This window comes from Primulina eburnea, chromosome 9, assembly GCF_022965805.1.
Source record: "Primulina eburnea isolate SZY01 chromosome 9, ASM2296580v1, whole genome shotgun sequence".
NCBI lineage: Eukaryota > Viridiplantae > Streptophyta > Magnoliopsida > Lamiales > Gesneriaceae > Primulina > Primulina eburnea.
This window is the reverse complement of record NC_133109.1, coordinates 3,067,640-3,139,728: the sequence shown is the minus strand read 5'-3', so window position 1 is coordinate 3,139,728 and position 72,089 is coordinate 3,067,640. Positions and strand designations below refer to the sequence as shown.

General features: G+C 37.0%; 3 protein-coding genes and 1 pseudogene across 3 annotated transcripts; 1 reads left to right on the top strand and 3 right to left on the bottom strand.

The window, feature by feature from the left end:
* The first annotated feature begins 8,897 nt into the window (after positions 1-8,897).
* On the top strand, positions 8,898-11,801 carry LOC140842130 (uncharacterized). The gene is made up of 4 exons (XM_073209941.1): positions 8,898-9,120; positions 9,478-10,326; positions 10,547-11,088; positions 11,160-11,801. Exons 1-4 carry the CDS (start codon positions 8,898-8,900, stop codon positions 11,691-11,693), a joined length of 2,148 nt encoding a protein of 715 aa, XP_073066042.1. The 3' UTR covers positions 11,694-11,801.
* A 3,104-nt stretch (positions 11,802-14,905) lies between these two features.
* Positions 14,906-15,790, bottom strand: LOC140842128 (uncharacterized). The gene has a single exon (XM_073209940.1). It carries the CDS (start codon positions 15,788-15,790, stop codon positions 14,906-14,908), a length of 885 nt encoding a protein of 294 aa, XP_073066041.1.
* Positions 15,791-15,925: 135 nt separating this feature from the next.
* LOC140842127 (uncharacterized) lies at positions 15,926-17,584 on the bottom strand. Its single transcript, XM_073209939.1, has one exon. The coding sequence runs from the start codon at positions 17,582-17,584 to the stop codon at positions 15,926-15,928; it is 1,659 nt and encodes a 552-aa protein (XP_073066040.1).
* An 18,620-nt stretch (positions 17,585-36,204) lies between these two features.
* On the bottom strand, positions 36,205-63,044 carry LOC140842126 (uncharacterized; annotated as a pseudogene).
* Between the last annotated feature and the right edge of the window lie 9,045 nt (positions 63,045-72,089).

Below are 72,089 nucleotides of genomic sequence, written 5' to 3'. Positions count from 1 at the left end.
AAACAAGAGATGGGACGGTAATCACTCACAGAATTAGCTTGAGATGTTTTTGGAACAAGAGCAATAAGAGAATGATTCCACTATTTTAATAATTTTCCCGACTCAATGAACTCTTGGACTGCTGCTATTCCATGAAGAATTGTAAAAGTGTGATCCAAATCCATCGGAGCCTGGTGCTTTATCCATATCAATATTAAACAAAGATTCCCGAATTTATTCAATAGTCACTGTCTGGGTTAAGCGATGTCCCATATCAATATTAATGCACGGGCCATCCTGTAACATGTATCTATCAACACTAGTTCTGTCCAAAAACAATAGACTCATTCCGTATTACTCATCAATTGCCTACTGACTTTGAAGGTCGATAAAAATTTCAAATTTTGAAGTGATTTATTCACCCCCTCTAAAGAATCATCACAGATCCTAACAATTGGTATCATATATGGTTTTTTTAGACCTCTGAACCCATATATCCAGAAGCGATGTAATCTTTCAGCAAAATCCCCATGTTTTCCAAAAAAGAGTTTGATGACTGGAAAATCATAATGCAGGCTCATTGCCAGCCCAAGACAATGGCATGTGATACATAATTACTGACGGAACAATCATAATCATGAAGATTAACAATACATTAGCCATTAGAGAGGGTGAACCACAAATGCTATAAAAGCCACGATCAGAATAGACTGCTGATGATTTTAAAAAAGCAAACCTGGATAATGTTTGAAAAGATATATTATACAAAATTCTTGACAAAAATACATTCAGCAAGATCAAGATGTGTGCCATGACAAAACAAATATCGGACAAGCCGATTCAACTCTATGAGAGAAATTATCTAACAAAAGAGAACAAACTCACAATAGCCATGCAGAAATTCAAAGACACCAAGGTGAAGCCCAGATAATCTATGAATGACTTTGACAAGTGATTCTGTAGCATTATAATTGAGTTGACAACTCTTGGAAATGAGTTACCAACATGGAATTTTCATTGAAGTCATGAGAGCCCTTCCAATGGATTGTGACGTAAAAACGATTGCTATGAGAGAATCAAATGAATAAAGTTGAATTGCATGACTTTTTTACTAATATAAAGTCATACGAGTTTGAATTGGAAACCAAGATCGGAGAATAATATATCTCAAACCATTCAACCAAGGCCCTTGCAGCGACCAGTGTTGACATTGTACCTGGAGAAGATGGATGAGCAAATCAGCAATGATGTTATGTCACTGTTCGTCAAGAAATTTTTAAGATTTATGAAGAAGAGTCATAGAACATATCATAATTCAAACAAAAACTTCAAGAAAGAGTCACCATCCGGGGACATGGCCTATTTCAATTGTGGAAATAATGGTCACTTCATTGCTGATTGTCCTAAGCCTAATAAAGACGATTACAAGAAGAAAGGACTTAAGCGTAATGACAAGAAATCCAAAAAATATTGTAAGACAATGGTTGTTGAAGAAAGAAAAAGTAGGTGGAAAGAATTAAGTTTTGAATCCTCTTATTCATAAAGTCAATCCAATGAAAGCGAATATGAACAAGTTCAGTGTCTGATGGTCGATGTTGATTCATACACAACTAATGCTGAGGTATTTGATTTTGACTCAGATGGATTTACACAAGCTGATTTATTTAAAGAATTGCATGAAATGGTTGAGCAGTACACAAAATTTTCTCAATCATTCGATGAAGTCAAAGCTCAAAACCAGAGCTTAACTAATCAAATCAATAAGTCAACTAGTTCACAAGAAGAAAATTTCAATGATCTTGAAGCTGAGGTGAATAAGTTATTGAGCATGAAAGAGTGAATGCTAATCATGAGAGACTGCTAATTGAGAATCAGAAGTTATCTTTATTGTTAAATGCATAGAATACGTATTCAGTTTCATCAGAGAAGATGCAAGAACTAAAAAATAAATATGGGGACAGAACTAGTCTTGGATTCAATAGTCATGTAAACACTTCTAAAACTAGTACCCAACTGCAACTGTATATGTGCAAAGAGAAATACATTCACTTTTTTAAATCCAATAAGAAATATGAACATAATTGTGGGGACCCAGACACTAATCATCTTCTTAATCGTCATTGGAACTAATTAAAATAATTATAATAAACAGGGTCTAAATTTTTTTTTTTAAAACACAATATAATAACAAGCGGAACGTAATGGCATACATCTTAAATACATGTCAGTATTAAAAGTACAAATCTTGCACTATATACAAACAGTCTAAAATAAGGTTTAACAACTATAACACAAGTGTTCAAACCCTATTTCTAGTCCAAGTCCGTAGTCTCCACTCTAATCTTCATCTCTCTTCATTTCTTCGACCCTGAACCTGCCCCACCTGTTGTCATGCACACATACAAACACGACAACAGCCGGATAACTCCGGTGAGAATAAAATCCCATTATAAACAATGTAAGCATGCAATCATATAAAACATATATAAAAGCATAAACAACATCAAAACATGTATCTAATCTGACTACATGAATTAATGGCTCATTATCTAATCTTATCTTATTTCTAGCCTAGGGATCCCGATCTAATTTAGACTTGGGTATGCTGTATCGAGTGTCTACAATAGACGTCGATCTACATCTAAGCTCATCGATACACCGTAAGTCTAGAGTCTTCGCTGGTCTGTCAAAGACTTGGCGATGCTGCCCTAGCTATGGCTGGTCTGCCCTAGACTTAAATTCTGGCTCTGCTATCATACAACAATTAAACATATCAATCTGATAATTTGCAGATATCGATGCAATAAAATAAAGTATGTGATTTAGGGAAACTCAAGTTAACCTAACTCGAGTTGTGCAATCCCGAATCAACATTTATTTATACCTTTCTTGTTGTCGCTCTGATACAATCGAAGTCTTGACTCAAAGTATGTCATTGATCGATCTGGCAATGACAATACCAATATGCTGTATCAATATTCTAATCCATTAACAACATCTCTGTTTTATTAAATTCTGACGGTACAATAGTATAATCTTGCGATACCGTTGATACCAAACTAGTATCTACTAATTCCAATAATTTACAATCAACCACCGTACAAATCTGACATCAATCCTCAGTCAATTTAATTCTGAAATTCATAACAATTCCATAATCAATCCGTTTCTTAATCTGACTTCGATTATACGCTTTCTAACATGTCAAGAACAACATATATGACGTGTATTCAATTCTAACAACATCATAATTTCAAAACATGTTAAAACGTAGTAAAACTTACGTCCAGTTGAAGCTACGTTGATAGGAACTTGGTACCGAAGTCGGATTTAAAATCTAACGGACGGATTGAAATATAAAGGCGTAAGGATTTTCAACAAAGTTTCTCCAACTTTTCCAATATTCTGAGGAATTATACGGTTTATACATATACATATATATACATATACACACGCATGCAAGGCAAGTGGCCCGTTCTTCTTACTGCACGTCTCGCGCTCGGGCGATGGTAAATTACCGCTCGGGCGCTTGCTCGGCGCTCGGGCGGTGCTAAACTACCGCTCGGGCACGGCAGTCTCTGTCCAAGCACTCGGCATGTTACTTTTTGACCGCCCGGGCGCCACATCTTCTGCCCGAACATACTTTTTATTGAACACTGGCGCTCGGGCGGTCAACAATTACCGATCGGGCGCCAACAGTTCTGTACCAAAAGTTGTGTAGTTTATATGTTTGGCCAATCTGGTCTTGTAATAGCCCGTCTATAATTATATCAATTCAACTTCAATAATCTTTTGCTTAACATGATATAAAATCTAGGGCATTACAATAATGAACCTAGCATTCAAGTTGAAAAACTTGTAAATTAGACGAACAATGATATGCATTTTGGATTAGGTTATGTTCATTAAGAGAGGAAAACCTACTGGCATAATGGATCTAGCATCAGATTAAGTTCAGTAGCGCAGATTTCAGTGAAAGCAAGATAATACTGATATTATAATTGCAAACATGTTCGGAAGAGATATCGGATAGTAGACAAGAACAACAAGGGAAGACAACAAATAGATAAAACTTCGTTCATAATGCAATTGGATTTTCTATTGCACACATTCTAGAAGTTACGGAAGTACAAGACCATTTAGGGTAGTAAAAATGTAGGTTCCACGGACTAATCCAATTTGAACCAAAATATATTGGGTACCAATAACTAAATCTTGTGTTTGCATGAAAGAAAAAGCATTACTGATATCAAGAAGTCAACCTGGAACCTGGAGACCGAATGATCTAGATATATGACTAGTCAAGCAACACTATTCTTTCAAGTCATTAGTTCCAGCAGACTAAGGATCATGTTTGGTGATAACTGAAAAGGCAAAACCGTGGGTAAGGGTAAGACGATTCACGGAAATATTGTTATAAATGGCGTATTATTAGTTGAAATATGTGCTATAATTTGATTAATATAATTCAATAATGCGATAATGGTTATCAGGTAAAATTTCAGAAGCACACATATACAATTAAGAATGCAGATTCTAATATTTTGTTGCAAGGAATCAGAAGCCGAAACACTTAGAGAATAAATTGAGAATATGCTCAACCTGATAATTCTACATATTTTATTGCATCCTCTTCTGATAAACAATGGCTATGTCATAAACACTTGAATCATTTAAATTTTAGATCGATTAACAACCTGTGAAAAATGAATCTAGTAATTTGACTACCAAAGATATAATTTTTTAATAATCATGTATGTCCAACATGCCAACTAGGAAAACATATCAGGTATAGCTTTAAAAATAAAGGCAGTAAACTGACATCTAAATGCATAGAACTATTAAACATGGATTTATTTGGACCAACATGCATAATGAGTTTTGGGAGAATGGATTATACACCGGTCCTTATTGATGATTTATCTAGATTTACATGAGTAATATTTTTGAATAGTAAAGATCATGCATGCTTTTAAATGATTACATTTTTTAAAAGCATACAAAATGAAAAGTAAGTTTCAGTGGTCAAGATCAGAAGTGAGCGAGACACTAAACTTACTAATAGAACTATTGATATGTATTTATCAGAACAGGGAATTCAGCAGCTAGGAATCCTCAGTAAAATGGAGTTGTTGAACATAAGAATATGACACTGAAGGAAGCAGCAAGAACAATGCTTGCTGAATCTGGCATATCACAAAGATTTTGGACATAAACGATAAAATTGTCTGTTGCACTCACGACTAAACCATGATCAACAAGAAAGCTAGAAAGACACCTTATGAAATCTAGAATGAGATTAAGCCAAATATTTCCTATTTACATTTTTTTGGTTTCAAGTGCTATATTCATAACAATGATAAGAATCACTTTACATCCTTTGACTCAAAATCAGATGTTGGAATATTTCTTAAATATTTTTCAGTCAATAAATCATTTGGAGTATTCTATCAGAAAACATTAAATGTTGAAGAAACAATACATGTACTTTTTTTATGAATCTTTCAACACCACTGATAAATCTAACATGAATGAATTGAGCATTAGCATGAACAATATTCAGCTAGAAGAAGATAATAAGGATGATGTGCCCAAAAGATCTATTTATTCTTCTAAACCTGATGTTCCTGAGATGAAACAAGCAATATATATAAATATATGATATGATAAAGTATATACTGATAAAAATATTTATAGGATACTGGAGAGATCCCACCACAAGATAATCTTGATCCAACTCAAACAAACAAACATCTTCTCAGAACCAAGCTATAGGTGGAGCAAAACTCATCATCCTTCACTAGTAATTGGTAATCCCTCAGCACCTCTTATAACTAGGAGAAAAATGATAAATGAATTTATGCACACATCATTCATATCTCAATTAGAACCTAAAAAAATTGAAGAGGTCCTTACTAATTCTAGTTAGATAGAAGGATGAATTAACTCAATGTAATATAAATAATGTTTGGTATCTGATTCCTTAACCTAGTCATTATTCAGTAATCGGTACTAGGTGGGTATTCAGATATAAATTGAATGAAGGTGACTTAGTAGTTAGAAACAAAGTCAGATTAGTGGCGGCAAAAGGTTTTAGACAAGAGGAATGTATAGACTTTGATGAGACTTTTGAACTAGTAGTCCTACTAGAAGCTATTAGAATCTTTTTTTCTTTTGCTGCTTACAATAATTTCAGAGTATTTCAAATGGATGTCAAAAGTTCCTCCCTAGATGGTCTACGGCAAGAAGAGGTATATGTTGAACAACTCCAGGATTTACTGATCATACTCTGTCAAATCATGTTTGCAAAATGCATAAAGCTTTATATGGCTTAAAGGAAGCACTAAGGGCATGGTATGATACTCTGTCTCAATTTCTAATTAATCATGAATTTGTTTAGGATAATTAGAAAAGACATTATTCAAATTTCCAAAAAATTATCACATTTTACTTATAAAAATTTATGTAGATGATATTATTTTTGGCTCTATTAATTCAAATGGGAAATTTTCCATGTTAATGCAGAACAATATCAAAATGAACATGATGGGATAACTGACATTATTCATTGGATTACAAGTTAGATAAATAAAAGTTGTTATGTTCATTAATCAAGCAAAATACACCAAGGAAAGTTCGGTATGGATACTTGTTCTTCAGCAGCAACTGCAATAAGTCAGTCAATAAAGCTTCATAAAGATAAAGGGGGAATTTCAATAGAGATAACTCAGTATCGATGTCGTATTGGATCATTGCTTTATTTAACTAGCAGTAGACTAGATATAATGTTTGCAGTCTGTATTTGTGCTAGATTTGAATCTGACAATAAGAAATCTCATTTTATCGCTGAAAAAAAATACTGAAATATTTAAAAGAGACTCAAAAAGTTGGACTATGGTATCTAAAAGATTCCACGTTTAATTTAATTGGATATCCAGATGCTGATTATGTAGGATGTAAATTAGACAAGAAAAATACAAGTTGTTCGTACTTATTTCTTAGTGATCGACTGATATCATGGTTAAATAAAAAGAAGACTTCAATTTCTACATCAATTGCTAAAACAGAATATCTGCTAGAAGTTGCTGCTCTCAGTTGATATGGTTTCAACAGTAGCTACGCGAATATGAAATCCAAGCTACTCAATCACATATTTTATATGACAACACCAGTGTGGTCGTTATCATATATAACCTAGTGTTGCAATTTAGAACCAAGAATATCAATATCCAACATTACTTTATCAGAGACCACGTTATGAAGAAAGATATCAAAGTGGAATGTGTCAACTGAAAAAAATCCTGATGATATCTTCACCAAACCACTGCTAGAGGCTAATTTTTCCTATTTAAGAAATATTTTATGATTAATTGATTTATCGTAAATTTATGCATATTTTTAGAGGAAATTCTATTATTGGATGTTCAACACAAGTGATGTAGCTAAAATAAATGAGTCGCGTAGACTGCACACGCGAGATCTGACTGGTTAATAAACTTGCCCACTTGGCCCGTAAACGAGCTCGCCTGGCTGGTAAACGGATCCACGTAGACAATACACGGTTAATTGCTGGGTGTCACCTGCGTCACGAACACTCGTCAGGAAGCGCCGGGAGGATTCCCGGCGTAGGCACTCCGACGCTCAAGTCAGTAAACAATTCAGAGAAAACTCAAAGAATTCAAGAGCTTTAGAGGAAAAATGAGAGCATACCTTCAATAATGAGAGACATCCCCTATTTATAGGAATTTCGAGAGTACCTAGTGGGCTTGGGCCTTTACAAGCAATTTGGGCTTTAACATTGAATTGGCCAACTAATACAATTACTAATTGGACTATCACCAAATTAGTCACCAAAAATTAAATATAATTGGACATTACCTATCATAAGCCCCCCACTCTCGGACACTTTTTAATTAGGCGAAGTGATCGAGAGTAAATTGTATACCCGAAAAATAATTTCGAAAGAACTTTGCTTTTTGTTTCGTTTTTGTATTTGCTATATTTTTTTTTTATTTTAATAGCATTTTACTTCCCTTTTATATTATTGATTATCGTTATTCTCAAGAAATATGCAATCTTATCTTTGGTGCGTTTGTGTAGCCGATGGATGGCAATGAAATCTCCTCTCAACTAAAAATCCCTCGAATTGAGCAAGTCAAGCAGATTTCACGAGGATTTTTCTCCAACTCATCAGCATTTGCGGCTATATATGTATACTTGTAGTTGACATAAAAAATGAAGAAGGTGAAAAGGGAAGCAAACGTCTAACTGACTTGTCATGAGTAAGGGTCTGTATATTTTTCACTTTGCTTTTACTGATTTCTCTTGTACCTGTTTTTTTATTAAATGCTATTGTTGTACGAAACTAATAAATTCTACTGCTCTTCCTTAATGCTCATGCTTGAACATGCTTTGAGTGATTACTCAAAGCATACGTGTCTGCGTGAATTCCAACCAAAGAGGGTGCTGCCCACTTAATTTCCAGGAGAGCCAATGGTGCTGCGACGTGATGGAAAGAAACACTTCCCGTTTCAGATGTGTACATCCATCGGAAGCTCCTTATACCATCAGTCCGGGCTCCGATTTTTGACCGCATCCAAGCAAAAAAACATGCACCGATCTGAGAACGGGTAGGGAGTATGGAGTGGCGATCATCACATTAATGGCTCGTACTCGATTCTGCGCTTGCTCCACCCGCAAGGCCAGGTGTCTTGGCCCGTCCGAGAGCCGAGCCGCGAAGAAGGACCGCTTTAGGGACAGAACCTCCGATCTCCAACGCTCTCACGGCGTCGCCCAAGAGAGCTCAAGCCAATCAACGGCGCGGCTGCCCCGAGCGGCAGCAGCAGCTTCTCGCCGTGAAAGTGGAGCTGGAACAACTGATTATATCCATACTCGATGATCCCAGTGTCAGCCGTGTAATGAGGGAGGCCAGCTTGTCACGCCCAGCGAGAATCCCTTCAAATTCAGGTCGACTATCATCTCCGGTGGCACATATCTTCCCTGTGCCGAACCGTTGCTTGAACCCACGGCTTCAAACTTTAGGGTACGGTGCAGAAATGCCTGCAGTATTCATCGAAGCTGAATTCTACATAGGAATAATGGTTGTGGCTCGTGTAGCGCGTCCCAATTTATCCAAGTTATGTTATCGTCGAGAAGAAAAGAGCATCTTCTTCGTACAAATGGGCCGCAGGGCAGGGATGCACTCAGAATTGAAAAGGGGAGCCCGAGATCCTCCACAAAATTATGGGCGTCCGATTCCAATTTTTACCACGGTCTCTAAATATCCAAGGATGAATTTGGAAATCTTATATGCTGCTGTGCGATGGACGCCGTGACGTTTGATTGATAAAAAATCACACGTGTGTTATATTTGGGAAACAAATTTCCAAATTGCGAATATAAATACATATATAAATATATAATCATATTTTGGATCTGAGTACTTGGATGTTGCGTGTCGGAGCTTTGATAAATTATTTTACCAAAATATTTCTGCAGGTTCTGCTCCTCGTGGAAAAGAATACTCTCTGCTGATGGCTAACCGTGTGCGTAGCCAAATGTCCCTAAGCGGTTCTAGCGAGAATGACGATTCTGACTATTATTTTTCAGAGTCGGATACTTCCCAACCCCTCGGTGGGTCATGCGTCGGGATTAATCCTGAGACTCGATCTTTAGCCTCATGTGGACTTTCCAAAAGATGTCAGCCATTAAAGAGTCCTTTATTGGAGGATGTCCCTGAACCGGCTGAACCTTTGGGTGATGAATTGGGCGATGCTCTGACTAGTCAAGATCTTGAGAGTTTGCGTGAAGTGCTTAGGATATCATCGGAGTGCGACCTTAAGGTTCCGGGGCCTAAACATAACTGTCACAACCCACCGCCGGGTTATTTCACTATTTTCCTTGAACATTTTACTAACGGTTTGGTGTTTCCTCCACAAACTCTGTTAGTGAACTTGGTCGACAGTTTCGGTATTAGCTTTAGTCAACTATCCCCGAATGTCCTTATAGTCTTTACGGCCTTTTGCCATAAGGTAAAGGAAATTCAAATGCAACCAAGTGTTGAATTGTTCCACTCACTCTTCTCGGGACGCAGGAGTAAACCAGAATCATTTGTTTACTTTCAACCTCGACCTAAATGTAAATTTTTGTCTCGAATACCTTCTCCAAGGAATTTTTGGAAATCCCAATTCTTTTATGCTAAGGACTGCGGGTGGGGAATACCTGCGGTTTGGAGCTCGGGACTTCGGAAGGTTGCAATGACAGAAACTCACCATGCGCTGCAGCTTCAATGCCGAGACTTAGGTCTCTTTGGAGAGTTTTTTAATATTGGGAGTTTAAATATCGCTGGTATATATATATGTGTATATTATATATATATATATATATATATATATATATATATATATATATATATATATATATATCTATTTATATATATATACGAATTTATTTATTTAATTATTCCTTGCTTGTTGTTTCTCCTTAGCCTTTCTTTTCCTTGTTAGCATTATAATTTGTTGTTTTAAATCTTGTTATCTGACATCTCTGACCCATTGTTTATTTGCAGGCAACAAGTTCGACTTGGCAGCGATCCGGGCTCGCAAGGCCGTTGTAGGGAGGCGTTCCCCGATTGCGGGGAATAGCCGAGCACCTACAATTCGCGCGGCTCTAGAATCTCGTGAGATCATCCGAAGAGGGTTCCCTCGAACCCGCTCCGAGCATTTTCGCGGGCCTGAGTCTAATGCGCCAAAGAAAAATAACTTTTCGCCGTCAAACAGAGTTGTGGAGGCTCAACCGTCGAATGGAGGAAAAGAGGATAAAAAACGAGGTCACGAGGTGGCGCAAAAGAAGGATGCTGAAGAGATATCAAAAAATGTCAAGAGGGTCCGTGCGGATGAGCAAGGGACGTCTTCCAAGATTCCGCGTGCCAAGCATATCTTCGTAGATGGGGTCAATCATAAGGAGAAGGCTGACTCTTTTTGGGACTTAGAAGACCTAGAGATTGGGTGGAAGAAGGGACGGAGCATTGTGGGGGACCATGACATGGTCCATTTGGTGTCGTTGCCTACATATTCATTTGCGCACTCTCTTGCGTGGAACTCGTGTCAGGTAGTGTGCTGATTATGTTAGCATCTTGTTGATTTTGTTGGCGTGCTAATTGTTTATTCTACTTGTTGCAGGGTTTGTCATTAGCATGTACTGTGCGAGTTCGGGAGGAAAAATTGCGGAACGATCAAGAGAAGTGGCGAGAAGAGGTTTCTCGGGTGAAGGAGGAGAATTGCCGTCTTGTCGAGGAGAAGAATAAAATCAGTGCGGAACTTCTTCAAGTGCAGAGAAAACTTGCTGACAAAGGAAAAGATCTTGCAATCCTTGAAGAGAAACATTCTGCAGAGTTGAAGACCGGTGGCCAGTTTCTTGAGTCTGAGGCAGGCAAGACTTTTCTGAAAAATGTTGAGGAAAAAAGTGTTCGAACGTTCAAAGCGTCTGATGCCTTTCGCGATGACGTTCTTGATCAGGCCATGACGATTCATGATGATGTGGTGTTGGATTGCCGGGATCAGTTGAGGAAGACTGGACGTGTGCCAGAAGAGGTAGTGATGATGATTGAGCCTAGCGTCTTGGAAATAGGTAGAATCTCCATTGACGATATCCCGTTGGGCGATGCCGAGATGATCGAGGCATTGGATCTTCAGGCTGCTGAAGAAGAAACATAGTATTACGCCGCACTTATCATCATTCTTTATATTTGATTTTCATTCGTTATTATTGTAGTTACTCTATTTGCTTTTATTTTTGGTATTTCCATATGTACTGGATAGTTGTTTGGGAATCAACGCTCTTCATTCTATATATCTGCTGGATTTGTTTATGCGGGAACTTCGTATGTTATGTTAACGCAATGCTTATTTTATACTTGGGAGGGGATCAATCTCCCAATATGTTGTCTCAAGGGGAAGTCCTAAATCCCCATTAAGGGTGGTGAGGTATCCCGGGACTTACGTCGTCGTTGACGTCTTATAGTGTCTGTCATGCTTGCTATCCCGCGAGGTTGGCCAGACCTATTTTTTTTCTTTCGAGAAACCTTTGACGACTACATGGGTATATATGCGACGATCTTAGCATTAGCGCTTGGAGCATTACAAACAACTAGTAATTGCTACTAAAGGAGAGAAAATTGACAGCTTTATTGAAACTCGCAATGGTGGAATTACATGGAGAAAAATGCAAAAACTTAAACAACAAGATTTAAACTTTTATGCTTTTATTCAGCTGCGTCCCTCTACGGGTAAAACTTCCTCAAATTTGCTACATTCCATGGTCGAGGTAGTACTCTCCCATCTTGGTGTTGGAGGCGATAAGTTCCTATCTTGATTATCTCCACTACTTTGTAAGGGCCTTCCCATTTAGGGTCAAGTTTGCCGACGGGGTGCAAGACATCAACTTTCCTCATGACCAGATCGCCTACCTGGAAGGCTCTTGGTTTTACTCGATCATTGTAAGCTCTAGCCATGCGTGCTCTGTATCTCTCTGCTCGGACTGATGCTTCATCTCGCAGTTAATCGATCATATCCAAAGAGGCTCGAAGGGCCTGATCGTTCTCGAGTGGCATGTATTGTTTTACCCTTAACGAGGTCTCTCCTATCTCGGCGGGGGCTACGGCTTCGACACCGTGTACTAGATTGAAAGGAGACTCCCCTGTCGACGTGCGAGGTGTAGTTCGGTACGCCCACAAGGTGCTTGGCAATTCTTCCACCCAATTGCCTTTAGCCTTGCCGAGACGGGTCTTCAGATGCTGCAATATAGTTCGGTTAGTTAACTCTGTTTGCCCATTGGCTTGTGGATTTCCAACCGATGTAAAGAACTGCCTGATAGAGAGACCTCCACACCATTCCTTTAATTTTCCTCCAGAGAACTGAGTGCCATTATCCGAGATCAGCGCTCGGGGAATCCCGAATCTACACACTATGTTTTTTCACAAGAAGCTTATCACTTCTTTCTCCGAAATTTTCGCCAACGCCTCTGCTTCAACCCACTTTGTGAAGTAATCTACGGCAACTATGAGAAATTTTCTCTGTCCCGTAGCTGGGGGAAAAGGTCCTACCAAGTCCATTCCCCACTGGGCAAAAGGCAGGGGACTTTCCAGTGGTTGCAGCAACGTCGCGGGTTGATGGTAGAGATTGGCATGCTCTTGGCAAGCTCGACAGTGCTTCGCCAATTCTAATGCGTCTTTCTTCATGGTCGGCCAAAAGTAACCATGTCGTAAGGTTTTCCCGGCCAATGCTTTTCCTCCTAAGTGGTTTCCACAAATCCCTTCGTGGATCTCGCGGAGAACGTAATCAGCCTTGCTCGGAGTTAGGCACTTCAGAAATGGTTGACTATAGCCTCGTTTGTAGAGCTCTCCATCTATGATTGTGAATCGCGCAGCTCTTACCCTTAGCTTGCGTTCGACGGCAGGATCTTGGGGAAGATCGTTGCGCTTCAGGTAGGTAAGAATTTCGTCTTTCCAACTTGGTTCTTGTCCTTCTAAGCACAATATATTGCATGTGGTCTCTTCTGCTTCCTCCTTACTGATTGTCAAGAAAGTGATCTTCCTACTGTCGATGTTTGTCCAAGAACTAGCTAATTTAGCTAGACGGTCTGCCACTTCATTTTTTGCCCTAGGCACTTGTTTTATGTCATAACTCTCTACAAGAGCGAGTAACTCATTGACCCGAGTCACGTACTCGGTCATCTTTTCCTCTTTGGCTTCATAAGTTCCCTTGACCTGGTTAACGACCAACTTAGAATCACTATGCACCACTAAACTTCTCGCTCCAGCCGATAGGGCCAACTTAATTCCTGCTATGAGCGCTTCGTACTCGGCCTCATTGTTTGATGCAGAAAACAGAAATTTGATAGAATACTGAAATATATCACCTTGAGGACTCTCTAGCACCACCCCGGCTCCACTCCCATGCACGGTGGAGGATCCGTCAACATAGACCACCCAAGTTGGGATGGAGCACTCTGCTTCATTTGTCGTCATTTCAACGAGAAAATCTGCGAGGACCTGTGCTTTAATAGCTGGGCGAGGTTGAAATTCAATTCCAAATTCGCTCAGCTCAACAGCGCACTTAACCATTCGTCCAGATGCCTCTAGACCAGATAGCACTTGCTTGAGAGGGTGATTGGTAAGCACGACCACTTGGTGACATAGTAAGTATGGGCGTAATTTCCTCGTTGCAGTTACTAAGGCTAGTGCTAATTTCTCAATGTTGGTATATCGGAGCTCTGCCCCTTGCAATGTCCGACTGACGTAATATATGGGTCTATGCTCTCTTCTCACATTCACCACGAGCACAACACTGATCGCGTCGGACGAGGTTGCCAGATAGAGCAACAACATGTCCCATGATTGGGGCTTTGTCAGAAGTAGTGGTGTAGTCAAATACTTCTTCAGCTCTTCGAATGCCTGCTGACATTCCTCCGACCACTTGAACCCCTTTCCCTGTCTTAGAATTCTGAAAAAGGGCAGACCTTTGTCTGCAGCTCTGGAAATGAAACGATTCAACGCAATCATTCTCCCCATTAATTCTTGTACCCCTTTCACACTTCGTGGCGGACTCATGCATAAGATCGCCTTTATCTTCTCGGGGTTTGCTTCTATTCCTCTTTGTGAGACCATGAATCCAAGGAACTTGCCACCCCGTACACCGAAAGAACATTTTTCCGGATTCAGCTTCATTTGATACTTTCGTAACATTCCAAAACATTCTTCGAGGTCATCCAAATGCTTGACTGCCTGAACACTTTTCACAAGCATGTCGTCTATATATACTTCCATGTTCCTCCCAATCATGTTTGCAAACATCTTGTTCACCAATCGCTGATATGTTGCTCCAGCGTTCTTAAGTCCAAAGGACATCACCTCATAGCAATAGATCCCTCAATCGGTGATGAAACTTGCTTTTTCTTGATCCTCGGGTGCCAATCTTATCTGATTGTACCCTTGGTGGGCATCGAGAAAACTGAGCAGTTCGCATCCTGCAGTCGAGTCAACCAATAAATCGATTCGAGGTAATGGGAAAAGATCTTTGGGGCATGCCTTGTTTAAATCAGTGAAATCTATGCAAAGACGCCATTTTCCACCGTTTTTTGGGACCAGAACAACATTTGCCAACCACTCCGGGTATGACACAGGTCTGATGTAGTTGGCTCTTATGAGTTTTTCAACTTCTTCGGCTATACGTTTGTTTTTCTCCGGGCCAAAAGACCTCTTTTTTTGCTTAATTGGTTTCATCTGTGGATTCAAATTAAGATGATGGAGCGCGTACTCAGGGGGTATCCCAAGTAATGGCCCGTCACCCCAGGCGAATGCATCGGCGTTGCGTTGCAAGAAAGCTACTAAAGTGCTCTCCACCCCTTCTGACAGATCGGATCCGATCTTGAGGGTTCTTTTCGGGTCACCTGGTACTATTTCAATGCGTTTGAGAGCCTCCGCTGCGGTCATTCTTTCTCTATCCTCTGACTCTCCCTCTACGAGGTATACTCCATTGTCGCTTGAATCTTGCTCAAGCTTTTGCTTCTTCCCTTTTATGGAATCTATCCCCGGGCCTTGCCTCCTCCGAGTTTCCACCGCGTCTTGCAAAATAAAAGCATGACATTCTCTAGCAAGCCTGCTATCTCCAACTGCTTCTCCTGCTCCGTCAGAAGTCGGGAACTTCAATTTCATGTGATAAGTGGATGCGATGGCGCGAAACAAGTTTAGGCTTGGACGGCCTAGTATTACGTTGTAGGCCGAGGGAGCTTTCACCACTAGAAACTTTACCATTTTCGTGCTCCGCCTTGGATAAGATCCCAATGAAATGGGTAAAATAACATTTCCCATGGCTTCAACCACCTTTCCTGCAAAACCGACGAGAGGTGTTTTCACTTGCGCTAGCTGGACATTGCCTAGACCCAGCTTCTAGAATGCCTCATGAAAAATGATATCTGCTGAGCTTCCTGAGTCTACCAATATTTTTTTCACCCAAAAATTAGAAATCGTAGCAGAAATTATTAAGGCATCGTTGTGTTCTCCCCGAGGGGATTCCAAATCCTCACCCCCAAAAGTCATGTCAACATCTGTCATCGATACCTCGTTTATCGGCTGAATCGCGGCTAAGTGCGAGGAAGTGTGATCTGTTCTGGCGGCGCGCGCGAGATTTTTTCTTGCACGGTTTGAATCCCCGCAAGCGGGCCCTCCAGTTATGACAGATATGATGCCCCCAGTGGGCAGGTTCTCATCTCTATGCTTGGTCTTCTCGCTCATTTCACCTTGCTCCTGTCTCTGCCCACGTGGACGATCGTCGTCACGGCGCCTATTGTCTCGCTGCTGACCGCGACGCCTATCCACGTAGTCGTTTAAATATCCTCGCTTGATCAACTTTTCTATCTCAGCTCGAAGGCTGAAACAATCTTCGGTGGAATGACCTTTATCTTTGTGGAAACGACAATACTTGTCAGATCTCTGACGCTTAGGATTTTCCTTCATTGGACGCGGGGGTTGTAACAAACCCTGTTGCTCTGCCACTACCAGTATCTCTGACAAGCGTGCCTTCAAAGGAGTATACTGGAGCCGTGGGCTTTGAGCTATTCGCTTCTCCTCTCTTCTTACCGGCCTCTCTTCTTCCCTTCTTCTTTTCCCCAAGTACCGCGGCTCGATAGCCTCCTCTATTCGTATATATTTCTCAGCTCTTTCCAACAATTCCTCCAATGAATTAGGGGGTTTTCCAGCTATCGATTCCTTGAATTTCCTGTGACGGAGGTTCTGCTGTACTATTCCGGCTAACAAGTCATGGTTAACATGAGAAACTTCATGCACAGCCTGCGAAAATCGCTGTACATACTCTCTCAGGCCATCTCCGTCTTTCTGAATTACAGTAAACAAGTAAGCTGCAGTTTTTGGGTACTTCTTATTGATAGAGAATTGGTGGAGGAAACGCTGAGTCAGGTTCTCCAAACTATCTATAGTCCCTGAGGGGAGCTTGTTGAACCAAGCAAGCGCTCGGCCAACTAGCGTAGTTCGGAAGATCTTGCGGTAAGCGGGATCGCTGATATCGTATAAGTCAGCTTTCGCATAAAATTTGTCGAGATGTTCTTGCTGGTCGCCTGTTCCATCATACTCTGGCAAGTTGGGGATTTTCATTCCTGCTGGCAATGACTCAGCCAATATGGCGGTGGTAAAAGGGCTCCGCCGAGCAGGTAAGACGGCTAGGCGGCTATCTTGTCCACTCAAAGTGCGCGATCCTTGTGCGTAAGTAGGGAGCGTGACACTTTCTCTATGTTTATGGGGTCGATGTGTTCGACCATCTGATTCAGCTTCTTTGTGTGTCCCATCCTTGTTCCCTAACGTATTGTCAGGGTCATGAGAAGATGAATTGTCTCCAGGAGTTGTCTCACCGGTATCAGTATGTTGGCGGTGCGCTAGCGCCTGGGCCACTGCTTCGGCCGCCGCGCGAGTGGCTGTCTCTTTCACCAAGGCCTCCAACGCTTCGCGGGTGATAAGCATCTCTTGTTGCAGAGGAGGCTGAGGCGGGCGTCCCTCCCTAGTAGCATCACGAAAAGAGTGCGAACGAGTGTGCATCCTCGAGAGACGAAGTAACTTTCCCACAGACGGCGCCAAGCTGATGTAGCTAAAATAAATGAGTCGCGTAGACTGCACACGCGAGATCTGACTGGTTAATAAACTTGCCCACTTGGCCCGTAAACGAGCTCGCCTGGCTGGTAAACGGATCCACGTAGACAATACACGGTTAATTGATGGGTGTCACCTGCGTCACGAACACTCGTCAGGAAGCGCCGGGAGGATTCCCGGCGTAGGCACTCCGACGCTCAAGTCAGTAAACAATTCAGAGAAAACTCAGAGAATTCAAGAGCTTTAGAGGAAAAATGAGAGCATACCTTCAATAATGAGAGACATCCCCTATTTATAGGAATTTCGAGAGTACCTAGTGGGCTTGGGCCTTTACAAGCAATTTGGGCTTTAACATTGAATTGACCAACTAATACAATTACTAATTGGACTATCACCAAATTATTCACCAAAAATTAAATATAATTGGACATTACCTATCAACAAGAATTGCTGAATATATATCTCGATTAATTACACTGATAACACTAAGTTGCCCACTGAACATGAGACTTTGCTGAAACAATCAGCAATCTCTCGTTTCAGCAGCCATCAAATAGTGTAATTGGTTTGACTTCATTTCCTCTTAATTAACCTTTTTAGGACAACCAATTGGTTATTTATTTTCAACTATTTAAATATTTAAATTTTTTTGTTTTGAAAATCCGATATTTACTCATTTTAGTTATTTCTTTCAAACTTTTGATTATTTACTTGTGTGAATTTTAAAATTCAGTATACATATACTATTTCACCACCCATCTTCATTTTACTTTACTCTCAGCAAAATTTTTGAATTCTTACTTTCAGTAATATCTGCATTCTTGCACATTTGATTCATATCTTATTGTCTTTCAAGATCTGCTACAGTGGCAGCTTAGAGGATGAATGCTACTCAATGAACTTTGAATTTGTCTACGGATTGGAAGATGCTGCGATGGTGGGAATGTTCAGAATATTAGAAAATACTAGAATCCATCCATTTCTCAGTCTTCCAGTGGTTATCTATGAAGACATTTTATTGGATTTTTATGCCTAGGCCACAGTAATTGCTGAGAAATAGGTTTCATACTCATTTATTGGGCAGGTGTATTTGTTCGATGAAGCTCTGTTTATTTTTAATTTATCTCTGCCTACTGAAGGACTCTCAAACTTCTCCAATCTATCTTCTTCTATTAATTCTCTAATGAAGCTGAAGTTCTCACTCCGTTTCTTGCAAAAAGAAAGAAATGGAGATGGAATACCATGTTCTCATGGATGTCATACAAAAGCCTCTACTAGTGAAGCTGGATTCTTCGATGCACCAAAGAGAAGTTTCTTGTTTTGATTGCTATCATTGCTGGTACGACGATCAACTTGTCTACAGTAATGTTCAAAGTTTTAGTGGATATGATCACCAAACACTCTACTGTAATTGCTGTTCAGATCAGAAAAATGATTACTGTTCTTGGAGTCCAAGTTTATGATGCTCAGGATTGGAATAAAACCAAAATGATGGATGCTGCAAATGTTCTTGCTATAATACCCAAGATTTCTGTCATTCGAACCGATTCTATCTAGCAAGAACTTTGTGTATGATATATACCTTCGTCTCAAAACTCGATCCATGATGTCATCTATGCGGATGGGGATTTCCTCAAATTTTAGGTTCTCCTTCTGATTCTCTTGAACATATAAAGGTTTTATTTCAAGCACATGACTTGGATCAGATATGTATATCCTTATTTGTGATACGTGGAAAACTGCATGAATTCTAGGTAGGTTGGGCCGCAAAGCCAATTGGTAAGTTAGCGCACCCACCTTCAGTATTTCAAAAGGTCCTATGTATCTTGGATTCAACATTTCTATTTTGTTGGATCAAATTACTCCTTTCATCGGATCTATCTTTATATTGACTTTTCTTCGAATTAGAATGATAATGGTCTTCTTTTTAGGCCTGTGCAACTTTTCAGATGATCCTGGTCTACCTTGAGTCGTTTTTCTAATGATATTGACTTTATCAACGGTAGATTGAATGAGTTTAGGTCCAGTGATGGTTTTTTCTCCCACTTCATCCCAATAAAGTGGTGTAGACATTTTCTCCCGTAAAGTTCTTCATACGGAGTCACGTCTAAACTGCTTTGGAAGATGTTATTGTAAGCAAATTCTACCAGAGGTAAGCAATCACTCCAATTTGAAATAAATATTATGCATGGCCACAACCATCTTCTATTGTTTCAATAGTTTTCACTGCCTTTGCGTCAGTCTGTTGGTGGTATGATATACTAAGTGTTTTTTTTTACCCATTTCCTCTTGAAAACTTTTCCGAAATTTTGACGCGAATCTCGAGTCTCTGTCAGAGAAAATGTTGATCGAGATTAGAGGGTTTCCAATTTATCCAAATTTTACTTCATGCGTTAGGGTAGAAAATATGTGGATTTAGTGAGTCTATCCACAATCATTCATATCTCATCGTGGCTCTTCGTGATTTTTCTATCCCACTAGAAAATCCATGGAAATATATTTCCATTTTCATTCTAGAATTTCCAATGGTTTAAATAAATCACGGGGACTTTGGTGTTCGAGTTTTATTTTCTGACACACCAAAAGTTTGGAGCCAAAGTCTGCTACATCCCTTTTCATCACACTCCACCAAAATATCTTATTTAGCTCCTTGTACATTTTTTTGATTCCATGATGAAAGGAAAGCTACTTGTGTACCTCTTACATGATTTTTTGCCGTAATTTTTCAACATTTGGCACACACAGTCTATCTTGCATCCAAAGAACGATGTTGGGGACTATATGATATTCATAAATTTCTTCTTCCTTGATTCAACTTATGATTTTTGTCAGTTTAGGATATTTGTTCTAATTTAGCTTGATTCTCTCATGCAGACCTGGTTCAATAGATATAGAAGTGAGTATCATCTTTCCCATGTTCTTGCGACTCAGAGCATCAACTACTTTGTTGGCCTTTCCCAGGTGATAATTTATTGTCAGGTCATAGTCTTTAAAAAATTCTATACACCTTTTTTATCTCATATTCAATTCCTTTTGTCTGAACAAATATTTGAGACTCTGATGGTCAGTGAAAACTTTGCATTTATGTGACGTCTCGAAAATTTGAGGTCCACATGAACCACATGTGTGCAAGTTATTAAATTCCTTATGTATTTTTCTAAATGGTTTTAATGCATGTTTATTTCATTAAATTGGGTTTTAATTCATGATTTATGAATTTTTATTATTTTAAATTATAATATGTTTAGTTGATTCACGTTAAAACGTTTTCCTTGAGTTTTATGTCTCAGGCGATTATTCGAGGCGGGATCGAGGAAATGAGACCGGCGACGATTTAGGCGATTTTATGATGCGGTATTTTTATTTTAAGTTAGGAAGGGGTATTTTGAATAATTTATTTAGTTTTAGTATTTTAAAGCCTATATTATTAATTTAGGAAGTTTAGAATTTTAAGACTTTTAAAGTTGGCATTTGTGCATTAATTTTAAATTAAGAGAATTTATTAAAAGTTAATAGTGGATTAGCATCTTTTTAACATTTTAACTAGCATTGTTAAGGAGCAACTTGATTAGCCTTCTACTTAGCATTTTAATAGGACAATTAAACAATTAAATTACCTAAATTTTACCCAAACACACGCACACACACCACTAACACACACTTACACACGTTAAACTCACACAACACACACATACACATTTCAATTGAATATTTTGATAAGAAAACTTTAGGGTTCTTGGTACTACAGCAGCCGCCCCTTCCCCTTTATTTTCCAACTAGTTTTCGGAGCTTTTATTGCAAGATAATCGAGCCACCATCGTCCCGGATCAATCCTAGCGCCATCTCCGCTTCGGTATCGTCGTTACGGTATTTTTAAATATCAAAAGGCACGTATATTCTGTTCTTTCTGCATCGATCTTGTCATATTATGTGTTGTGTTATTTTTATGCGTAAAAATATATGTGTGACGTTCGTCGTTTGAGCAGAAAACGATTCAGATCAGTTTTGAATTAATTTTAGATCTAAAATCACGTTTTTACTTTCTTTTTAAATACTGCGATTTTTCCGTCGGGATTATGAGAAAACTTTCAACTAAGAAATTGTAGAACGTTTTGATGCCTTCGATTTGATATAAAATTCGAGATTTTTGGATAAAAATTGAGTGAGTTATGGCGTTTTCGTGGGACTGCTCAAACTGCGTTTTCAGAAAAGTTATGATATTGATGTGCCCTTCAAGTCTAATTGTTGCAGGCTTCGTTGGGGATCGACGGGTGATCGTTGTTGCTTATAGGTATGTTATTTATGATGTTGGGATGTTTATTGAAGCATCGTTTCTTGTCGTTAGGTGCTTGAGAGATTGAATGTCGTATAAAACCGTTTTGTGACAAAAAGTCTTGTTCACGGGTTTTGTTGGGTTGATTGTGATGTATGGTTGTTTTGGGACAGTTGTATAGGCTCGAGTCATTGATTTAGTAGCCTAAGATGAGCTCGTGATGTTGATTATTGGGTTGTACACCGAGTTGAGGGAGTTAAGCACAACAGGTTCGGACTTTTCGTGAGCTTCTAAGTCGCGTAGGTACACGGAGGTCTACACGGACCTTGACACGGGGTCCGTGCCTTTGTTTTCTTCGCGGTGTCAAATTTGCGCACGGACATGGACCCTCACACGGATGCAGGCACGGGGTCCGTGCCTTCCCTTTTCTTCGAGACACCTTTCACCGCACAGACACGGACTTGTCTCCGGATCCCGACACGGGGTCCGTGCCCCTCTTTCTTCCGGGCATTTCCTTTGCAGTAGGTAGACGGACCTGTACACGGGCCCGGGGTCGGGATCCGTTTACTCACGTTTTCGGGAAAAATAATATTGTTGCTTTTAAGATTGATGTCCTGGTTTAGTGCAAGGGTTATCAAGGTCATGTCATGGAAAATTATAGAATGTCCTAAGTAATGATTGAACTCGAGAGTAAGTATGATTTCTACGTTAAGTTATGCAAGTTAAGTATGCAAATTCAAGCTAGTATGTACAGCAGCGACGGCCCCGATCGAAGTCCAATGAATCCCTCAACGCCAAGTAATTATGTATGACGTGCAAGAAAATATTTTAAGTTTTTGAGGTATGCTAAATGTCTTGTGACCAAATTATGAATGGGTTTAGAAGTCGGTGAACGTGGCCGAGGACCTCTCCACCCTGTTAAATTATGAACGGGTTAGATCGTGGTTGGAAAGCGTTAAATTATGAACGGGGACCAACCAGCCCGTTAAATTATGAACGGGGATCTCATGTATGTGGCAGTGGATACGTCCCTATCAGCCCAGTACTGTGGTTTGTCTGATCAGGCGTTTATTATGTATGGGTCACTTGCTTTGAAACATCCTCTACGCAAAATGATGAAGTATGTATGTTCAAGTATGCAGCACGTTTACGAAAAGTTTATGTTGATGGCACGTCTAGTTATGTACGTACGTATGTTCAAGTTCATTATGCAAGTTCAAGTTATGTACGTCCTATTTTAAAGTTGCATGCAATTTTATTACGTAGTACTCGTTATTCCAGTTTATACGTGTTGAGTCTTTAGACTCACTAGACTTGATCGATGCAGGTGACTATGTTGTGGAGGAGATAGGAGGTGGCGACCAAGGGGCAGGCTTGGACTGAGTGGGAGGCTAAACCCGAGGACCGCCCACGTTATTTTAAAGATTTTAAGCATGAGAATATTTATACTCTGATTTTATGTTTGATGCGAGACGATTTGAGCAAGATTATCTTTTAACAAAATTTTATCGGTGAATGGATGATGTAGTGACGACCGTATTGACTTTATTTTCACACTCAAGAAAATTTTTAATTTTTCCGCAAATTTTAAGCATGGAAAGTACGGTACGTTACAATTTAGCATCATATATTTAATACCTCCAAATCATTAGAACGTACACTACCGCAGCTAACTCGAGATTGTTTGTAAGGTAATTCTTCTCACAGGGTTTCAATTTTCTTGACGCGTATGCAATCTGTAACGATCATGGACCATTAGGCTGAACCAACAAAGGCCTCGGCCCATATCCACGCACCACTACTGGTCATGGGTCGTTAGAATGGTCCAGGGCCATGCCCACGCACCCTCACTCATAGAATATCTCATTCCTGGAAAGTGGTTTCTTTCGCCTCCCCCAACACTTGAACCCAGGACCTCCAGGTATAATACCTAGATTCCTAAGTGTTGGTACCAGTTGAGCTACTGAAACGTCTACCGTTTTAAAAATGTGGAAATATATTTTTTAAAAAGCTCGCAATTACAAAATAACATTTAAAATGATCGTATTTATTTGCCAATAAAAGTAGCGCAATTTAAAAATAACTAACATCATCCACAATCAACGTAAACGTAAACGTGAAAAATCGACAATATCACCCACGTATAAAAATGTGTAACTCCTCTCAAACACGTGAATCAATATGCGGAAAAATAATGGTCCTCGGGTCGTGTCACCGCACATCCCACCTGTCTACTCAGTCTTCGGTACCTCTGGTCCCCTGATCAAAATACTCACCTGCATCACACACCTCTATTGAGTCTAAAGACTCAATACACCTGTAACAGTAATAACAAGTACATATACGTAGCACACAGCAGTGAAAAATAGCATAATCAACATACATTCATGAGCTTAAAAACATGAACATAAGCGTGTCGTGTAAAATCGTAATGTGTCAAAAGATGTCTCATCATGTTATCATATCGCATGCGTAACCGTGACCTGTCAAAACATGGTAATAGCATGTATCATCGTATCAGCATATACGTGTCAAAATCTTAATTTGAATTCCATTCATTAGCTGTGACTTTCGTATCATCATGTCAGTCGGTGGATCCATCAACGTGTAACCGCGGTACCGGATGGCGGAGGACATCAGCGACACTCTCACCCGTCAACTAAGCCCGGGCCTATCATATCATGTCAATGGAAATACGATCGTCAGCCTTCCTCTGGGGCCTTCTCCCGTCACGATAACTCCAATCATATCATCGTATCATCGTGTTAGTCACAACTAAATCACTTCCTTCAAAACGTGTCATCATATTCATCACTTAATCAAAACATGCATATACGTAATTTTTCCTTTAAACCAAGCATGTATCGTATTTATCATAATTGCGTAAAAATCGTAAACATGATGCATAAACATTTAAAATATCATAAATTTGTGCTCAGGGCGCTGCCAGGACCAAATCTCACCCCGGATGCAAAATGAGTATTTTGCCCCTGGAAACCCAAAAATTATCGTTTCAACCCTGGACCTCTAAGATTGACCCGAAGCTTACCAAACTCCTTAAAATGTCCCAAAACATTTTTAAAATGTTCTTAGACGTAAATTCGAGCCCGAAACCAAAATTAATCGATCCGTTTTAAAACTTGGACATGGATCCCGATTTTAACCCGGATCGACCCGAAATTTAATCCAAACTTTCCCAACATTATATCACACCTTAAAAACACTATCATGCTCTTAAATTAATGCCAACAGTCCCTTACCCCACGACTAGAAATATCAGAACATCACAAATATCTTGCCCCTTCTCTCTTGTACTCTATTTCTTTATCTTCCCCAAGGAACTCACGCCTCAAGCTAAACCGATTTTCCAGCCATGGGTCAGCCTACTAAGGACCACGATCAGCCCCTAAGGCACCCAACGAAACCAAGCCACTGACCCCATGCACGCTCTTAACCACTAGGAATCAAGAAAACGCAGCAAGCTCCCTACCGATACTACCCTCCCCAACATGGCTCGGTTGTTTCATCCTTCGACACCACCGTTGTTTGAGCCATTCCAGGCCCCATCTCAGACCCACCAGGGTCTGGTCCAGGACTGGAGAAGGTCATCGTGCAGCTGAGCCACGGGAACTAGGATCGAGCACCCCCATTTCGCACAAATCACCTAAATCCCATCTGTCTCGACCCTACTGCACACACCAACGCTCAAACCCTATCAGTCACGATCTAGACAGCCAATTTTTATCAAAAATACGGCAGTCCTTTGCAACAAAAACCAGAAACATGAGTGCAAATCGTAGGATGCAAAATACATACAAAAATCGAAACCCCTTCTAGTTCATGCTTGGATCGAAAGTTTCATGGGATGAATGAATATAAATCAGTAATATAAGCATGGGTGATGCACAAAAGATGTTACAAGCGTGCCTTGGTGATTAATCTTGAACAAACGGTCGAGGAATGCACGGCCGAAGGGAAAAGCTTTTGCTTGATCAAGGGAAATGGAGACACCGAATCCTTAGCAGCAGCAATAACGAGGAGTTTTGTGAGTGGAGGGGTGTGGGCGGCTGATGAAGATTTAATTTAGGTTTAGGGGTGATTAGCATTATTTAAATGGTTAACAAATCAATTAATGGACCTAATTTGATAATTTAAAGTTTAAAAAGAGTATTAGGCCCAATAAGCTTAAAATTAGGCTTATTAAATCCAAACACACTTCCGAAAAATATTTCATGTTGAAAAGATTTTGAAAACATTAGCCGAACCCTTAAAAAGTCCCCCGATTCGATAAAATTTGCGTACCATTAAAAATAAAATCCTGCGGGTAAAAATACCCAAAAAAATCACATTTTTGAAAAATACACTTAAAAACACCTTATATTAATTAATAAAAATTAATCATGTAATAAAATAATTTTCCTGAAAATTCTCCGGTCTACGCTCCTCGATCGAACGTGAAATGCATCTAGATACTCTAATACATGAACTTTTAAAATTTCATGAAATAATTACTACCATGCATGAATTATGCATAAAATGAATAAAAGTAATTAAACACATAATTAATAAAATAAACATACATTTAATGCTTTAAAAGAATTTAATAAAATACCAAAGAAATTTAATAATTTGCATGAATGTTGTTCACGTGGACTTTCAAATTTTTGGGACGTTACACAATCACTCTTCCTTCTTGCATGAGTACACATCTGAGTCATATGTTCGATGCGATGCTGTAAATGGTAAAGTCTTTATCTTCTGTTGGCAGTACAAGAATTGGAGTAGAAGCGAACTTCTTCTTCAATACTTTGAATCTCTTATCTCATTCTTCACTCAAACTGATTTTGTAGTTCTTTTGGCTGAGTTTTGTTAGTGACAATACTATCGAGGAAAATCCTTCCACGTACTTTCCAAGCACCAGCTATCCTCGTGACTGCACCTCCTTAGATTTTGTTAGTGTAGATAAGATCCTTGAGGCCCTGCCGCCTGATATGTAAATATTGTAATTTTAATTGTAATGAGCTTGGTTTGGGCAAACACATAATTGCACACATCATTCATATATTTTCATTTTCATTTCTCATTTAGCCAAGCATGAATATCTTAATAAGCTGATTAACTTTAATAAGGTGTAAGTCGAGCCTTATGAGCTCGAATAAACCAATAATTAACCTCAGAAAGGTCAGGGTCAGACGGTCTAGAGGGCTCATCTTAACCCTTAATAAATAATAACCTCGTAAGGTCAATATGAGAGAGGTAGGATGTCTCGAGGAGATCAGATCAACACTTAATAAATAATCTCGTATAGGTCCATCCGAGAGAGGTCGGCCGGCTCAGGGAGCTTGGCTCAACACTTAATAAATAACCTCATAAAGGTCAATCTGAGAGACGTAGGGCTGGCTGGGGATCTAGGCCATATAATTAAAAAAATAATTACCCTATAAGGGCTAAACTGAGAGAGGTCGGTTGGGCTGTGGATCTCAACCAAGTACTCAACAAATATATACAAATTAAAGGTTAAACTGGGAGAGTTCTGTCTGAACAGGGAGCTTGGACAAATACTTAACAAATAGTTACCCCGTTGTTGGAGTATGTGTCCTGCGAGCCAAGTTGTAACTTATGCTTTATTGACTATTATGTAAAAATAATATTTATTTTAATAATATTTTATGGTCTATCCAATTATGTAGTTTATTTTATCTATATACCCATGGAAGTTGCATAAAAATGTCCTTGAATATACTATAAGTACATGAGGTTCACGAGTCTAGTAGATCATGAAATTCATTAAGAAGTGTACTGTGTATTCTAAATATGTTCTTATTTGATTCAGCTGTCTTAAATAATGATAAACTTTGCTCGAGCTTGAGACTAACATCTGTGATGAAAATGCCACATTTCATTTGTAAGGACATGGGGATGTTCATTCATACATATGGGTGATCATTTGATGAGGAACTAAATAAACCTCCATCGGACTGTCCAAGTTGTTATTACTTATCAAGTAGAATAGTCTATGATTATTGTTGTACACTATTAGTCATTTGACCCGGGACAACATAGAGGCTCTGCATACTAGCATGCATTTTGACTCATTTACTGACTCCAAAAGGGTCATCATGTGGCGATGATGAATGTAGTTTATGTAGGAGCAAATACATTGTAGTCTGGGATTAACATTTCACATACGGGTGTGGATATCCCATGCGATCTGTTGAGTTACATTAAACAACTTCAAGCTATGGTGCATAACCTTCAACAAGAAGTGCAAGAAATGAAGTCCATGTTTTTACAAAGTACGAGACAACAAAATCAACAATAACAGGTTAGTAATTAAACATCTATATAAAATCAGTTTAATATACTGTACATTTAAATGCTTTTGGATTATCATGATGACATTGCTTGACACAATTTGTTTGTAAACTTAGGTTGCTAATGGTGGCATTGGTAGTGGTATTGGGAATGAAGTTGGTAGCAATAGTGATATCAATATTGGTGCCAAAAAAGTGGTGATTGTGATAATGTTAATAAACAACTTGACATAGCTCAGGTAACTATCTTAAAATTATGTGTTTCTAAACTACAAAATTGTTACAGAAATAGGCATGTTATAATCAATAACTTTGTATTGTTTATTTACGATCAAATTTGAAGAAATGTGAATATTGGAAATATACGTGCTAATACTAAATGTAAGTTGCTTCATTGGTGTGTTGATGGATTAATTGTTGCAAATGACGAATTTCATTTATAGATCCATATATGTGCTAATACTAAATGTAAGCTGTATTGGTGTGTTCATGGATTAGTTGTTGCAGAGGTCGGATTGCATCTATAGATCCAAAAGCAAAAGTGCATACATTGTTCTTGGTGGATCTTGTTGGAAAGTTTGGGTTGATAAGGTTTTAGTGAAGAAGGTGGACCTAATTTCACAAAATGATGAAATGCAATTTCTCGATGACACAATAAGAATCACGATCGCATAGTTATGTAAATTTGTAGTATTTTGTGCTTGATATAGATTCTACATATTTGCATGGATTGAAAATTTAATCATTGTTATGTACTAGCTAGTTTATGACAGATTTCATGTCTTGTTTTGGATCTTGAGACCTTATGTTTGGTATATATATTGAAACAGAATGAATTTTATTAACTTTAAAGTGGACTAGATTTAAATTTGCACTAAAGTTTTTGTAAAAAAATTGACTTTTCGTTTTCGTTAATGAAATTGAAATTTTTTGTACAATAGCGTGCAAACGTACGTTGTTGATGTGTTTATACACGGCATGCGGTGCGTGGTGTCAATGATACTATCCATGGCGTGAATCGATTCTTGTATCCATGACGTGCTGTGTCTATTGTCGATACTACTATCCGCAGCGTGCGGTGTGCGAGTCGATGCTTGTATCCCCGGCGTGTAGTGCGTGTTGTCAATGCTATTATCTACATCGTGCGATGAGCGCTGTTGATTCATATATCCACGACATGAAGTGCGCGATGTCGATGATATTTTTCGCAGCGTTCATTGTAAGATCTAGGAAATTCGAACTACGTAATCTGACTGCATGCAATCTAGGGTTTTTATTTAAAATATGTGTTTATTCATTTTTATGCATTTATTGCATGACTATTGCATGGTTAGGTGTTTATTTCTTGGTTATTTAAAGTTTCATGCATTAGGGTGCTAAGTTGCATTTCGGGCTCTAACGAGTAATGGAGACCGAGGATAATCAGGAGAAATATTTTTATTGAATAATTATTTTTAATTATTTAATATATGGTTTATTTAAGTATTATTTTTGAAAATAGACTTTGGTTGGGTATGTTTACTCGCCGGGTCATATTTTTAACCTGGTACGCAAAATTTAGCGAATCAAGGGACTTTTTGAGGGTTCGGGCAATATTTTCAAAAACGTATCTAAACGAAATATTTTTCGGGAGTGTTTTTGGGCTTGATGGGTTTATTTTATTACTTAATGGGCTCAAAACCCTTTTTATCCATTTAATTTTTTTAAGTCCCATTTATGCTTAAACTTTCTACTTAAAAACATCATTAGCAACCCTAAACCTACTCCCCATCACATGGCCTCCCCTCCCCTTTGCTGCAGCAGCCTTTTCGAAATTTTTCTTCAGTAGCCACCTCATTTCCTCCATAGCTTTCAAAGAAAATCTCATCCGGCCTCTCCGGTGCAAGTCCTACGCGCATATCTTCAAGTTTTCGAGCACATAAACTGAAACGTCTACTATTTTTTTTTTTGAAAGCTCATTTTTCTAAAATTATATCTTTAAGCATGAATGCAATAGTAACTGAAAATTTCACATTTTTAAAATAAATTTAATCAAATAACAGATGAAAATACTACAGTTTAAAAATCGCCAAATCGTCAACACTAGACTTACGTTAAAAATAAAACAAATATGAAACAAGTAAAAATCTTGACAACCATCAACATACTAAAATGAACGAGAATGAAAATATCAAACCACTCCTAATTCAAAACATAATGTGCGGAAAATACGGTCCTCGGGTTCGCGTGCGCACTCCAACTCCGCTTACTCAGTCTTTGCTACTCCAGTCTCCTGATCAAAATGTTCACCTGCATCATTCATATCTAGTGAGTTTAAAGGCATTTTCATAACATATCTCATCATATCAACATATACGTGTTCATTTTCTTAATTTGAATTCCGTTCATTATTTGTGACTTTCGAATCATCGTATTAGGCGATGGATCCATCTACGTATAACCGCGGTACCCGACTGAGGGGACATCAGCGACAGTATTACTCATCCACTGAGCATTGACCTTACATATCATCGTATTATCATGTCATCGTATTAGTCATAACCAAGTCCCTTCCTTCAAAAACATGTCATCATATTCATCACTTATAAAGCATGCATATACGTAACTTTTCCTTAAAATCAAGCAGGCAACGTATTTTTCATATTTACATAAAAAGTCATATCCATAATAACATAAACATTAAAACATATCAAATGGTGATCAGGGCGCTGCCAGGACTGCTAACTCGACCCGGGTGCAAAATGATCATTTTGCCCCTGGAAACCATAATTGACCATTTTACCTCGGGACCTCAAAATTTTGACCCGAAGCCAACCAAACACCTCAAAACATATTTATAATTATTTCCTAGGCATAACCTTGAGCCCGTTCCGTAACTTATACGATTCGTTTTAAAACATGGAGCGGAGTCCCGGAATAAACCCGAAACTCAACCAAACTTAAACCATGACTTGACACCACCTAAGCAGGCCTAAAACAACCCTTTTCAGACCGTTTAGGACCTCGAAACTTAGCTGAGCCCTGCTGACGCAAGAACTCAAACCCTATCTCCAAGCCAAAGCCCACATCTCGACTCTAACCCAAACCAGCTCGGACCAGACCCTAACCAGCCCTTCCTAGCACACCACGGGACCTTCTTGGACAGACCTAGCCATGGTCCTCAGCCCCATGCATGCGAACGTGCAAGAATCACCCGAAGAAAACCACAACCTAACCAACCCAACCCTAGCTCTTTCGATCTACCCCTAGGCCATGACCAGTTGTACTCGAGCCATCCTGGACCACGTCTCAGACCCACTAGGGTCTGACCCAAGGCCTGTAACGATCCTTATATCGCTGCCCCCTTCTTATAACCCGATCGAGCTCTATTTGCCCAAAAACATGATTGATCTGATCGACCCCTACAAGAACGGTTCCAAACATGAACTTACCATTTATAACACATAAAAAACTGCTGTAGATCATGCCTCATACCTCAAACATTGCATCCCCCTTCAAACCAAGGTAAAAACGTGAGTATATGCAAAGACATACGTAATTCATGACAAACCAAAGCCAAAACGATTTAACATGCAAGGTCTATGCATTCTTCATACACGGCACACACATCAGCATACATACAACATGAATGATGAGAAAAAGAAGATACATGGCGTGTCTTAGCGTTTATGTGCTCGAAAACTTAAATATATGCGCGTAGGACTTGCACCGGAGAGGCGGGGAAGGAGCTTTCTTGAAAACCTAGCGAGAACTTGAAGGAGGATGCAGGTTTTTTCTCGAAAATGGAGACTGCTGAATGAGGGAGGGGGCGGCCGAGTGATAGGTTTAGGGTTAAGGTTTGATAGGGTAGAGTTTAAGTAGAAAATTATGCATTAATGGGCCTATAATAATAATTAAGGGAGTTTAAAAAGGTTTTTGACCCATTATGCCACAAAATAAACCCGTCAAGCCCAAAACAGAAAAATATTTCGTTTAGGTGCGTTTTTGAAAATATTGCCCGAACCCTCAAAAAGTCCCCTGATTCACTAAATTTTGCGCACCGATTAAAAATATGACCCGACGAGTAAAAATACCCAACCAAGCCCATTTTCGAAAATCACACTTAAATACACCTCATATTAAATAATTAAAATTAATTATTAAATAAAAATATTTTTCCTGATTATCTCCGGTCTCCGTTACTCGTTCAAGCGCGAAATGTATCTTAAAACCCTAATTCATGAAACTTTAAAGAACCAATAAATAAACACCTAACCATGCACTAATTATGCAATAAATGCATAAATATCATTAAACACATATTTTAAATAAAACCCTAGATTGCATGCATTCAGGTTACGTAGTTCGAATTTTCTAGACCCTACAATTCATCCCCCCTTAAACCGAATTTCTTCCTCGAAATTTAAAACATACCGAATAACACTGGGTAGCGACTCCTCATCTCGGCCTCGGTCTCGCAAGTAGTCTCCTCCTTGGAATGATTCCGCCACTTGACTTTGACCATGTGGATCACCTTTTTCTGGAGTCTCCTCTCATGTCTATCCAGTATCTGAGCGAGTCTCTACTCGAAAGATAGGTTCGGTGTCAGCTGAAGTTGCTCATATTTCAGCACATGCGAAGGATTCGACATGTACTTCCGCAGCATAGAAACATGGAATACATTATGAACTCCCGCCAGATTGACGGTAATGCAACTATGTATGCGAGCGTCCCAACTCTCTATAGGATCTCGAACGGTCCTATGAATCTAGGACTGAGCTTGCCCTTCTTCCCGAATCTCATCACACCCTTCATTGGTGCGACTCTCATGAATACATGATCCCATACTGCAAAATCAAGATCCCTACGCTGCTGGTCTGCATAACTCTTTTTTCGGCTCTGAGTGATCTTCATCCTGTCTCGAATCTTGACCACTAAATCTGCAGTCTGACTGACAATATCTAGTCTCAACTCTGCCTTCTCTCCTACCTCGTCCCAATAAACTGGCGACCTACACTTCCTCCCGTACAATGCCTCATATGGAGCCATGCCAATGGATGCCTGATAACTATTTTTGTACGTAAACTCCACGAGAGGTAGCTTTGGCTCCCAGCTACCCTGGAAGTCGATCATGCATGCTCTAAGTAGGTCCTCCAATATCTGTATCACCCTCTCTGACTGTCTATCAGTCTGAGGATGGAAGTCAGTACTGAATAGCAGCTTAGTACCCAATGCCTGATGAAGACTCTTCAAGAATGCAGACGTGAACCTTGTATCCCTGTCTGACACGATGGACACTGGAATCCCATGCAGTCTGATTATCTCTCTGATATACAGCTATGCGTACTGAGTCATGATGAAAGTCTTCCTGGTCGGTAGAAAGTGTGCTGAATTGGTAAGCCCATCAACTATCACCCAAAAGGCATTATATCCCCCAATAGTCCTCGGTAGTCCCGTCACAAAGTCCATGGTAATGTTCTCTCATTTCCGCTCAGGAATAGGGAGTGGTCTCAGCTTCCTTGCAGCTCTCTGATGATCGGCCTTAACCTGCTAGCATGTCAAACACTCGGAGACGAAACGCATAATATCCCGCTTCATGCCCGGCATCCAATAAAGAGACTGAAGATCCTGTCCCTTAGTGTCGTTTGTACTGTCAGGGTAGAAAGACTAGGGGCATCGCCCCTGGAGTAGACTGCAAGCTCAAACCTCTAAATCTCTGCCTACAATGGTCTCTGTACTGACAACTGAGCGATCACTGCATTTTTCCTGCTCAGGACATCCGCAACTACATTAGCCTTACCCAGATGGTAGCTAATGTCACAGTTATAATCCTTCACTAGCTCTAGCCACCTCCGTTGTCTCATGTTCAGCTCTTTTTGTGTGAAGAAGTACTTCAGGTTCTTGTGATCCGTGAAAATCCTGCACTTCTCCCCATACAGATAATGCCTCCAAATCTTTAAGGCAAAAACCACTGCTGTTAGCTCGAGGTCGTGAGTCGGATAATTCTTTTCATGGACCTTCAGCTGTCTGGTCACATAGGCTATAACTCTATCATGCTACATCATAACCATGCCCAAACCTAGTTTCGAAGCATCCGTGTAAACCACAAACTCTCCTGGAACTTTGATCTCCGGATGAATTTGGCATTCTTCTTCGTCAAGGCGGTCATAGGCACCGCAATAGAAGAGAAGCCCTGAAAGAATTTTTGGCAGTATCCAGCCAATCCCAAGAAGCTGTGGATCTCTGTCACACTCTTAGGTACTGGCCAATCTCGGACTGCTTCAACCTTGCTGGGAACGACCTCCACTCCGTCTTGGGATACAATGTTACCCAAGAATGACACTCTGTCTAGCCAGAACTCGCACTTACTGAACTTGGCATACAGACGTCTGTCCTGTAAAGTCTGCAATATTGTCCTCAGATGCTGACTGTGCTCCTCTCTACTCTTCGAATAGATCAGGATGTCGTTTATAAAAAACTATGACGAACTGATCCAAATATGACTGAAACATGCTATTCATGAGATCCATGAAGATCATTGGCGCGTTCGTCAATCCGAAGGGCGTCACCATAAACTCATAGTGCCCATAACGCATCCTGAATGCCCTCTTATGCACGTCAAAGTCCCTCACCTTCAGCTGGTGGTATCCTGATCGGAGATCTATATTCGAGAATACTGATGCTCCCTGAAGCTGATCAAATAGATCCTCGATCTTGGGAAGTGGATACTTGTTCTTGACCGTGACCCTGTTCAGCTCTCTATAATCAATGCAGAGCTGCATGCTGTCATCTTTGTTCTTAACAAACAGTACTGGTGCACCCCATGGAAAAAAACTAGGGCAAATGAAACCCTTATCTAGCAAGTCATGTATCTGATCCTTCAATTCTTTTATCTCTGCAAGTGCTAGATGATAGGGTGCCTTAGAAATAGGCACGGTACTTGGCATAAGCTCAATAGAAAAGTCCACCTCTATATCTGGTGGAATGCCTGAAACGTTGTCAGGGAAAACACTGGGAAAGTCCCTGACCACTTCGACATCCTCTAGTCTCTGACTGTCTGGCTCGGTCACTGTCACGATACTGGCAAAAAATGCCTGGCAGCCTCTCCTCATGAGCTTCCTCGCACAGATGCAAGAAATGATGTGAGGCATCTGTTGATGTTTGGATGCCTCAAATATAAACGGCTTACCGCTTGGCAGTCGGACAGATACTGACCTCTGTCGAAAATCTATGGCAGCTCCGTTCGAAGAAAGCCAGTCCATACCGAAAATAATATCGAACTCCGGTAACGGTATCACAATAAGGTCTGCTTGCACCGCATTTTCTGTAACCGAAGCTCCAATTTCTTCATTATCTGTGAGGTAATCATCTGATCCCATCAATCGATACCCTGAATCCCAAATCCATAGGCTCTGGTATGATTCCTAGTCGCTTAATGAATGACTCAAATATAAATGAATGTGTAGCTCCGGAATCTGGCAATGCATACGTGGCTACACCTGAAATATATATCCTTCATGCGACAAAATATACCATCAAATTTGATCGCGTTGAAACTTAATAAATTTTCTGCCAGCAATTATCCCAAAATCCTTGAAAAAAAATTTATTGGTTTACTTCTAGTAACCAATCAAAAATCTCGAATTTTACCTCAAAAATTTCGGAAATTGCAATTTGGCCCTACAATTCTTTGAAAATTGCATTTTTGTCCCAAAAAATTTCGAATTTAGCCTATTTAAATCTGAAAATTCTCAAAAATTAAGAATTTGATACCAAAAATTCGAAAAAGCTAAAACAACCCTTAAAATTTTGGTTTTTTGCAAATAGGTCCCCAAATGTTCGTTTATTGCAATATAGTCCTTAAAACCCTTAATCAATTCAATTCAATCTTTATGTCCAACTATTCATAACATGCAAGCTAATTTATTCTAGGTTCTCAATCCCAAAAATAATTCCCATAACAATCATATAACACATGCAACCAAGTCGGTAAATTAAAAATGTTAAACATAAAGGTTACCGGTGATCAATGTAGAGTCTGGCTCCGCTTCTACCTCCTCTGCATTCATCACATAGGCCCTGACAGTCGTGGGGCCCCTGCTCTTAGGGAAATCAGCAGCCTTTTGTCCCTCTTCTTTGCATACGAAGCATCTGAAGGTAACCCACATGCATTTTCCGTAGTGTAACTTGTTGCACTCTTTGCACGGTTGACCCTCCCCAAACCGAAGCCAAAAAACAATTTAACATGCAAGGTCTATTAATTCTTCATACACGGCACACACATCAGCATACATACAACATGAATGATGAGAAAAAAAAAGATACATGGTGTGCCTTAGCTATGTACTCGAAAACTTAAAGATATGCGCGGAGGACTTGCATCGGAGAGGCGGGGAAGGAGCTTTCTTGAAAACCTAGGAAGAACTCGAAGGAGGCTACTGGTTTTTTTCTCAAAAATGGAGACTGCTGAATGAGAGAGGGGGCGGCCAAGTGATAGGTTTAGGGTTAGGGTTTGATAGGGTATAGTTTAAGTAGAAAATTATACACTAATGGGCATATAATAATAATTAAGGAAGTTTAAAAACTCTTTAGGCCCATTATGCCACAAAATAAACCCGTCAAGCCCAAAACAGAAAAACATTTCGTTTAGGTGCGTTTTTGAAAATATTGCCCGAACCCTCAAAAAGTTCCCTGATTCACTATATTTTGCGCACCGATTAAAAATATGACCCGACGAGTAAAAATACCCAACCAAGGCCCATTTTCGAAAATCACACTTAAATACACCTCATATTAAATAATTAAAATTAATTATTAAATAAAAATATTTTTCCTGATTATCCCTGGTCTCCATTTCTCGTTCAAGCGCGAAATGCATTTTAAAACCCTAATGCATGAAACTTTAAAGAACAAATAAATAAACACCTAACCATGCAATAATCATGCAATAAATGCATAAAAATCATTAAACACATATTTTAAATAAAACCCTAGATTTCATACAGTCAGGTTACGTAGTTCGAATTTCTTAGACCTTACATAAACGTTAAGGCACGCCATGTATCTCTTTTTCTCAGCATTTAAACCATTTATGTATTGATGTATATGTAGTTGCATGGAGAATGCTTTGATTTATCTTGTGGTATCATTTTTGCAAGGTTTGATATGAGATATGCATACCCGTTTGTTCAAACTCAAGTTTTTTTTTTTGATGTTGTCCTTGTGTAAAGGGGCTGTCGACTTGGGTTGCTAGGGAGCTGATAATGTCGAGAATGATGAGGATTAAGTGCTGGAGTCGAGGCTTGGTCCGTTTAGGTGAGGATCGATCGACTTGTGTTGAGGAACCTAGCGGCTATATGACTAGATCGAAGGTTTGTGGTGCTGAGACTGTGAAAGGGCCGTTCCTAGCCTTGGACCAGACCCTGGTGGGTCCGAGCCGCGGCCTAGGAGGGCTCGAACGCTGCTGGACGGAGTCGTGAGGCTGATCAGGCAAGAGGTGTAAGGGTTGGTCTCGGTTGGGGCGTGTTTGGGGACTAGCGAGTGTTTGCGTCTTGCAGCGTGCATGGGGCTGTGAGCTGGGGTTAGGTCGGTCCAAGAGGGTCCAAAGGTGGGCTAGGAAGGGTTGGTTCAAGGATGGTTCTGGTTGGTAGGGCCTAGAGTAGAAAGTTTGAAGGTTTAATGCATTAGGGTTTGTAGGTTGTAATGTGCTGGAAATCTCCAGCAACTTCCCGGCGTGATTCGTAGGTCCTAAGGGGTCTGGAACGAGTGCTTTAGATGCTGGTTGTGTAGGTTCAATTCACGGTTTAAGTTGGGAAAAATTTGATAAAGTTTCGGGTTGATTCGAGTTAAAACCGAGACCCCGGTCCAAGTTTTAAAACGAATCGTATAAGTTTTGGAACGGGCTCGAGTTTACGTCTAAAAAATTCTTATTAATATGTTTTGGGGTGTTTTAAGGAGTTTTTTTGGCTTCGAGTCTAAATTTTGAGGTTCGAGGGTAAAATGGTCAATTATGGTTTCCAGTGGCAAAATGGTCATTTTTTCCTCGGGTCGAGTTTTTAGTCCCGACACTGCCCTAAACACGATTTCACATGTTTTAAATGTTTATGTTATCATGAATATGATATTTTATGAAATTATGAAAAATACGTTGCATGCTTGATTTTAAGAAAAATTTACATATATGCATGATTTTATTAAGTGATGAATATTATGACATGTTTTTAAGGATGTGAGTTGGTTTTGACTAATACAATGATACGATAATACGATGACATGTAAGGCCAAGGCTCAGTGAATGGGTAATACTGTCGCTGATGTCCCCGCCGTCGGGTATCGCGGTTATACATAGATGGATCCATCGCCTAATACGATGATACAAAAGTCACAACTAATGAACGGAATTCAAATTAAAAAAACGAACATGTATATGTTGATATGATGAGATTTGTTATGAACATGTTTATGCTTCGTCGGGTCATGATATGCATACGATTTTTTAAGATCATGAAATGTATTTTTATTACGGTACTTTTCACTGTTGCATGTGATGTATATGTACTTGCTATAACGTTGCAGGTGTGTTGAGTCTTTAGACTCACTAGGTGTGAATGATGCAGGTGAGCATATTGATCAGGAGATTGGAGGTGCCGAAGACTGAGTAGTTAGGTAGAGTTGGATGTGTGCACGCGAACCCGAGGACCGTATTTTTCGCACATTACGTTTGAGTTAGAGTGGATGGATATGTTCATACTTATTCATTTTATTATGTTGATAGTTGTCAGGATTTTTACACGTTTCATATTTGATTTATTTTTAAAACGTATGCCGAGGGTTGACGAATTGTCTATCTTTAAACTGTAGTATTTTCATCTGTTAGCGATTACTCCTATTTTAAAATGTGAAATTCTCAGATACTATTGCATGCATGCATAAAGATATAATTTTCGAAAATGAGCTTACAAAAAAAAAAAATTCTAATAGCATTTTAAGTAGTAGACGTTTCATTCATTGTGCTGTCAAATTTATTTTCCGCTCCGTACAATGCACGCTGTCAATACCTATTACTTTAAACAGCTTTTAATTGTGCAACATGCAATGCGTTCTACGTAAAACCAATTTGTGCGTTGTGAAAAGTATTTTTTGTTGTAGTGAGTATATGGATAGTCAGAAATAAATTTGTTTTTGAAGGACAAATTTTACCAGAAAGAGAAATGGTTTCTCGTGCCAGCAGCTTGTGTGGAGAATTCTTGGCTTGCCAAGCAGTAACCGATACGAAGAACCCATCTCAGGCTCAATCCACTTCTTGGTGTGTGGCCCCGGAAGGTTTTGTCATGATTAATATTGATGCAGCAGTTTATCGGGGATCCCTACTCTTTGGAGTGGGTGTTATCGTTCGAAATGATCAAGGAGTGCTAGTTCAAATTGCTAGTGTATTGCATCGATTCTCACAGCTCACATGGTAGAGTTGATGGATGTCAGAAAAGGAATTTTATTGGCATCACTTTATAAGTGATCAAATATCATACTGGAAACTGATTAATGTAATGTTGTTGATTCAATCTATCACCCAAATCAGCATACCCCATGTTCTTTAACCAAGCTCTCATGCAACAACAAAATGTTTCGATCCATTATTGTAGAATATAAACACATGACGCAGCCCATGTTCTTGCTTCCTATGGTTTAGGGGGTTGGGTTGGGGGAGGATATTTTGTTTAAGGATCGTTGTCTACCTTTTCTCACTCCCTTTTAAAACAGAACTTTGATGAATGATTAATGAAATGTTATTTCATTAACAAAAAATATATATATTGAGTAAAATAAGGGTAACTTGCTTTTAAATCTCTAAATCCAAACATGAATTTGTGTTTAATCCTTATCAAGGGAAAAATATTTTTACACTATCTGATTCACATAAAAAAAATTATACACTCTATGGGCCTACATATATTTTTATGGATGAAAATCAGTATAAAATATTAAAATTATGGTGTTAGTAGATGATTTTTTTTTACCTACTCTTTTAGATTTGTTACAAAATATAAGATTTTGAGTATAAAAATAGAACAACTTTATTAACAACATTTGCTACACTTGTTTGGTACTCAAATATCATATATTAGTATCATATCTAAAAAACATTTGATAATTAAATGTCATATATTAGTACCACATTTTTAATGTTTTGTGTCAATTGTCATCTGAGAAAAGACGTGTCATTAATATCAATACTTGTTATACATGTTTGAGTGCTCAGAATTATATATTATTACCATATCTGAAACAATTGTATTCAAATATCATATATCAGTATCACATTTTAAATGTTTTGTATCGGTTTTCATCCGAAAATAGACATGTGGGCTCAGAGAGTGTAAAAATATTTTTTATGAATTAAGGAGTACAAATACATATTTTTCCGGATGATGACCGGACAAAAACCCAAGTTTAGATTTAGACTTGGCCACTGGTCGGACCCGCAAAGTTAGGTTAGGGAAAATCACAACTCTTAACTATAACCGTCTAGGACAATTATGGTCTGGGTAATGAATTCGACGGTCTGGTCCGAGTTCTGAACTCGACTTTTCGGTCTGATTAACCGCCAAATCCTGTTCCGGTTAAGCCTGTATTATTTTAAAATAAAAAATTTATTATTTGTTATTAAACATTTAAAAAATAAAATATATGAATTAAAAAATAAGCTTGCACTTGTAAAAACTCTATCAAATATTTCTTTTTCTCCATAAAATTTTATCTCTCTAAAAATCTTCAGTGAACGAATATCATAATTAAGACTTCTAAAATATGATATTATCTATTACTATCTATTAAGGGTGAGGCACTTATAGTAACTAACTTTGGTGTCATGGTCTGTTTTATTAATTATATATATTAATAAAATGTTAAAATTTTTATGTAAGTTATATGTAGTTCAGCTGTTAGAGTCTTTGTTCTTATTGGTTTAGGTTAAATGTTCAATTCTCATTGAGATCATTTTTTTTAATTTTTTTTTTCATTTATTTTTTAATTTATGTATCAAAATTACAAGTTTAGTCTCTCACTATTTCTTATAGTTATATTATGATCCTCATTTAAATATGAATCAAATGAATTATAAAAAAATATTATACAAGCACGCAACGCGTGCGTCGGTGCACTAGTCATTATAAATCACGAGTTTCAATCCTCATAATTTTCGTTACTTTCTACAGTCACAGGATGTTACCACTTCTTACTTCAAGACTTCTTTAATTTTATTCCTTCTTTCAAGACATTATTATAAAATAATATTAATAATACATAACAACGTTCGATCCGAAGGATCCACAATTTTTAATGAAACCGTTGGTATAGTTAATCGGACCGTTGACCTTTGACCAGTTCTGAATCGGATCCGATCTGGATCCAACTCGGCCCATGGTCAAGTCTAAACAATCACGAAATTTTAAATTTCATATTAGCTATCTAGGGGTGCATGCATCTCGTCTATATAACTGGCGCACGCTATCCGATTTATATTTTGCCCTTTAAAAATAAACAGGTTCGTCACTTGAGCAAAGATGTAACTATAAATATATTATAATTCGATTTTCTAATCAAACAAAAATTTGTTGCATTTAGCGCATTGTCTATAAATTATCCTATATTTAAATATATGTATATAATATATGAAGCATTAATCCAAATCTTGTTTTTCTAGAACGTTCCAATACTTTCAAATTTGCTTTTTTTCATGTCAGTATATTCTAAATTTTGGTAAATTTATTTTAATAAATGTTTGATTTTATAATAAACTCCTAAATATTTTTATAACAATAATATAAATTTCGAAAGATATGATTCGTTGTACAGTATTAATAATACTTACAAATAAGATTATGTTTGGAATTTTTATTTATTTATGCACAAAAAAAGCTTACACGAAAAAGTGAAATTTTAGTCATTAGATCATCAACACATGATGTCAAATTTTATTATAAGGTGTATGAGTTATATGACCTAATAATATTGAGATATGGATAACTCATTCTCACAAAAGAAATCAAATTAAACAATAGAGCGACTAAAATAATAAGGAGATTACAAATTTAATATTAGGGTTCATGCATCTGAGTATTATAGATAGAGCTGACGAATTCTATCAGATTTATGTTTTAAAATTGCAAGTTGTTGCCTTTCATACTCGTGACTATTAATAAATAAATAAATTCTTTATTAACAAAGACTTGTTGCACTTAGCTAATTGCCAATTTTTAATTAAAAAAAACTTTATTTTATGTGTATAATATACGATGCATTAATCTCTCTTTTTTTTTTTTTTTGTTCTTTGGAGATTTCAAATTCCACTAAAAATATGAACATTACATTAACTTAATATGTATTTTCTTCGATTCCATGTCAAGTGGGCATGTGCCCTCCATGATTTTTTTTTAAAATTAAACCGTTTGACTTAATTAAAATAAAAAAAAAATTAAAAAAAGAAAGTGGGCATGTGAGTGCTTTGAGCTAGTGTGAACTGTGAAGGAGGTCCATGGTATCTTCGTATTCCGTGGAAATTTGCGCCTTCCCCACCACGTTTGTCATCACATTATTAACATTGAACAAAGTACAATTTGTTGTGAAAAAGTAAAAATTTATGGTAAAAAGTAAAAATCTCAAACTCTCAAAATTTACCAACCAACACACTTTATAATATTTTTCTCTCTATTCAATTGTGATTTTCTTCACAAATGAGAGATCTATTTATAGAGTTTCATTACACATAATCCAAAAATAAAATACATCATTACCTACATCATCACACACAAATTTCTAACTTTACAACTCTTATTTTCAACATTCAAATATTCAACTATTACTTTTTCAATATTTAAATATATTATTTTCAACACTCCCCCTTGTGATGATGATCATGGTACGATGATGTCTTCATTACGTGTTTTGTACTGCCTCGTTAAAAACCTTACTTGGAAAAACCCATTGGGATAAAAACCATAGTAAGGGAAAGAGAGTGCAGCCACGTAAACTCCCCCTGATGTTGACATGAACAATTCTTCACAAATTTCGTAGATTGCGCATCCCAATATTATATATGTGCTTTCTGAATATTGACGTAGGAAGTGCCTTTGTGAAGAGATCTGATGAGTTTTCACTTGATTGAATGTGACGAACATCAATACATTTATTCTTCTCAAGCTCCTTGGTGAATGCGAAGAACTTAGGAGGAATATGTTTAGTTCTGTCGCTTTTTATGTATCCTTCTTTCATTTGAGCAACACATGCAGCATTATCTTCATATAGTATCACAAGGCTTATCATCGAATGATAATCCGCATGAAATTTGGATATGTTGGGTCATTGATTTTAACCACACACATTCACGACTTGCTTCATGTAGTGCAATAATCTCGGCATGATTTGATGAAGTTGTTACGAGCGTTTGTTTCTGTGAACGCCAAGATATTGCAGTGCCTCCACGAGTAAATACATATCCAGTTTGGGAACGTGCCTTGTGTGGATCAGATAAGTATCCAGCATCGGCATAACCAATTATACTTGGATTAGCATCTTTTGAATACAAAAGTCCCAAGTCTGTCGTTCCTCGTAGATAACGGAATATATGTTTAATTCCGTTCCAGTGTCTCTTTGTTGGATATGAGCTAAATCTTGCCAACAGATTCACGGCAAAAGATATATCAGGCCTTGTACAATTTGTAAGGTACATAAGGGCACCGATGGCACTTAGATATGGTACTTCTGGACCAAGAATATCTTCATCATCTTCACATGGACGGAATGGATCCTTTTCTATGTTTAATGATCTAACAACCATTGGAGTACTTAAAGGATTTGCTTTATCCATATTAAAACGTTTAAGGATCTTTTCTGTATAATTTATCTGGTGAACAAACATTCCACATTCTTTTTGTTCAATTTGTAAACCCAGACAATACTTGGTTTTTCCAAGATCCTTCATTTCAAATTCTTCCTTCAAGTATGACACAACTTCTTGAATTTCTTATTCATTCCAATGATGTTTAAATCATCAACATATACAGCAATAATTACGCATCCGGATGTTGTTTTCTTAATGAAAACACAAGGGCATATTGAATTATTTACATATCCCTTTTTCATCAAGTGATCACTTAGTCGATTATACCACATTCGACCTGATTGCTTTAACCCATATAATGATCTTTGTAATTTCACAGAATAACATTCCCTGGGTTTTGAACTTTGTGCTTCAGGCATCTTAAATCCTTCAGAGATTTTCATATATATATTACTATCAAGTGATCCATATAAGTAAGCTGTAACAACATCCATAAGACGCATTTCTAAATTTTCAGATACCGCCAAGCTAATCAAATACCGAAACGTAATTGCATCCATCACGGGAGAATACGTTTCTTCATAATCTATTCCAGGTCTTTGAGAAAAACCTTGTGCAACAAGTCGAGCTTTATATCTTACTATTTCATTTTTCTCATTTCGCTTTCGAATAAAAACCCATTTGTATCCAACAGGTTTTACACCTTCAGGTGTAAGGACTATAGGTCCAAAAACATTACGTTTATTTAGCGAATCTAATTCAACCTGGATGGCATCTTTCCATTTTATCCAATCCTGTCGATTTTTACATTCACCAAAAGATTTTGGTTCATGATCTTCGTTATCATTTATGATGTCGATTGCCACATTATAAGAAAATATATCATCAATTTCATCTATATCTTTTCGGTTCCATATTTTTCCAGTATTAATGTAATTGATAGAGATTTCATGATTCTCGTCAGTTTGTGGTTCTGACAGAACATTTTCATCATCATGTGTTTCTTCAGGAACATCATTCTCTATTTTGTGATCATCATGTGTTTCTTCAGAAACATCATTCTTTATTTTGTGATCATCGTGTTTCTCTATGAATTTTCTTTTTCGAGGATTTTTATCCTTGGAACCGACTGGCCTTCCACGCTTCAGGCATTTAATGACATCATGAGTATCTTCCATTTGTTTCTTTGGAATTTCAATTCGAGCAGGGGCATTTGCAGCATGTATATATGATTTAGTTACCCCTTTCATGTCTACAAATGCATCTGGTAATTGATTTGCTATTCTTTGCAAGTGTACAATTTGTTGTACATCTTTTTCACATTGTTTTGTTCTTGGATCCAGATATAACAATGATGATACATACCGTGTAATTTCTTTTTCGGTATGTTTCTGTTCTCCCCATAACATTGGGAAGATTTCCTCATTAAAATGACAATCAGCAAAACGTGATGTGAACACATCTCCTGTCTGAGGTTCAAGATATCGAATGATTGATGGACTATCATAACCGATATAAATTCCAACCTTTCTTTGAGGTCCCATTTTCTTTCGTTGTGGTGGTGCAATAGGCACATACACCATACATCCAAAAATTCTCAGATGAGAAATGTCTGGTTCTTTACCAAATGCAAGCTGCAATGGGGAGTATTTATGATATGCACTTGGTCTGATGCGAATTAATGAAGCAGCATGTAAAATTGCATGTCCCCATATAGAAATAGGGAGCTTTGTTTTCATAATCATTGGTCTAGCAATCATTTGCAGACGTTTAATCAATGATTCAGCCAATCCATTCTGTGTATGTACATGAGCAACAGGATGCTCAACAATGATTCCCATAGACATACAATAATCATTGAAAGTCTGGGAAGTAAATTCACCAGCATTATCAAGTCTAATTTTCTTGATTGTATAATCGGGAAATTGATTCCTCAATTTTATTATTTGAGCAAGTAATCTTGCAAATGCAACATTTCGAGTTGACAATAAACATACATGTGACCATCTGCTGGAGGCATCAATCAATACCATAAAGTATCTGAATGGTCCACATGGTGGATGGATTGGTCCACAAATATCATCCTGAATACGTTCAAGAAACATTGGTGATTCAGTTTGGATTTTGACTGGTGATGGTCTTATAATAAGTTTTCCAAGAGAACATGCTTTACATTGAAACTTATTATTCTGAAAGATCTTCTGGTCTTTCAGTGGATGACCATGTGTATTTTCTATAATTCTTCGCATCATTGTTGAACCAGGATGTCCCAATCGATCATGCCAATTGGTTAATATCGAAGAATTATCAACTACCATGTTTGATTCAATGGGACTTATATGTGTATAATGCAATCCAGTAGGGAGCATTGATAGTTTTTCAATCACATATTTCTTTCCTGATTTATATGTGATAAGACACATATATTTCTCATTCCCTTCATTCATTGTTTGAGTATCATACCCATGGGAATATATATCATTAAAACTCAACAAATTTCTTTTCGATTGTGGTGAATATAAAGCATCATTGATCAAAAATTTTGTACCATTAGGTAACAAAAATTGTGCTTTACCACATCCTTTAATCAAGTCTACAGGACCTGATATTGTATTCACCGTTGTTTTTGTTGATTTTAGTTCCAAGAAATATCTTTTATCTCGGAGGATAGTGTGCGTTGTACCACTATCGGGTATGCAAACTTCAGCTTTGCTCATAGCATTTTCCATATTTGTACTTCAAAAAAAATATGCAATGAAATAAAATTACTGACAATACATATATAAATATAACACATATCATAATTGTACAATAAAACATTATTATATGAATACATGAAAAACAAATTATTGTACATTTATATTCTACCACTATATTGTTCATTTTCAGAAAAATCATTGAGAAAATCTGCAGCATCAAAATTGTTCATTTCTATCCCACCAACATGTTGATCATTTCCAGAGAAATCATTCATAAAATCATCAGCATCAAGATGAGTTGAATCACTCAAACGGTCACTGCGTTCAGTGAAGTTGGTCTCCTTTTCTTTCCCCTTTAATGATTCTTTATAAAGTTTACAAAGGTGCTCAGGGGCTCGACAAACTTTGGACCAATGTCCTGGAGTACCACATCTGTAACAAGAACTTTCATATCTTTTTGAGTGATTCTCATTAACACTTGTATTCTCATGATGTCTTTTCTGTGGATGGTTTGGGACGCTCTTTTGAGATGAGTTATAAAAATAACTATCTCTATTATTTTCAAAACCACGGCCGCGTCCACGACCACGACTAATTCCACGTCCACGTCCACGACCTCGACCTCGACCTCGACCAAAACCTTGTTTTTGAAATTGATTTTGGTTTCCAGGTATAAATTCATTTTTACTTACAGCATTTACTTCTGGAAATGCTGTTGATCCAGTGGGTTGGGACTGATGATTTCTCATTAATAGCTCGTTGTTCTTTTCCGCCACAAGAAGACAGGCGATGAGCTCAGAATATCTCGCAAATCCACGTACTCTATATTGTTGCTGTAGAGTAATATTTGATGCATGAAATGTGGAAAATATTTTTTCAAGCATCTCAGATTCTGTGACCTCATGTCCACAAAATTTTAATTGCGAGATTATTCTATACATCGCCGAATTGTAATCACTGACTTTTTTAAAATCTTGGAATCTCAGTGTGTTCCATTCATCCCGGGCGGTCAGGAAGTATAACTTCCCTTATATGTTCAAATCTTTCTTTTAATCCCTTCCACAAAGCCATGGGATTTTTTTCAGTCAGATATTCACATTTCAATCCATCGTCGAGATGTCGACGCAAAAATATCATGGCTCTTGCCTTTTCTTGTGACGTGCATATTCCATTTTCTTTAATGGTCTCGCTTAGACCCAATGACTCAAGATGCATTTCTACATCTAGAGTCCATGGCATATAATTCTTTCCCGTGATGTCGAGCGCAATAAATTCGAGCTTTGTTAAATTTGACATGGTGGTACTAAAAAAAATTACGATGCATTTTATAGTTAATAAATATTGCAATACAAAGTAACAGGATAAACAACAAGTACAAGTATTTGTAAAAATAAAGAAAACGTACGAGGAGAATGTTCTCCGATAAATACAAGACTCGTGAGTATGATAACCAAAATAATTAAAAATATCCTTGAGAAAGCCATCTTCTTTTTTCTTCGAAAAATTTGATGATAATAATTTTTAGAGAAGAAGAGAAAGTTGGAGTGATTGAATGTGTTTGTGAGATGATATTTATAGGGCAAAAACTAGCCGTTTGTTACCGTTTATGACCGTTGGTGTACAAAAAATAAATGTATGTATTTGTATAATTTTATGGTAATAATATGATGTATATAATATTATACATGTTTAAATAATTATGTATATCATATCATAATATTATAATGAGTGTCATAATTTATTTTGTTTAAAAAAACCTTATAGGCTTTTATACTTGTCGTATCCCTTACCGGGAGTGTGGGATGTCGTCTTAACATCCTCCCAGGATTTATAACAAGTTTATGAAAAATTTATTTTTATTATTTCTAATAATAACATTATATTATATATTAAATAAATACACAATAAATAAATAACAGTAAAATAAATATTATTACTTTTGTTACCTTTTTCTTCTGTTTGGAGCTTGGAATAGTATGTAGGACTTTTAGAGCTTCGTGCTGATAACGTGTTGTGAAAAAGTAAAAATTTATGGTAAAAAGTAAAAATCTCAAACTCTCAAAATTTACCAACCAACACACTTTATAATATTTTTCTCTCTTCTCAATTGTGATTTTCTTCACAAATGAGAGGTCTATTTATAGAGTTTCATTACACATAATCCAAAAATAAAATACATCATTACCTACATCATCACACACAAATTTCTAACTTTACAACTCTTATTTTCAACATTCAAATATTCAACTATTACTTTTTAATATTTAAATATATTATTTTCAACACAATTAAATGTTTTCTCTCCACCACCACGTTGAATCATTTAATTGTTATTTGAAAATTAATTTGGTTACTTCTCCCGATATGTTCTTACAAATCAAATAATAATAAAAAATTAGTGGATCTATCGTAAATGATGTACGATAGTCACCTCTAATGAACTAAATTCACTAAAGGAATGATGAATGATAAATGATGATTAAGGATGAGTTGTTTTTATACGTCACGATTTCATATGACACCTTTGCATTACGCTTCTAAACTTCATGAAAGGTATGTTGAGTATGATATTTTTCACTGCTGTGTGCAATATATATGTATTTGTTATTATCAGTGTAGGAGTGTTGGGTCTTTAGACTCACTAGATGTGAATGATGCAGATGAGCATTGATGAGGAGACTGGAGGTGCCGAGGACTGAGTATGCAGAGTTGGATGTGCGCACGCCAACCCGAGGACCTTGTATTTTTCCGCATATATAGGATTTCATGGGGCACGTTTAAGTAACTTTTTTAAATGGTTGACAAGGTTATTGTGTTGAGAGTTTTGGCATATTTTCTTATGCTGGATATTTTATTTTTTGAACGATGGTTGTTTAGGTTGGCGGTTCTTTTCATAATCTTGACTGCATTTATTTTATTCGACAGTGAGATGATTTTATAAAAAAGGCATGTTTCGAATTTTATGTATTTTTTTGAAGGCATGGTTTCAGCCATTGCATTTTTAAAAAAAAATATTCAGTAGAATTTTAAAATGAGCGAGACGTTTCAAGAGTTGTCGGGTTGTTTCGAGTTCTGGTTGAGAATTTTTTAATACCCTTTCCTCAACCCAACTCGAAACGACTCGACCCACTCGAATCGATATTCCTCGAATCGATATTCCTAATTTAACCCATGATTTTTTCAAAAATTAGAAAATCACATTCTGACCCAAAAATATTTCCGGGCCGCAATCTTGGGCAGCAGGTGCTTTGCGCCACCTGTTGCCCAAACTCTCCAGGTTGCAGTGCGGACAGGGCTTTGCAAACAGCCCTGCCCATATAAAAAAAAAATCCCCGCCATAAAAAAATATTTTTTTTTCCAAAATCTGATTTTGATGGTTTGCGATTTCTGAAATTTGTTAATTGGTTAGAATAAAATAATTTAACATGATTCAAATGATAAACAATATGAATCATACAAATGTGAACCTAGTATCTGAAACTACTGTTAGAGTACCGTTTTCTCGTACCCAAGTTATAACAGAAGTTTAAAAATTTTAAGCTTCGACGATCAAAATGTTCTTGGGGATTGCATGATTCAAATCCCAACAATATGATGTTAAAAGATTGAAATTTAGCTTTTAACGTCTAGCTCTAACTATCCCAATGTTTAGACGGTAATAGATTTTCTTGAAATCCTCACCATCGATCTAATGGATTCGCCTATCTTCAAACTCCGAATCAAGTCCATGATCGAAAGCTACGTTCCTCGTCTAGATCGCACTAGAAAAATAGACTAAGTTTTGCATTGAGATCTATTATCGGAAGACATAGTTTGAGGTGTGACGGTGTCAAGGCGAGACCACGACAGCTCGTGGCGGTGGATGATAGTGATCGGCCGTGTGCTTCCCTTCACAAAGATTGTGGTCGAGCACTTGAGGAGAGAGAGAGAAAAGAGGTAATCAAGATTAGAATTTCTTGTGATCTTGATTTGTCGTGTGGTTATCAACTTTTATTACACATATTTATTATCTCTCAACTATTGAATCTCAATCCTTCTAGAACACTTCATGGTTGAATGTTTCTTTCTTGTCAAATCTCCGATGTATTATTTTCAAATTTTGACAATACATGATATAATTAAATAAATATTATTAAATATTAATTCGAGATGTTTCGAGAATATTTATTGGGAATATGACCTAGTAGTTAAAACTACTAATTAATATTTAATTAGTATATTATAAATTTAATAATTAAATAATTGTGACATTATCATAATCCTGTTTTAGAATAAAGTATCGTCACTGTGATGAATGTAAAATCTCGTTATTACGATAGCGAGTAAAATTTCGATCATCAAAATTTTTCACAAATTTATTTTTTTGAATGTTGTCTATTTTAGAACTCCTTCACTAAATTATGTCATTGCACTCTCCTCGCAAACTAACAGTCAAACTTCCACAAATTATAAATATGGAATATACTTATAAACACATTTATAAGCTATATGTTTGATATCCATCAAAATAAATTATCAATTTCAACTATTTAAATTTGATTATATCAATGAGAACACATAATTTTATACTTGTGTGACCCTCTATGGTTAAATGATACATATAACTGTGTGTTCACAACTTATGTGATTCGAAACAACATTTTTTTGCTTATACGGACTTGTTCTAATTAGCTTCATTCTGTGCATCAACCCATTGATCACAAGAATGTCAGAACTAAATTATGATGACACTCATCTGATCATGGTAAAAACGTCTAGTAGCATCACCTAGTGATCTCTTATGTATCACTGATAGTGCCTGGAAAAACCAATAAGCTATGGTTAACGCATAATATGATCCCTTCAACACATATATTACGATCAAATCTACAACCATTGGTATATCGAGAGTTGCATATGAATTGGATAACTATTTGATTTATCGTTGAGTAATCATAGTGATATCGTATGTGCAACTAAGAAAACACCTTTTCATAACACACGTGTCTTACTCTTGCCAGGAATTCCTTATACTATTAACTGATCATATCACATATGATATCCATATCCATAGTTGAGCGGTGAATATCAGACTTCAAAGCATCGGCTCTTACGTATGTTGGAACTATACCCAACCTCGTCACCTTATGACCCTCGTGGAGTTGGTAAACGAATCAAATTGCAGCTCTAGTATGTAGAACATCTATGTTGTCTCGGGTCAAAAGACTAATGGTGTATAACTATAACTGTAAAATAATCAACTCGATCAATAAGTGATAAACATTTAGAAAGTTCAAGGGATGATTTTTCAGTACAATAATCATATGATGACCCAAATGTGTCGTTAACATCACATATGTTAGTCTCGAGCTCGAGCGACTTTTATCCTTATTTTAGGCAGCTGAATCGACTATGAACAAGTTTTAAATATACAGTACGCATCTAATGAATTTCATGATCAAGGTTACTTGTGACCTCATGGTGTTGTAGTATATTCAAGGACTTTATATATACAGGTTACATGCGTATACTGATAAATTTAATGTCATAATTGGATTAAAACTTAAAATATTATTTAAATAAAGATTGTTTTTAAATAAGAGTCAATAAATCACAAAACTCAAGTTGATTTTTCGGACACTTACTCTAACAAATTGTTGTATTTCTATATCATACGCATGAGATGTAAATAGAGGTAACATAATAAAAAAAAAATTGAGAAGCTTGTTATTCATGAATTATCTTTAATAAATTTCAACAGTAAATTTTAAATTTCTATAACCAATAACATTTGTAGACTCATCCTGTCATCCATTTAAAAGTAACTTATGTCTAAATTTATTAGGTTCTTATTAATCTCTTAACTATATTATTATTTGCTAAGTTGCTATTAATCTCTTAACTATTATAAGAATTCCATATAGATTTAATTTTATTACAGCATAGTAGAGAATAACTGGAGATAGATTTTACAGTAGAGATTGATTACCGTGTCCACCTACTGTTTTCAGTCAACGCTCTTCCTTCTTCTTAAGTACAACCATAAACTAGGACGTTTTCACTCGATAAGTGAGAACCACTTGGAAAGTCCTTTATGGAGGGTTATTCAGTGCACTATACCAGGAGCATCTATATGCATGTTTGGACATCACAATGTCCCCTACCAATGAAACATGGTACTCACATCGCAGATACTAGTCTCAAACTCGAGCGGCCTATATCCTTCTTAGCGGCGGCTGATTCGACTAGAAACAGTTTAGAATATACAGTATTCCAAATATGAGTTTCATGATACTCATTGATAAGTGCAAGATTTGCACTTAATTTATATTAAATTCCATTTTGAATTATGCTTGTTTCGAACAGAATTATGCGTTTTTTGGTTTGTTTTGATTGTCGTAATAGGAATGGAGAAAACAGCGGACACGAAGCCAAGTGAGCCAAGAAAACAAGTGCACAATCAACACACACGGACAGAACCTCGCGCGCAGCTGCGCGAGATCACGCGCAGCCGCACGCACAGATACAACTGGAAGACCCGAGAGGCGTGCGCGGCCGCGCCACATCACGCGCAGGCGCGCGCCCATACAAGCAATTGACCAGACGCTTACGCGCGGCTGCGCGACTTCATGCGCGACTGCGCGCACACATGCACGGGCCAAACGAGCGGCAGCTTGCGCGCCACCTCACGTCTTCTCGCGCCACCGTGCGCACGGAGTCCCAGAAAGTTATAAAATTCGCGCCGCTAGGTCAGATGAGGGGTTAGCCGCCGTGGAGAGAAAAGAGACGAAAATACACCATCTTGGGACGAGAAAAGAAGCGAGAAACGGAGCACATATACAGGACGAAGATTCAGAGTGTGAAGAACAGCCACAATTACGAAGAACGACGGATCTGGGGATAGAGACGACACTTCAGATTTGTTATCTTTTCATTTGTTTCTTTATTTTATTGCGTAGCGATGTGTAGAATCACAAACATGTCTTGTTTTCTCTTGAATTTCGTGATGAACTAAACTTCCATTCTAGAGGTTGACGTAGCTTTGTCTATACAATGATTTGACGTGGATATTTTTATGATTGGATTCCGTTTTATTTAATTGTGTTCTCTACTCTTATTTCATTGCAATTTACTGGCCATAAATTGTATGTTGTGATTAATTCTACAACTCGGGAGAGGGATTAGGATTATAGATCACTAGCGACACATCGTGGAATGTTTATATCGTTCAGAAGGCGTATAACTTTTGCGAGGCTTAGGTAAGAACATTAATTGCACTTATCAATTAAACTTAGTTTTGTATTAGGAATAATTGAATCGAAGTTTGATTGATACATTTAATCGTCACTTGGGAAAGGGTGAATAAAATACGTAAGTGTTCTTGGCCATTAAATAATATGAATTCAAGAATTTAAATGCTACTAGGAATAATAATCGTAGAAACTTAGTGAAATCATTCCTCTAGATATTTTCTATCACTGATATTTCTCCATTCAGTAATTCGATTTATTGTTCATTCGCAATTTAACTGTTTTTAACAAACCAATTTTCTTACGAATTTTCTAGATAAAGTTTGGACTATTTTAATTACAAGCATTGGTATATTTTTGTACACACTCCTCGTGGGATCGACACTTGCACTCAAAATTACATTTTACTATAACTTGACATCGTGCGCTTGCGAGCATTTAAGAAAACACGCAACACTCATCAAATGAGCATCTCATATTCTTTCTACTATTTATATATTCAAGGACTTTAGCTATGCAACTAGCATGGGTATACAGATAAAGAACTTCCAAAACAATAATTTCAAATATTATTAAAATAAAGATTGTTTATACATAGAGTTTCATTGTGAACACTCGGCCAACACTTGGCTCGACGGGCACCTACTCTAACAAGAGGGTCGCTGATGTCCCCGCCGCTCGGTACTGTGATTATATGTAGATGGATCCATCGATCTACAGCTAATTCGAAAGTCACAATTGAGAATCTGAATTCAATAAAAAGGGAAATATATGCGTATATGTTGAAAAGAAAAAAGTATATGATGAAAGGAAAATGTTGAAGTTTATGTATGTTCTCTTAAAGCTATTTTTTTAAAAGTATTTTCACTGTTGCTTGTGAATGTATATGTATTACTTGTTATCATGATTAAGGTTTGCTGAGTCAATAAACTCACTAGGTGTGATCGATGCAGGTGATCATGATATTGATGGAGGATTTGATGGTTGAACTAGCTGGACTGAAGGTGCACACAACCCGAGGACCGTCGCTTGTTTTCCGCAAAAATTAAGTTTATGATTTTAGCTACTTTAAGGATTTTAAGACGTTTATGACTTTTATGCTTTTGAGTGATTTTGAGATAGTAAGATGTTTATGCTTATTTTGAAATATACTAGTTTTAGGTATGGTTGACGATTTACGATTTCATGTTTTGAATGTTGTTTTTGGATTTTCAAATAATTAGTTGTTCGGTTTATTTTTAAATAACGTCAAAAATATATATACATATGCATAGTGTTCGGCCGAAGCTTTGTAAGAATGATATGAAAAAAAATTCTAGTATTTTTTAAAGAAAACGAGTAGTAGACGTTTCAAATTTAAATATTTAAACACACAAAACATATATATCATATTTAGATAAAAAATTTATTATCATGTGTTTAAATTAAAATATTTTGATTATAATTATACATTTATATGTTTTGAATTTTTATAATTTTATTTTATTATTTTGTTAAATAATAAAATAATAATGTTAAACATCAAATCGGGTTGGCAGTTTGTCGGTTGTTTCGAGTTCTGGTTGAGAATTTTTTAATACCCTTTCCTCAACCCAACTCGAAACGACTCGACCACTCGAATCGATATTCCTAATTTAACCCATGATTCTTTTCAAAAATTAGAAAATCACACTGTGACCCAAAAATATTTACGGGCCCGTGGGCTAGAGATTGCCCGTGACAATCTTGGGCAACAGGTGCTTTGCGCCACCTGTTGCCCAAACTCTCCAGGTTGCAGCGCGGACGAGCTTTGCAAACAGCCCTGCCCATAAAAAAAATATTTTTTTATTCCAAAATCTGATTTTGATGGCATGCGATTTCTGAAATTTGTTAATTGGTTAGAATAAAATAATTTAACATGATTCAATTGATAAACAATATGAATCATACAAATGAGAACCTAGTATCTGAAAGCACTGTTCGAGTATCGTTTTCTCGCACCCAAGATATAGCAGATGTTTAAAAATTTTAAGCTTCGACAATCAAAATGTTCTTGGGGATTGCATGATTCAAATCCCAACAATATGATGTTAAAATATTTACATTTAGCTTTTAACGTCCAGCTCTAACTATCCTGGTGTTTAGGCGGTAATAGATTTTTTTGTAAATCCCCACCATTGATCTAATGGATTCGCCTGTCTTCAAACTCCGAATCAAGTCTATGATTGAAAGTTAAATTCCTCGTCTAGATTGCACTAGAAAAGTAGAATAAGTTTTGCGTTGAGATCAATCGTGGAATACGTAATTTGCGGTGCAATGGTGTCATGGCGGGACAACGACGGCTCGCGGTGGTTGATGGTAGTGATCGACCGTGTGCTTCCCTTCACAAAGATTGTGGTCGAGCACTTGAGGAGAGAGAGAGAGAGAGAAAAGAGGTAATCAAAACTAGATTTTCTTGTGATCTTGATTGTGTTGTGTGTTTATCACCTTTTAATTACGCATATTTATTACCTCTCAACTTGAACCTCAATCCTTTTAGAACACTTCTTGGTTGAGTGTTCCTTTCTTGTCAAATCTCCCACGTACTATTTTCAATTTTTGACAGTACATGATATAATTAAATAAACATTATTAAATATTAATGTTTCGAGAATATTTATTGGGAATCTGACCTACTAGTTAAAACTACTAATTAATATTTAATTAGTATATTATAAATTTACAATTAAATAATTATGACATCATCATAATCCCGATTTAGGATAAAATATCATCGCTGTGATGAAAATAAAAATCTCGTTATTACGATACCAAGTAAAATTTCGAAGATCAAAATTTGTCACAAATTCATTTTTTGCTGCTGTCTATTTTAGAACTCCTTAACTGAATTATTCCATTGCACTCTCCTCGCAAACTAACTTCCATAAATTATAAATATGGAATATACTTATAAACACATTTATTTATAAGCTATATCTTTGATATCTATCAAAATAAATCATCAATTTCAGCTACTTGAATTTGATTATATCAATAAGAAAACATAATTTTATACTTGTGTGATCCTCTATGGTTAAGAGATACATCTAGCTGTGTGTTCACAACTCATGTGATTCGAAACAATAGTTTTTTCTTATGCGAACTTGCTCTAATTAGCCTCATTTTGTGCATCAATCTTTTGATCACAAGAATGTCAGAACTCAAGTCTGATGACACTCATCAGATCATAGTTAAAGCGTCTAGTAGCATCACCTCGTGATCTCTTATGTATCACTGATAGTGCATGCAAAAACCAATAAGCTATGGTTAACGTACAATATAGTCTCTTGAACACATAGATTCCGATCAAATATGCAACCATTGGAATATTGAGAGTTGCATATGAATTGGATAACTATTTGATGTATCGTTTATTAATTATAGTGATATCGTATGTGCAACTAAGAAAACATCTTTTCATAACACACATGTCTTACTCTTGCTAGACATTCTTTATACTATTAATTCATCATATCACATATGATATCTATACCCATAGGTGAGCGGCGAATTTTCGACTTCAAAGCATCGGCTCGTACGTATGTCAAAACTATACTGATACGAATCCTCGTACGAATGAAAGGCAAGCACGAATATAGAAATCGCACCCTCAATTCAATAACAAACAAGGAACGATTATTTTGTCCCGATCTTTTGAAACAAGTAACGATTTTGTGATATTCACCTCTTAGCGATTATAACTTAGCAACAAATATCAACGATAAAACAATTGAATTTCAAACGAACCTTCAAAGAACTTGTTTTGACAATCCGTGCGAAGAACAATCGACAAACGCCACAAAGATGCAATCTTCGATAAGTTTGATTTTGATAAAGACAAGACACAAGCCTTGCAAATTTGAGAGAAAACTCAAGAACTTTGATATATCATTCAATGAATTTCGTTCATAGTCTTTACATTGAATATATAATAATCAATACATGAAAAGTAGTGCCAAAAAGTCATATAGAAAATTGTGAACAAATTCTACACGGAAAAAGACCGCGGGTGCGCTGCAGACTGGACCGCGGGTGCGGTCAGGCTTCGAAAAAAATAAATTTTTTTTTTCATGACCGCGGGTGCGCTGCAGACTGGACCGCGGGTGCGGTCAGGCTTCGAAATAAAAAAATAAAATTTTTTTTCCATGACCGCGGGTGCGGCCCTTTTTTTTAGTGCGGGTGCGCTAGACCTTCGGCAATTGGACCACGGGTGCGGTCTCTATTTTAGCGCGGGTGCACTGGACCTTCGGAAATTGCACTTGAATAACATTCCAAAGACCTACAATATTATTTCCATGGTTCCCAACCTCCTCTAATTTAGACATCAAACTTGTAGGACTTCCTTGATAGCTCATCATGAGTCCTTGAAGTGCATCTTTAAACTTCTTGCTTCTTCCCCTCGTTATAGGTCCTTCAGGCAACTCCAACGACTCCCATGCTTTCTTTGGCGCTTGATCAACCATGTTTGCATCATTCTCTCCTTCTTGAAAAGGATTTGTCCTCAAATCTTGATCATCTCCTACATCAAACAACGAAAGATCACTAACATTAAAAGTAGAACTGACATTGTACTCACCTGGTAGGTCTAATTTGTAGGCATTGTCGTTAATCTTTTCAAGCACTTGAAATTGTCCATCACCCCTAGGTAGGAGCTTCGAACGTCGTTTTTCTGGAAATCTTTCCTTCCTTAAGTGCAACCAAACCCAATCTCCCTTTTCAAAAACCATCTTTTTCCTTCCCTTGTTGGCTTGCTTCGTGTATTGTAAATTCTTCTTCTCGATATTATCCTTGACCTTCTCATGCAAACTTCTAACGAATTCAGCTTTCTTCTTGCCATCCATTTTCAACCTTTCACTCACAGGTAAAGACATCAAATCCAACGGAGTCAAAGGATTAAAACCATATACAATTTCAAATGGAGAATAATTTGTAGTAGAATGCACGCAACGATTATAAGCAAACTCAACAAATGGTAAACAATTTTCCCAATTCTTTAAGTTCTTCTTAATGATAGCTCGCAAAAGTGTTCCTAAAGTTCGATTAACAACTTTAGTTTGTCCATCCGTTTGAGGATGACATGTAGTAGAAAACATCAGTTTCGTTCCAAGTTTAGCCCACAAGGTTTTCCAAAAGTAACTCAAGAATTTAACATCACGATCAGACACAATAGTCCTAGGCATACCATGCAACCTAACGACTTCTTTAAAGAACAAATCTGCAATGTTGGATGCATCATCAGTTTTGTGACAAGCAATAAAATGTGTCATCTTAGAGAATCTATCAATAACAACAAATATTGAATCCCTCCCCTTCTTAGTCCTAGGCAACCCCAAAACAAAGTCCATAGAGATATCAACCCAAGGTTCACTAGGAACAGGAAGTGGTGTATACAATCCATGTGGTTGTGTTCTAGACTTAGCTTGTCTACAAGTAATGCATTTTTCACAAACACGTTCCACATCACGTTTCATATGTGGCCAATAAAAATGCTCATCCAAACAACTCAAAGTTTTAGCCACACCAAAATGCCCCATTAAACCTCCACCATGTGCCTCCCTCACAAGTAATTCACGAATTGATGACTTAGGAATGCACAATCTATCTTCTCTAAATAAAAACCCATTATGAAAACAAAATTTATCATGTGGACCATGCATACATGTTTCAAATATCTCCTTAAAATCCTCATCCAACAAATACAACTCTTTCATATGTTCAAATCCCAAGATTTTCGAATCCAAGGTAGAGATTAATACGTACCTCCGTGATAGTGCGTCAGCCACTACATTATCCTTACCTTGTTTGTATTTGATTATGTAGGGAAATGTACCTATGAATGCCACCCACTTAGCATGCCGCTTGTTCAACTTCTGTTGCCCCTTAAGGTGCTTAAGAGACTCATGATCCGTGTGAATCACAAACTCTTTAGGCCTCAAGTAGTGTTGCCACACCTCCAAGGTCCTCACAAGCGCGTACAACTCCTTGTCATACGTTGGATAGTTCAGCGCTGCTCCATGAGTTTCTCACTAAAGTACGCCACTGGTCGTCCTCCTTGCATCAAAACACCACCAATACCTACACCTGAAACATCACATTCAATTTCAAAAGTATTAGAAAAATCATGCAAAACAAGTAAAGGCGCATTAATTAACTTTTGTTTAATAATATTAAAAGACTTCTCTTGCTCTTCGCCCCAATGGAATGGAACGTTCTTCTTAATCACCGCCATCATCGGTGCCGCCAGTGTGCTAAAATATTTTACAAACCTCCTATAGAAGCTTGCAAGACCATGAAAGCTTCGAACTTGACTAACATTAGCAGGCGTTGGCCAATCTCGAATAGCACTTACCTTGTCCTCATCCACTTGTATCCCCTGTGAACTTACCACAAAACCAAGAAAGACAAGTTTGCTTGTACTAAAATCACATTTCTTAAGATTAGCATATAAATGTTCATCCCTAAGTGTTATTAGTACAAGTCTTAAATGCTCAACATGTTCTTCTAAATCTTTGCTATACACAAGAATATCATCAAAATAAACCACAACAAATTTCCCTATGTAAGCACGCAAGACATGATTCATCAACCTCATAAAGGTACTAGGAGCGTTAGTTAAACCAAAAGGCATGACCATCCACTCATATAACCCGTACTTGGTTTTAAAAGCCGTTTTCCACTCATCACCTTCCCTCATTCTAATTTGGTGATAACCACTTTTCAAGTCAATCTTGCTAAAAATACAAGCACCATGCAATTCATCTAACATATCATCTAGTCTAGGTATGGGATGCCTATACTTGATGGTTATATTATTGATTGCCCTACAATCTACACACATACGCCATGAGCCATCTTTCTTAGGAACTAATAAAACAGGTACAGCACAAGGAGACATGGACTCACGCACAAAACCCCTATCTAACAACTCACTTACCTGTAGTTGTAGCTCCTTAGTCTCCTCCGGATTGCTTCTGTAAGCTGGACGATTTGGCAATACACTTCTGGGTACCAAATCAATTTGGTGCTCGATCCCCCTCAATGGTGGTAATCCTTGAGGTAGCTCCTCCGGAAATACATCTTCAAATTCCTGCAAAAGTGAAATTACAATGCTCGGAAGGGACCCGGCTATATCACTTGTGTTAAGTAGGATCTCCTTATAAAAAATCAACACAAGTGGTTCATGTGTGTGCATCAATTGCTTCAACTCACTCTTTTGGGCCATATATGTTTTCTTTTTGGCCTCTTTCCCCTCATTTTCTTTTCCTCAATTTTCTTTTGTATGGCTATCTCAATTTTTTTTTATCAATTTTGTTTTTAGCCATTTCATTTTTCTTTTCAAAGGCCATCTCACTTTTTAATTCACTCTTTCTTTCGGCCTCATCTCTTTTCTTCTTTTTCAATTGGTCCTCCATCACTTGCTTTGGGGACAAAGGAAGTAAAACAATGGGTTCTTTCTTGAGTACAAAAGAATATTTATTTCTAAACCCATCATGTGTCACTTGCCTATCATATTGCCATGGTCTCCCTAACAAAATATGACAAGCATGCATTGGCACCACATCACACAACACCTCATCAATATACTTCCCAATCGAAAACGCAACCAAAACTTGTTTGTTCACCTTCACTTCGGCACAGTCATTCAACCACTGTAGCCTATATGGTTGGGGATGTTTCAAAGTAGGCAAGCTCAATTTTTCCACCATTTCAAGACTAGCAACATTGGTACAACTTCCTCCATCTATAATAATGTTGCGAACTTTGCCACTGACAAAACATCTAGTATGGAACAAGTTTTCCCTCTGATTCGTCTCCTCTTCTTTGACTTGAGCACTCATGATACGCCTAGTCACTAATGCCTCACCCACAACTGCTTCATATCCCTCATCAGGATCCTCTAATGCAGGCATCTCATCTTCATCCTCTCCATCATCTCCCTCACTATGAGATTCATACTCCCCGTAATTATTCAACACCATCACCCTTTTATTGGGACCTTGGCTAGCAATATGTCCAACTCCTTGACACCTAAAACATTTAATATCTCTAGAACGATTAATAGGAGTTTCAGGTTTACCTTGCATTCCCTTCTTAGGCGCCTCTTGTTTCATGTCAACTTTGGGCTTGACCAATACCTTGCTTTCTTCACGTTTAATAACATTGGAACGCCAAGGTGTTGATGTATTCCCAGCTTGTGTGGTACGACCAACTCCTCTCCTCTTGAGTTGTTGCTCCACTTTTATCGCCATCTGTACCATTTCATCTAGGTCCAAGTAATGTCTAAGCTCCACTTGGTCTTGAATTTCCTTGTTCAAACCACACAAAAAACGAGCCATAGTAGCCTCACTATCCTCATCTATGTTTGCTCTAATCATGACTACTTCCAATTCTTTATAGTAGTCCTCAACACTCTTCACACCTTGTCTCAAAGTTTGTAACTTCTTAAACATTTCTCTATAGTAGTGATTTGGTACAAACCTTTTCCTCATTACGCTTTTCATCTCCGCCCAAGTTTCTATAGGCCTCTCATTGCATCTCCTCTTAGTGGTCACTAATTGATCCCACCAAATAAGTGCATAATCAACAAATTCAACCACGACCAACCTAACCTTCTTTTGTTCGAAATAATGGTGACAATCAAACACAAATTCAACTCGTTTTTCCCATTCTAAATAAGCCTCTGGATCCGACTTACCATTGAACGACGGAATTTTCATCTTAATGCTAACTATGTTATTATCTTCCTTATTCCCATCATCGTACCTACCACGTAAGGCTTCTCTTCTTCCCCTACCGAATTCTCTACCTCTTCTTCTCCTACCCCAGTTCTCGTTTTGACTCTCCTCTTCTACTCCCAATTCATAATCATCCTCTTCTTCTTCGACTGTATCCAAACCTTTAGGCTTAGATTTATTTTCACTAGTGCTAACTTCAAGCCTATCCAACCTCTCATGTAAAGGTTCCAATTCGGCTCTCATCATTCTACTAAAATGCCCAAATAACGCCTCCATTTGAACCTTAGACAATTCCTGGTTCGAACTCTCTCCTACTTCCTTCTCCATTTTACTTTCAGATTTTGTACCTGCAAGAAAACGTTAGTAGGAATAAAAGATATTCCTCACCCAAATTCTCACGTTCACTTCAAAGAAATAACTCTCGCACTCAAATGATTTTTTTTTTACACTCGAATTTGATAGTTCTCTCAAAGGTGTGCTCAATCTTTATATTTTTATATCAAACTAACAAGATTCACTTCGTAAACACTTGCAACTGTCTCACTTGGACTGCACAATAATAAGAACGATGATAAACAAATTTTCGAAAATTCTAGATTCAAGAATGACGAAGGATGATAGAAATAACGTAGATCTGTCAAACAGAACAAAGGATAACAAAGATCTTAGAACAGAAACGAAAGGATATCACGGATTTGAAACATAAACAAATTTTTGTTTTTGTTTTTGATAGATATGACAATAGAAACAAAGTATAACACAGATTTGACACAGGACGAATTTTTGTTTTTGTTTTTTATAGATATAACAATAGAAACACAAGTATAACACAGATCTGAGAACAGAACGAATTTTTAAACAGATCTGAACACAAAAAAGATAACTTACTTGAATCAAACAGAACCAGAAACTCTGATACCAAATGATACGAATCCTCGTACGAATGAAAGGCAAGCACGAATATAGAAATCGCACCCTCAATTCAATAACAAACAAGGAACGATTATTTTGTCACGATCTTTTGAAACAAGTAACGATTTTGTGATACTCACCTCTAAGCGATTATAACTTAGCAACAAATATCAACGATAAAACAATTGAATTTCAAACGAACCTTCAAAGAACTTGTTTTGACAATCCGTGCGAAGAACAATCGACAAACGCCACAAAGATGCAATCTTTGATAAGTTTGATTTTGATAAACACAAGACACAAGCCTTGCAAATTTGAGAGAAAACTCAAGAACTTTGATATATCATTCAATGAATTTCGTTCATAGTCTTTACATTGAATATATAATAATCAATACATGAAATGTAGTGCCAAAAAGTCATAAAGAAAATTGTGAACAAATTCTACACAGAAGAAGACCGCGGGTGCGCTGCAGACTGGACCGTGGGTGCGGCCAGGCTTCGAAAAAAATAAATAAATTTTTTTTTTCATGACCGCGGGTGCGGTCAGGCTTCGAAAAAAAAAATAATTTTTTTTTTTCATGACCGCGGATGCGGCCCTTTTTTTTAGCGCGCTAGACCTTCGGCAATTGGACCGCGGGTGCGGTCTCTATTTTAGCGCGAGTGCACTGGACATTCGGAAATTGTACTTGAATAAAATTCCAAAGACCTCCAATATTATTTCCATGGTTCCCAACCTCCTCTAATTTAGACATCAAACTTGTAGGACTTCCTTGATAGCTCATCATGAGTCCTTGAAGTGCATCTTTAAACTTCTTGCTTCTTCCCCTCAGTTATACGTCCTTCGGGCAACTCCAACGACTCCCATGCTTTCTTTGGCGCTTGATCAACCATGTTTGCATCATATACCCAACCCCATCATGTTATGACCCTCGTGGAGTTGGTAAACGAATCAAAATGCAGTGTTAATATGTAAAACATCTATGTTGTCTCGGGTCAAAAGACTAATGATGTACAACTACAACTGTAGATTAATTAACTCGATAAGTGATAAACATTTAGAAAGTTTGAGTAAGGAGTTTTCAGCACAATCATCATATGATGACCCAAACGTGTCGTTAACATCACATATGCTAGTGTCGAGCTCGAACGACCTTTATTCTTATTTAGGCGGCTGAATCGACTATGAACGAGTTTTAAATATACAGTACGCATCTAATGAATTGCATGATCAACTTTACTTGTGACCTCATGGTGCTAGTATATTCAAGGACATTATCTATACAGCTTGTATGCACATACATATAAAGTAAATGTCATAATTGGATAAAAACATAAAACATCATTTAAATAAAGATTTTTTAAAAAAACTTAGAGTCAATAAATCTCAAACAATAAGTTAATTTGTTGAACATTTAATCTACCAAATTGTTAGAGTCAATAAATCTCAAACAATAAGTTAATTTGTTGAACATTTAATCTACCAAATTGTTTTCTTTTTGTGTTAAATGCTTCGGATATAAATAAAGGTGACATGATAAAAAAGAATTGGGAAGCTTGTTACTCATGAATTATCTTTGATAAATATTTTCTATAACAAATAACATTTGTAGACTCATCATGTCATCCTTTTATACTTAGTATACTATTAATTTTATAATAATTAATAGTATATGATGCTGACTCTTTCTAAAAAAATTATCTCTATTTTTGCTCCTTTTTTTTGTTATTAGAATGTTTTATTCGATATAGTTTTTTTTTATATATAATAGAACCTAACAATTATTTGAAACTAGTTACTCTGCACATGCGTTGCGTGTGTGTACAATCTTTTTTATCATTATCGATGGACTAAAGTGAAAATTGACAAATTATGGAGGGACTAAATTGATATTTGAATGATTGAAATAAAAATAAAAGTGTGTGTTGAAATAAAAAAAAAACAAAAAAACAAAAGTGTAATATTACTATAACTGTAAGGGTAAAACTGGAAGAAAAAGATGGTGTCCTCTTTGACAGTTTTTATAAGGTGCTCAGCCTTAATAAATAGTATAGATATACAAAACTGTTGAAAATAATATATTTAAATATTGAAAAAGTAATAGTTGAATATTTGAATGTTGAAAATAAGAGTTGTAAAGTTAGAAATTTGTGTGTGATGATGTAGGTAATGATGTATTTTATTTTTGGATTATGTGTAATGAAACTCTATAAATAGATCTCTCATTTGTGAAGAAAATCACAATTGAGTAGAGAGAAAAATATTATAAAGTGTGTTGGTTGGTAAATTTTGAGAGTTTGAGATTTTTACTTTTTACCATAAATTTTTACTTTTTCACAACACGTTATCAGCACGAAGCTCTAAAAGTCCTACATACTATTCCAAGCTCCAAACAGAAGAAAAAGATAACAAAAGTAATAATATTTATTTTACTGTTATTTATTTATTGTGTATTTATTTAATATACAATATAATGTTATTATTAGAAATAATAAAAATAAATTTTTCATAAACTTGTTATAAATCCTGGGAGGATGTTAAGACGACATCCCACACTCCCGGTAAGGGATACGACAAGTATAAAAGCCTATAAGGTTTTTTTAAACAAAATAAATTATGACACTCATTATAATATTATGATATGATATACATAATTATTTAAACATGTATAATATTATATACATCATATTATTACCATAAAATTATACAAATACATACATTTATTTTTTGTATACCAACGGTCATAAACGGTAACAAACGGCTAGTTTTTGCCCTATAAATATCATCTCACAAACACATTCAATCACTCCAACTTTCTCTTCTTCTCTAAAAATTATTATCATCAAATTTTTCGAAGAAAAAAGAAGATGGCTTTCTCAAGGATATTTTTAATTATTTTGGTTATCATACTCACGAGTCTTGTATTTATCGGAGAACATCCTCCTCTTGCGTTTTCTTTATTTTTACAAATACTTGTACTTTTTGTTTATCCGTTACTTTGTATTGCAATATTTATTAACTAATAAAATGCATCGTAATTTTTTTTAGTACCACCATGTCAAATTTAACAAAGCTCGAATTATTGCGCTCGACATCACGGGAAAGAATTATATGTCATGGACTCTAGATGTAGAAATGCATCTTGAGTCATTGGGTCTAAGCGAGACCATTAAAGAAAATGGCATATGCACGTCACAAGAAAAGGCAAGAGCCATGATATTTTTGCGTCGACATCTCGACGATGGATTGAAATGTGAATATCTGACTGAAAAAAATCCCATGGCTTTGTGGAAGGGATTAAAAGAAAGATTTGAACATATAAGGGAAGTTATACTTCCGACCGCCCGGGATGAATGGAACACACTGAGATTCCAAGATTTTAAAAAAGTCAGTGATTACAATTCGGCGATGTATAGAATAATCTCGCAATTAAAATTTTGTGGACATGATGTCACAGAATCTGAGATGCTTGAAAAAACATTTTCCACATTTCATGCATCAAATATTACTCTACAGCAACAATATAGAGTACGTGGATTTGCGAGATATTCTGAGCTTATCGCATGTCTTCTTGTGGCGGAAAGGAACAACGAGCTATTAATGAGAAATCATCAGTCCCGACCCACTGGATCAACAGCATTTCCAGAAGTAAATGCTGTAAGTAAAAATGAATTTATACCTGGAAACCAAAATCAATTTCAAAAACAAGGTTTTGGTCGAGGTCGAGGTCGAGGTCGTGGACGTGGACGTGGACGTGGAATTAGTCGTGGTCGTGGACGCGGCCGTGGTTTTGAAAATAATAGAGATAGTTATTTTTATAACTCATCTCAAAAGAGCGTCCCAAACCATCCACAGAAAAGACATCATGAGAATACAAGTGTTAATGAGAATCACTCAAAAAGATATGAAAGTTCTTGTTACAGATGTGGTACTCCAGGACATTGGTCCAAAGTTTGTCGAGCCCCTGAGCACCTTTGTAAACTTTATAAAGAATCATTAAAGGGGAAAGAAAAGGAGACCAACTTCACTGAACGCAGTGACCGTTTGAGTGATTCAACTCATCTTGATGCTGGTGATTTTATGAATGATTTCTCTGGAAATGATCAACATGTTGGTGGGATAGAAATGAACAATTTTGATGCTGCAGATTTTCTCAATGATTTTTCTGAAAATGAACAATATAGTGGTAGAATATAAATGTACATTAATTTGTTTTTCATGTATTCATATAATAATGTTTTATTGTACAATTATGATATGTGTTATATTTATATATGTATTGTCAGTAATTTTATTTCATTGCATATTTTTTTTGAAGTACAAATATGGAAAATGCTATGAGCAAAGCTGAAGTTTGCATACCCGATAGTGGTACAACGCACACTATCCTCCGAGATAAAAGATATTTCTTGGAACTAAAACCAACAAAAACAACGGTGAATACAATATCAGGTCATGTAGACTTGATTAAAGGATGTGGTAAAGCACAATTTTTGTTACCTAATGGTACAAAATTTTTGATCAATGATGCTTTATATTCACCACAATCGAAAAGAAATTTGTTGAGTTTTAATGATATATATTCCCATGGGTATGATACTCAAACAATGAATGAAGGGAATGAGAAATATATGTGTCTTATCACGTATAAATCAGGAAAGAAATATGTGATTGAAAAACTATCAATGCTCCCTACTGGATTGCATTATACACATATAAGTCCCATTGAATCAAACATGGTAGTTGATAATTCTTCGATATTAACCAATTGGCATGATCGATTGGGACATCCTGGTTCAACAATGATGCGAAGAATTATAGAAAATACACATGGTCATCCACTGAAAGACCAGAAGATCTTTCAGAATAATAAGTTTCAATGTAAAGCATGTTCTCTTGGAAAACTTATTATAAGACCATCACCAGTCAAAATCCAAACTGAATCACCAATGTTTCTTGAACGTATTCAGGGTGATATTTGTGGACCAATCCATCTACCATGTGGACCATTCAGATACTTTATGGTATTGATTGATGCCTTCAGCAGATGGTCACATGTATGTTTATTGTCAACTCGAAATGTTGCATTTGCAAGATTACTTGCTCAAATAATAAAATTGAGGAATCAATTTCTCGATTATACAATCAAGAAAATTAGACTTGATAATGCTGGTGAATTTACTTCCCAGACTTTCAATGATTATTGTATGTCTATGGGAATCATTGTTGAGCATCCTGTTGCTCATGTACATACACAGAATGGATTGGCTGAATCATTGATTAAACGTCTGCAAATGATTGCTAGACCAATGATTATGAAAACAAAGCTCCCTATTTCTATATGGGGACATGTAATTTTACACGCTGCTTCATTAATTCGCATCAGACCAAGTGCATATCATAAATACTCTCCATTGCAGCTTGCATTTGGTAAAGAACCAGATATTTCTCATCTGAGAATTTTTGGATGTATGGTGTATGTGCCTATTGCACCACCACAACGAAAGAAAATGGGACCTCAAAGAAAGGTTGGAATTTATATCGGTTATGATAGTCCGTCAATCATTCGATATCTTGAATCTCAGACAGGAGATGTGTTCATATCACGTTTTGTTGATTGTCATTTTAATGAGGAAATCTTCCCAATGTTAGGGGGAGAACAGAAACATACCGAAAAAGAAATTACACGGTATGTATCATCATTGTTACATCTGGATCCAAGAACAAAACAATGTGAAAAAGATGTACAACAAATTGTACACTTGCAAAGAATAGCAAATCAAATACCAGATGCATTTGTAGACATGAAAGGGGTAACTAAATCATATATACATGCTGCAAATGCCCCTGCTCGAATTGAAATTCCAAAGAAACAAATGGAAGATACTCATGATGTCATTAAACGCCTGAAGCGTGGAAGGCCAGTCGGTTCCAAGGATAAAAATCCTCGAAAAAGAAAATTCATAGAGAAACACGATGATCACAAAATAAAGAATGATGTTTCTGAAGAAACACATGATGATCACAAAATAGAGAATGATGTTCCTGAAGAAACACATGATGATGAAAATGTTCTGTCAGAACCACAAACTGACGAGAATCATGAAATCTCTATCAATTACATTAATACTGGAAAAATATGGAACCGAAAAGATATAGATGAAATTGATGATATATTTTCTTATAATGTGGCAATCGACATCATAAATGATAACGAAGATCATGAACCAAAATCTTTTGGTGAATGTAAAAATCGACAGGATTGGATAAAATGGAAAGATGCCATCCAGGTTGAATTAGATTCGCTAAATAAACGTAATGTTTTTGGACCTATAGTCCTTACACCTGAAGGTGTAAAACTGTTGGATACAAATGGGTTTTTATTCGAAAGCGAAATGAGAAAAATGAAATAGTAAGATATAAAGCTCGACTTGTTGCACAAGGTTTTTCTCAATGACCTGGAATAGATTATGAAGAAACGTATTCTCCCGTGATGGATGCAATTACGTTTCGGTATTTGATTAGCTTGGCGGTATCTGAAAATTTAGAAATGCGTCTTATGGATGTTGTTACAGCTTACTTATATGGATCACTTGATAGTAATATATATATGAAAATCCCTGAAGGATTTAAGATGCCTGAAGCACAAAGTTCAAAACCCAGGGAATGTTATTCTGTGAAATTACAAAGATCATTATATGGGTTAAAACAATCAGGTCGAATGTGGTATAATCGACTAAGTGATCACTTGATGAAAAAGGGATATGTAAATAATTCAATATGCCCTTGTGTTTTCATTAAGAAAACAACATGCGGATGCGTAATTATTGCTGTATATGTTGATGATTTAAACATCATTGGAACGAATAAGGAAATTCAAGAAGTTGTGTCATACTTGAAGGAAGAATTTGAAATGAAGGATCTTGGAAAAACCAAGTATTGTCTGGGTTTACAAATTGAACAAAAAGAATGTGGAATGTTTGTTCACCAGACAAATTATACAGAAAAGATCCTTAAACGTTTTAATATGGATAAAGCAAATCCTTTAAGTACTCCAATGGTTGTTAGATCATTAAACATAGAAAAGGATCCATTCCGTCCATGTGAAGATGATGAAGATATTCTTGGTCCAAAAGTACCATATCTAAGTGCCATCGGTGCCCTTATGTACCTTACAAATTGTACAAGGCCTGATATATCTTTTGCCGTGAATCTGTTGGCAAGATTTAGCTCATATCCAACAAAGAGACACTGGAACGGAATTAAACATATATTCCGTTATCTACGAGGAACGACAGACTTGGGACTTTTGTATTCAAAAGATGCTAATCCAAGTATAATTGGTTATGCCGATGCTGGATACTTATCTGATCCACACAAGGCACGTTCCCAAACTGGATATGTATTTACTCGTGGAGGCACTGCAATATCTTGGTGTTCACAGAAACAAACGCTCTTAACAACTTCATCAAATCATGCCGAGATTATTGCACTACATGAAGCAAGTCGTGAATGTGTGTGGTTAAAATCAATGACCCAACATATCCAAATTTAATGCGGATTATCATTCGATGATAAGCCTGTGATACTATATGAAGATAATGCTGCATGTGTTGGTCAAATGAAAGAAGGAGACATAAAAAGCGACAGAACTAAACATATTCCTCCTAAGTTCTTCGCATTCACCAAGGAGCTTGAGAAGAATAAATGTATTGATGTTCATCACATTCAATCAAGTGAAAACTCATCAGATCTCTTCACAAAGGCACTTCCTACGTCAATATTCAGAAAACACATATATAATATTGGGATGCGCAATCTACGAAATTTGTGAAGAATTGTTCATGTCAACATCAGGGGGAGTTTACGTGACTGCACTCTTTTTCCCTTACTATGGTTTTTATCCCAATGGGTTTTTCCAAGTAAGGTTTTTAACGAGGCAGTACAAAACACGTAATGAAGACATCATCGTACCATGATCATCATCACAAGGGGGAGTGTTGAAAATAATATATTTAAATATTGAAAAAGTAATAGTTGAATATTTGAATGTTGAAAATAAGAGTTGTAAAGTTAGAAATTTGTGTGTGATGATGTAGGTAATGATGTATTTTATTTTTGGATTATATGTAATGAAACTCTATAAATAGATCTCTAATTTGTGAAGAAAATCACAATTGAGTAGAGAGAAAAATATTATAAAGTGTGTTGGTTGGTAAATTTTGAGAGTTTGAGATTTTTACTTTTTACCATAAATTTTTACTTTTTCACAACAAAAACTAATAAAATATTTTTGAAATTATTAATCTTTCAAAATTCTTATTTATTATTTATGGATCTAACCATTTGAATTATAATAGAATCTAACAATTATTCGAAATATACAAAATTAATAAAATATTTTTTGAAATTTTTTATATTTTTCACCATGCATAGTAACAATCGAGAAGGTCCTCGTCA

Coding starts and splice junctions, on each gene's coding strand:
- LOC140842127 (XM_073209939.1), bottom strand. CDS start 17,584: ATGCACACTCGTTCGCACTCTTTTCGTGATGCTACTAGGGAGGGACGC.
- LOC140842130 (XM_073209941.1), top strand. CDS start 8,898: ATGAGGGAGGCCAGCTTGTCACGCCCAGCGAGAATCCCTTCAAATTCA. Junction 10,327..10,546: donor TGGGAGTTTAAATATCGCTG/GTATATATATAT, acceptor GTTTATTTGCAG/GCAACAAGTTCGACTTGGCA. Junction 11,089..11,159: donor TTGCGTGGAACTCGTGTCAG/GTAGTGTGCTGA, acceptor TACTTGTTGCAG/GGTTTGTCATTAGCATGTAC.
- LOC140842128 (XM_073209940.1), bottom strand. CDS start 15,790: ATGGTAAAGTTTCTAGTGGTGAAAGCTCCCTCGGCCTACAACGTAATA.